The sequence below is a fragment of the Ziziphus jujuba genome, chromosome 3 (assembly GCF_031755915.1).
Source record: "Ziziphus jujuba cultivar Dongzao chromosome 3, ASM3175591v1".
NCBI lineage: Eukaryota > Viridiplantae > Streptophyta > Magnoliopsida > Rosales > Rhamnaceae > Ziziphus > Ziziphus jujuba.
In genome coordinates, this window is record NC_083381.1 from 9,011,667 (window position 1) to 9,083,755 (window position 72,089).

Below are 72,089 nucleotides of genomic sequence, written 5' to 3' on the forward strand. Positions count from 1 at the left end.
TAATTAATACAATTTAGTTTAGGAAAAGAAGGTGACAAACGGTCAAGCTTGGTTTCCTAAATTATGTGGCTGGTTTTGTCTTAGCTTTTTAGGGTTCTATTTTTTCTTTCAAAGCCTATTTAAAGGCTTATTTTTAATGAGAAATCAACCTTTGATATTATTCATATATTTATTTGTGGGAAAGAATTTTCTTTATTCTCTTTAAACATTTAAAACACCATTAGAGAGTGAGTGTTTTGGTTTGACTTATCAATAGGACATCCATCACCTATTATGGCATCTTTATTACATACCAAGGTTTTTAATCATAGGTTGATTAGAGGTTAAGATTTCCATTAAAATTTGAACTTAATTTTTCGATCCGGGCTAATATAATACGAGTTTAGGAGCAAGGTCGACCTAAGTTCGTATCAGAAAGAAAAATGGTAGAGGATGAGAGGACGAGCTGAGGACAAGTGCACGAAGCTGGTATTCAAATGGACGTGTGCATAATGCATGAAAAATGGAGTTGGGGTGACCAGGTAATGTTGTCAATGGACGGAAAGTTACCGATTAGTATCAATTACGATATGCATTACGTGCAAGATCTACCGGAATAACTAAACTGCCATCATTTTCTTTACAGAATTACTGAGCTTTCAGTGCCATCATTGTCCCACCCTAGCTTCATTGTTTAAATCCCAGACTAATGTATCCCATTTACAAAAAGCATCACCAAACAACATATTAGGATTGAGTCCTGTCCTAACCTGGCAAATATTATATAACAAACACAGCCATGGGTCTCATGTGGGACCCACCTTGATTTGATCTCTAATATGCGATCAATTTTCACGAGCTTTCTTTGTGGAGGACCCATAGTAGCAGTACTATCCAATGTTCATAATGATCTTTCATCTCCTATGGATTAGGCATTTTTTTACATTTAACAGAAAAACATAATTTTGTTACCTAAAAAAATAGTAAAACATAATTTGTGTGCTATCAAAAACATAATCGCTGATTACAAAATCAATGGCTGACAAGGTTGTTGCACATATTGCAGAATCTGATCTAAATATTTTGTGAAAACATTGTCGAATTGTTGGTAAATTTGAGAAAAATAATATAAAAAAAAGAGGTGTTATCAAAAACTTGAAACACAAATAAAAAAAGTTAAAAACTCATGGGAACCAAAAAAAGAATGGTCAGATCACTGTTATTATTTTTTCCTCTATTGATGGCATGGACCAATGTTTTTTTTTATAATTTTTGGTAGCAAAAACAATAGTTAATTGTTATTGTATACGGCATTTTTCTTATGTGACTAATGGCTCTATTGGCATTAGTCACATAAGAAAAATTAATTTCCAAATCCAAATGTGGAAATCTTCAAATCTATCCTAATCTCACTATGAAGATTTTAAGGTTATATCTAAATAATTTGGTGCGTGTGTAAGGTCTTTTAGTTATGACATATTCACAGGTAGCAAAAATTTTATATGTAAGTAATTAGTCTTTTTGCCATTAATGATTGTAATGCATCTTTTCTCTAAAATAATTTGATGGATAAGGACTAGAGATGGCAATTCATGTTTGTAGGTTATATCCGCTAATTAATCGTGTCAAAAGTATTCAACCCAAACACAACTCGTTTAATAAACAAATAACCTGATACGATTCATGTAATCCATTTATTAAATTAGTCAACATCCATTATACGAAATTAATCCATTTACAGGAAATTAACCCATTTATACCAAATTTACCCAATTAAATAAATTAACTTGTTTAAATTAATTAATTCACATGAAATAAAAATAAATTTATTAATTAATTAATCTTAAATTAAAATATATATATAAATTTATATAATTATAGTTACAAATTTACACTAATATAACAAATGATATGATAATATAGCAATCTTATATAATAGTTAGTAGATATATATATATATATACAGAATAAACCTAACACTATTTTTCTAAAAATAATGTAGAAAAAAACTTTATTTATGATCATATTTTTAAATTTCTACATCTTCAAATCTCTTAGGCATATTAATGTTTATCTTTTCAATATCTATAAATCAATACATGTATTAAACATATTATATCTAAGTAAATAAATATTATTTTAATAATTTTTATTCTTTATTTTTTTATTAATAAAGGAAAATTAATAATACGACTTTAAATAAATTTGTAATTTAATAATAAAAAAGTATTAATTAAAATGTTATTAATGGTAAATTTAATATATTAATGTTATAATTTAAACAGATTATAATCATATTTGACTGGATTGATACATTAATTGATATGTTTAGTTAAATGGTCAATTCAGATCAATTTATATTAAACGGGTTAACCAAAATTGACACATTTAATAATCGTGTTAAAAATGTTGATACGAACTTGACTTGAACCTGTTTATAATAAATTTGAATCCACTAATTCGATATCGTTTTCGAATCATGTTATCATATTGTCACCTAAATTGTCATCCCTAAAAGGATATACAAAATTATTTTTTATATATACGTAATTTTTAAAAATAAAACAGATAAAACTGACACTGCAAAAGAAAAAGACAAAGATGGCTTAAAAATTTATATCATCTAAATTTGACTAAACTTTCATCAAGTAAAATTTTTAGGGTTGTAGTCTACTATCAACTCAACCAATACTTTTTTATTAGAAAAATTTTGTTTTTAAGGAAACTTTACAATGTTTTACAGAGCTTCTAAAAGTAAAGGATCATTTGATAGTACTTTTTTTTTTTTTTTACCACATCAGCTTGATAGAGTATTTAGACAAACTCATTGAAAAGGTTTTGCTTGAATGTCTGTCTGTTTTTCTGTTTTTCTCATGTGCTTAAAAAAAGAAATTTTGTAATAGAGAAAATCATTGAAGATTGGGGGGTGTGAATTTAACCATTTTACACTTAGAAAACATTTCTATGTGGTGCATTTTTATGATATCCTACCAAGATCTATGGTTTATTAATTATCATACCTTCAAATTTTAAAATCTCCATTTGATTGGCAATTGTGAAGCAATTTTATGCATTTCTATTATTTAAAAAATAAGTTGACCAAATAACATTTACGTTGATGTTTATCAATATTGGTTTTATTTGATAATTCTAAAAACTACACTTAAAAAAAAAAAAAATTAGAAGCAACTAACTATGCATGTGATACCAAAATGGTGATATATCGCATATTCCATGCTCTAAAACAGATGATTTTCTTGATAGACATAATATGCAAAAATAATTGTCACATTAATTTTATGATTCACATAATTAATTCATCATACTTTTAAAAGATGAAAATTAACATTTTCTACAACCACGGCCGTGAATGACATGAGAGGGTGGGAATTAATTTATTGTTTGTTTGTATTCAATCACGGTTAAAATAAAACTAGTAATAGATATATATATATATATATAAGTAAATTCTGACACTATTTTTGTTTGGGTAACTTGGAAAGCCAATTACCATTTGGTCAAAATCCAATAAGCAATTTTAACCACACACACCAAAACAAAAAAAAAAAACAAAAAAAAAAAAAAAGAAGAAGAAGGAAGAAAACAACAAACTAAACCAATAAAAAAAAAAAACGGAAACAATAAGCAAAGCTGAAGTAAAGGTCTCAGTCAAAATAGACAATTGGTAGATGAGATAGCGTACAAGAGAAGAAAGGCTACTCATGTACAAAATAGGATCCTACATTAAGCAATGGACTACATATGTTACTATAAACCGTAATCTATAAATGAAATATTGACGATAGTCTTCTAAAAAACCATTGTCTTTACATACATTTTCAAGTTAAAAATTTATAGATGTCCGCATAAAAAAAGAACATATATATACACACACACACACACACACATAAGATCCGGCTCAAATTAATTTTTTAATATCAAAATTCACGTAAGGACTTCAATCTACTCTTGAATCGCATCAAGATTTGAATTTTAAAATTATATTTATTAATTACCAGGTTCTAGCATAATTTATTTTTCTTAAATAGGATTCTAGTATATCACTAAAGTCATATTGATCTATTTTTAAATTTTAAATCTTAGCCCTGATTCAGCAGCTAATAAAGATATAAGTCAAATTATATATATATATATATATATATATCAATCAGGTCAAATTAGGACGACTTAATAGTTTTAATATCAAAATCTTTCTCTATTAGCTGTTCAATTACATCAAGGACAACAATTTAAAATTTAATAAGTGATAAAACTGAATTTAATCACATACTATAATAATCAATAAATATAATTTAAATATCAATCTTTACTACGATTTAAGGATTAAATAAATATAATTTTAAATTTCATCCCTTAATACGATCCAAATGCTGAATAAAGAAATCCTCATATTAGTTCTGATGTTAAAACACTTGATTTGAATCTAATTATATATATATATATATAGATATATAATTGAATACAAACTAAATGTCATGTAATATTTATAAATACCCGGCATGTTGGATCATTTTTTCAGGAGAAAAAAAAAAATTTCTCAAATTGAAGAAGCCATATAATCAAATACAACACATGCAAATAATGACTACGAGGTTGTGGAATAAAACAGGCTTGTAAGAAATACATAAGCAGGCTTTTCTGGAATAATGCTTTATTTCTCAAATGCATGGATTCTCCTCTTTTCTTAAAGTATAATGCAAGGTATTTCATTTCCAAAAGAAAAAGAAGGGGGGGAAAAAAATGCAAGGTCGTGGAAGGACCAAAACCTGCCTGTGAGATGATGCCCTGCCACTATAAGACATATAAATGAAAAGGCCTTGCATTTTTTATACTTCAATATCATCATCAGCCAAAATTACAAATCCAATCATATTCACTGCATGGCAATTAGATGTAACTGCTACTCTCTCTCTCAAGGTAGTAAAAAGGATATAATCAAAATAAATCAAATGAGCAGTAAACAATCCAAAACTGAAAAATCCAATCAATCAAAATAAATTGAAAAAAAAAAATCCAAAATCCTTTTCGGAGAAGTCCCTTAGTATTCAAAAATAATCTCAAAGAACAATTACCGAATACGCATATATTGTCGAGAATGATAGAACCAAATTTTTAAATGAATGATTCCCAATCAGCAAGAATCATATTCACTTAGAAACCTTGGCAAACGAAACATCATACTGAATTTCAGAAAACAAACAATAATAATATGCAAATTCCTAGAGAGATGCCATAGAGAGAGGTCCATGACAGTTGCAGTACGTTCATATCACTGACAGTTATAATCCTAATGTTTGGAAATACCTATAGAAGGCCCTTTGTGATCAACTACAGCTACCTAAATATTTGAAAATATAAAAACATATATGAGGTTCGATGATCAATGACATCTTTTGCAATCAGGTAACACAGTTGTCAGCTCCAAGTATGCTGTTCCAGGGATCAATTTCATGATTACTGATCCGGGGGTCAATTTCAGGTTTGGCAAAATAGGGGTCAAAATCGTGTTTGCTGATGTGGCTCTAACAAAATCCTCCGACTACCTCTCTTTTTGGCTCTTAGTGGTGGCTTCTAATTCCTTCAACCTCTTACAATTATCCTGGAAGCGACTCAATAGTGCAGCTACTGAATTCACACAACTCTCACCCTTGTAAAAAGAACAGAAAACACAATCAGAAAAGAAAGAAAGATTTCATATAATAAGAAATAATATATACATATATATATATATATATACTCACCAACACATATGACTTCGGTTCTATAGCAAATTGTAACTCTTGACAAAGCTCTTCATCAGACACCCCCTCTTTGAAAAGATTCATCTTCATGAAAACAATAAAAACAAAGACATTAGGAATGAAGAAAAAAAGTTAGACAATGCGAAATACATACAAAAGAAAGAGAACATACATTAATTTTGCTAAACTCCAAAGCCCACCAAGATGATTGATTTATGGGTTATTTGAGAGAAGGAAGGGGGAAAAAAAAAAAAAAAAAAAAGGCTGAAAGTCAGAAAGTCGGAAGAAAATTTACGAGTAAAAGAAGTTACAATATCAAAAACAGAAACAAAAACACTGAAATGTAAAAGCTTCTTTCTAAGCCAATGGATTCTCGACAATCTTCAAAAAAAAACAAAAAAAAAAAAAAACAGAAAAAGAACATACCGGTGTGATGCTCGAATTGAAGGAACAATGGATGATCTCTGGTTGTTAGAGAGAGAAAAACAGAAAATCATGACCACAATAGTGAGTAATATAACACACAAAGAGAATACAAAATACACAAGCACTCAAAGTGTGTTAAATATCATCAGAGAAAGAAAAAAGCACAAATAACCAAAGTGTGAAATATATAGCTAGCAATGCCAGAATGTAGCTGCTCACCAGGGGACTATCCAGAGGAATATTGTCATCCATAGTTCTCTTCATTAGTATTACGTGCGCAGTCTCGAACCATTTCAACCTCATCCTATATATGATTGAATTAAGAAGAGATTTGACCTTGCAGCCAAAAAAATATAAAGTTTAATAAAATTAAATAGTATGAAAATCAAATATAAAGAGACAAAAAATAATATTATACTAACATGATCATCATCTGAAGCCTTGGACACGAGTTGGCGAGTCGATATAGCCAACGCATTATCAGAAGTCATTGAATCATGGTGGTCAATAAGTTCCTGATAATAAAGCTTCTCCAAAGAAGAAAGCTGCAAAATACAATATAAATGTGTATATATATATATATTAGAGATGCAATTGAAAACATTCAACAATGGCAAACTGTTGCAAACAAACCAATCAACCAGTAGATTAGACAATATACATTAACTGGAATTGTTTCTTTCAACAAAAATTTTAAAAAAAAAAAATTAGGGTTCTTTTTTTATTTTTTTTGGGGGGATTATCAAAATTACAAACGTTAAAAGAGCAATTTAAACAAAGAACAAGAACATCGATCGTATGCAAAATTATAGAAACATGCTCTTGATTCTTTTTTTTCTTTTTTTTTCTTTTTTTTTTTTTTGGGTGGATCCTCAACCATATAAGGTTTTGGTGGCCCTTTCTTCTAAGGGTGGGCAAAAAACCGAACTGGACCGATCAAACCAACCAAACTGACATATTTGGTTTGGTTTGGGTTGGTTTTAACTTATTAATCGGTTTGGTTTGGTTAAATATATATAAAAAAACCGAAACGGTCAATTCGGATTGCAAGTTGGATGAAATTTTATCCAATCCAACCCGCGCCAAATCAATCATCAATTAAACTAACATTTTATTTTACTTTTATATACAAATATAGTATATAATTATAAAATAAAACTATTATTTTATTTATTGTGAGAATGGGATTGAAGAGTATGGAAGAAGACTTTTTAAAATAATTTTTATTTTTATGGATTGTTAGTTTATTTAATTATAAGTTCATTTTAAAATTTAAGATTTCAAATATAGATTGTATTCTATTTTATAATTAATAATGGTTGTAGATTTGTTATAGAATTTATTTGTTGGTGTATGATGTATTTGTATAATTAGGTTGTAGTTGTAGACTTATATTGCAGTTATATGGTTTTATGATGTATTATTTTACTTGTATTGTAGTTGTATGATTTCATGTTGCAGTGTAGTTAATAGTTAGTTTATTTGGTATTTTTGCTAGTTGAATGTATGTTAAAGTTATTTAATTTAGATATTATTTAATTTAGATAATAGCTTGAAAAAGATGCTTAATTCAAAATATAATGCATGGATATGATTGAAGATTGATAATTAAAAAAGCCTAAAAACACTTTATATAATTTTGAACCCAATGTGTACAATTTCTATCTCAAAATAGCATAAATAAAAAAATTTGGACCGAGGTCCAAACCGACCTAAACCGTTAACCCAACCCAAACCGACCAATGATCATCGGTTTGGTTCAGTTCGGGTTGAACATGATGGTCGGTTCGGTTTGGTTTCGTATCCAATCCAAACCGAATTGGCCAGTTTGATTTAAAAAAGTCCATAAAACCGAACCAAACCGCACCGAGACCACCCCTACTTTCCCCGACTCCGGTATGTCACCACCACCACCGTCATCTCCGAGTGGGCGTTTTCCCTTTGCCAAGCCTTTGTCTTCGAGTGCGGTCACCATCTCACTCTCCATTATCTGCGACAGCCAGGTGCTAGAGAGGGATTTTGTGGGAGAGTTGAAATGAACGCCAACAAAATGGAGTAAAGGAAGGGACATCAGCAAATAGGGATGGGATAAGAGTGCGTGAATGTCGGGTTGGTAAAAGTGGGTATGGTGCATGGTCTAGACCACAAAGGTTGGTATCGATAGTGGATTCTGGAACAAACAGTCCGCTTATATTTCCAAACTTGGGCTCAACTCCGAGGCCCACAATTGATGTATGTCTTATTTGATCTCCGCTTTTGCATTTTTTAAAGAAGACATTAATAGATTCTTAACCAAACAAAAGGAAATACGTCCACTGACTTGAAAACTAGGATAAAGCCATGTAGGGCTAATTAAATTCACAGTATATTAGAGCATATTCAATGGCTCTCTGTCTATTTTAAAATTTTTTTACCACATCAGATAAATAAATGATGTTTTAAAAAAATCTTTTGCAATGGTTCTGTGCATTAGTTCTGTCAAACTGATGTGGTAATAAAAGAAATAGAAACTGTGAAGGACACTGTCTACTTCTGGAAACTCTATTATAGATGCTGAATCAGCATTTTATTTATTTTTATTGATTTTTTTAAAAGAAAAATAACTCCTGCATGGGTTTTTGATTTTTTTTAATTAGATATAATTTTAAAATAAAAAATTACACATTAGCATTTTAGAACATTTTAAACAGAATCCATTGAAGAGAAATTATCTAAAACATTATCTATTAAATAGAAAGAATGCCATATAAGTATAAAGATTTTCCAAAATCAATGACACATAGACTCCAATAGAAAGAACCATTGAAGATGCTCTTATTTCTATAGATCTAGAAATCCATTCTGTGTTTTGCATTGGTCTTTCATTGACTTGTATTCATCTAACACATACACATAGCGAAGAAAAATATTGGTTTCGAGAGGGTTATAAAGCATGTGCCAAATTTCTAACCATAGTTAATTTTATCTTGGTTAACAAGTTTTCACAGAACTTCAAGCACAAGACAAATACTATTTTTAGAATATTGCAATATGTAAGACTCACTAGAAGTCAATTTTTAGATTTTTGTATTTTGTATTACAAGTTTTTTTTCTATATATTATCCTTCCGTTAAATTTGTTTTCTATATCATTGTGTACATTTAGTGTTTTATTTGATTCTATTGGAAATTTGCTAATTGTTTGTAGATTTTTCAAAAATGCTAATTTTTATAATTTATATTTTCATTTGGAGATACTTTTTGATATATATCATTCTCAAATTGAGGAGGAAAACAATATTTCCCCGCACATGTTATAGCATGCCAAAAATTAGAAAATGACAAACACACCAAAGAACATAAATAAGTTTCGTTTAAGTTTTCTTTAACAAGTAAAGGATCGGAATATTGTAGATCTTGAATGTTGAAATATTTAGATCCTTTTATCGGGATGGAAAAAATCTTAATTTGGATTAACCATTTTATGTCATGTAAATACAATACATTCAGTGGCTAAATTTTTCAGGGAAGCACTCTGATTTTTTAATTAAAAAGTATTATAAAAGCATTTTAATGTTCTTTATATTTCTTAAATTGATGTCGAATCGTAATATTTTAATTAAAAAATACTGAAAAATGTAACTCTCTTTCAACCTTTAATACTATATTATTTTAAGAAATAATATCAATGAAAGTTCCTAAACTATATATAATTTGTGACAGTTTAACCCTTAAACTAAAAAGATTGTATTCAATTAGGAGTTTGATGGATTTTAAAAGAGTTAATATGTTTAATGCAATTTATAAATTTCTTTAGAGTTCTATAGACTCCATATGGATTTTATCAGAATCCTATATAGCGTTTAATAGAATTTGTGGGATTCATATTATAGACTTTAATAGATTTTTATGGAATTATAATGATTGGAAAAAAAAAATTCATATAACTTATTTTACTATTTTGGTGAATAATATAATTTATTTTAGTAGAACAACTATACCATAAGCATAGTTTTTATTTATTCATTTTTTATCATATCATAAGTATTGTTGAACATTTATTATATAAGATAAATTAATAAATATTAACAAATAGTTAAACAACATACACATAAACAGTCTGTCTATGGTGCGGACGGTCCTCATGCGGACCACAGTATTGGTGATGGTTTTTCATAGTATTGGTGACGATTTTCTAAGAAATCGTCGTTAATACTATGAAAAATCGTCACTAATACTGCGGTCCTCATGCGAACCGTCCTCACCATAGAATTTCCGTACACATGAGTATTAAACTTTAATAATATCATTATTGAAATATTTTTTAAAAAATGAAAAATAGAAAGAAAAAAACATGCACAAGATGAATTAAAATAAAATTAGATAAATCCAAATTTCCAAACTCTAAAGCCTATTTAAAAATCCACCACAACCAACATAACAGCCGAAAACCAAAGCATAGTGAAATTGGAAGTGAAAGAGGATAGAACAAAACTCAGATAAACAAAAATAAAAAAAAAATAATATGAATAACGTGGGTATTAGTTTTCATTCTCTTTTGATCAAAGGATTTGAGATTGGGTAGAGGCTTCCTACAATGGGAGTATTCTTTTTTATATGTTTTACATATGTTCAAAGAGTCAAATCAAACTTTTATATATATTATATTAAATTAAATTAAACGAATTACTTTTTCTTTTACGTGGACCATAATTTACCAATTTAGGGGATGTACTCTTCTTTTTATTTTACAGAGAACAGCATTAAAAAAAAAAAAAAAAGCAAGTCAATAATAGCAATGGCTCAACATTCACCAAAAAGAAAAAACATCAATGACTCGACACATATAAAAAAGCCATATAAGAAAAAGCAGAAAAAATTGAATCATATCCAAAAGTCTAGATCAAGCAAGGAAGCATGTGGAGAGAGTCTTGGGTTCGACCATCCGTTCTTCCCATTCTTCGTTCAATCTCAAGGCAGGGGTCTCACTTGGCGTTCTAAAATCTGGTGAAATCTGTGGGATGGAGGCTAGATTTGTGAAAGCCTTGAGTATTTAAACCTAGCATTTCAAAATCCAATCAAATCTATCAATTTATAAAATCCTTTCAAGTCAATGAATTTTTGAATAGTAACAGACTTTTATAGACTTTTAAAAAGTCATATTGAATATCACCAAATTTATATGGATTCTATAATATTCCAAGTTGAATACCCTAAGACTTTAAAGAATTCCATAAAAATCACTTATTGACTTTTAAAATTTTTTTAAATTCATCAAACTCATGATTCAATACACTTCCCTAATTTTTTAAACAATTAGGTTCCTAAACTCCTTATAATAGTGCACCGTTGGTCCAAAATCCAACTTTCCATCCAAAATGCATATGGTTCTCATGTGTCATTAGCTATTATATGTCATTTTGACTTAATGACCTTCTCGTTTGTTTCCCAAATCCCCTAAACTGAAAAAAAAAATTACGACTTTTCTTTTGAAATCAAGAACCTTGAGTTGGAATCCAAAAGCTCTATACTCTTTCAACAACCCTAAGACATCTGTTCATCAAGGAGGAAGCCCAATCGCTCTTGGAGCAAGGGTTGTTCATGCGATCTTTGGCGTATCTAAAGGCTCCATCAAAGACCTAAAGGTCACCTAGCTAAAGGAAACACTCGAGCCCTGCATTAGTCAGGTGCTCAACTCCAAATTCCATGTGAATTGAAGATTTGGAAACTCCCTTGTTCTTGGATTGATTTTTCCTTTGTTTTCCGGTTTGAAAAATGGGTTTACTCATTTTAAGACTTGTTGAATACTTTTGTTGCTAGATTGGTAATCAGTGCTCTTTACAAGGCTATACCCGCATTGATGTCGGCTGCAATCACTGAAGCCATAAAAGGGATGCAGCAACTACTGTGGTTGCGAAGAAGGCTGTGAAGAGATAGGTATACATGTAGGGAAGGTTTGGTGAACTTTAGGAAGCTCGTTTTTGGTGGATGGGAATTGGAATGGGATTGTATGTTTCACTTATTTATGTTTTCATGCTGTTATGGCAATTTATTAAATATAATAGTTTCTAGAGGATTATATTTGATATATGTATATTTTGGTAAGACAATTAATTTGGCCTTGAATATTGATCAGTTATCATATTCCCTTTTTACAGCCCTGTACGATGAACTTGCTTAAAAGTTATGATTATTTTATACGTTGTAAATTAATGGGATATTTAGAATAAATAGGATTACCTTTAACAAAAAGTTAAGAAATTGTGTTCAAGTTGATCTATTCTGGTCAATTGGTTTTTTAATTGTGTTCAAGTTAATTACCTTTTCGCTATTTAGAGACAGCTGTTTATATATTCAATAAATATAGCCTTTGCCATTTTGTTATCTTGGTTAACTGATAAAAGCATTGACCATGGAGTGTGCAGGTGAAATGCCATGCTAAGTTTGTCTATATAATGTCATTAGTCACATTGAGGAAGAACTTGACAGTTGACTCTTGTTCTCTAGAATTGCGCTTTAATGGAAAAAAATTCTATTGTGTTGGAATTCGTCTCTTTCCAAATTTTTGTTTAGAGTAACTGCAATGGTCACAGGAAAAATGTCATTGATTTTTTTCCCTTTTCATGGTGTTTCTACTTATTTGTTAGATATGAATTGCGATCGGTTATCATCATGATTAAGAAAGAATCACACAAACTGTTTGAATAAAATTTGTTGCATATATATAATTATCAAAACTATACCTGTACATATATATATGATGTATATAGTAACTAATTTAGGATTTGGGAGCATCATCTTTTGTGATATGTTAATGAGGCTTTACACTGTCTTTTGGGAGTTGGCATGATAAGGACTTCACTCCTACCTTGCAAGGCATGCACTATTTTTACTCATAAATTTACAGGTTTTAGTATGTATTTTGGATATTCCTTGCTAAGTGTGTACCTTAGGTAGGAATTAAATAATGTTTTGAATTTTGTGTATCATGAGATACAATTAAATCATATTCCTTTTTTCAATATTTATGTTGTGTCTATAAATAAGTAATACACAGCAAATCTAATTGCTAAAAAGTACCAAAATAATTTAAATTCATGTAATGTTTGATATTTAAAGTATTAAAACCAAGTAGTTTTTCTTGAAAGCGCTTTGTTGTAGTATTTGAAAATTGTTTACAAATTTTTAAAAATATTACATAAAATGCTATATAAAGAAAAGAAGGAAAATGAGGCAAAGAAGAAAAGAGAGTGAAACTCGTATTGAAGGCATGTGTACATTGCTTATGATTTCATTTTTGCCAACTCTTTGTGAAACTTATATTCCACAGTGCTTTAAGCATACTTGATTTGGCGTTATATGATTTAATTGAGTTTCCATAACTACATTTTGACTTGATATGTTGTATATGTTTATATGATCAGGACTATTGCAAATTTGCTTATTTCTAGTTTGGACATTCATAGTTCATTCCTTTTATGTATTTGACATAACTTATTTCCTAAACTTGCAATCTTATTTGGTAAGAATTTGGTGTGATATAGGCATTGAAATTTTCATCTGCAAAGTTTGTAGGGCCCAGGCCTAGACAATTAAGATACAAAGGAACAATGATGGAGCTTACTATAACACGACCAGATGATTGGCATATTCACCTTCGTGATGGTGACCTTCTTGAAGCTGTAGTCCCTCACAGGTAAATTACTTTGACAAATATCATGGCTTATTTGAATAACATTCTTAATTGAGGTCGCAAGATGTAAAGGGAAAACATGCTTAACCCCAAAGTTATTTGGGATCTCTTAGGAAATAAGAACTTCGTCGATGAGGGATTTATTGAAATGTTGCAAAATTAGGATATGATTGTGATAAGTTCAAATGTCTAGCAAGGACCTAGCTGTCCTGCATAAATTATATGCTAGTTTTCCTACATTAAGAACTATCCTTCTATTGAATTAGGTTTCATGATTGTGGATGCATACATACTTTCTATTACACTGTATAGTTTTCACATTCCCAATCATTACTATTTGTCTTCTACCTGTTGTCAATTCTAACTGCAGTGAAGTTACTTTGGAAGGGGAATAGTCATGCCAAATCTGAAACCTCCCATCACAACCATAAATTGCCTTCTATTAGTGACTTCACTCCTCTTATGACACTACATTTGACAGATACAACTACTGCTAATGAGATCAAGCTTGCAAGTAAGTCCAACATTGATCTTGCAATATTTTGGGCCTATCACTACACAAAAATAGAGATCTAACGACATCAATTATGTGACATTATGAAAAAAAAAAAAAAGCATATGCAAAAGGAAACCCACGACGCAAAAAATAAAGCATTGGCTAAAATCCAAAAATATGTGACGCTTTCAGAAAAAGGCTGAATAGAAAGCATCGATTAATTACAAAAATAAGCAACGCCGAAGAAGAAAGCATCGGTAAATAACAAAAATAAGCAATGCTTTTCTTCAGCATCAGCTTTCATATTTTGATTTTTTTATTTTTTTATTTGTGTGGTGTTTAATTTTTGTCAAAATTGATTGTTTAAAGGCTAGATATTGATTCGATATATATTTAATGTTGCAAGGTATATTGATTCAGTGTTGCATTTAAAAAGTTAAACATAATGCTTAAACATCTTGGTACTTATTCAAGTATACTAATTAGCAACTCCAAGTATAAAAGATCAAAATGTTTTTTTTTTTTTTTTTAAATTTGAGAAGGGAAAAGCCAATGCTTTTAACCCCAAATGCGTCGGCTTTGCCTTTTTTTTTTTTTTTTTTTTTGCTTACTACTTTGTTTAAATTTTGTCAAAATTGGACTATGTAAAAGCTAGGTACATGAAAAAAAATTAAAAGATAGTTTTTCACAAAAACTAAGAAAAACTGAAAAAATTATTTCAATATTAATAAAGCCGATGCTTTTACATCTAAAAGAGTTGGCATTGATATTTTTAATTTTTTTAATTTTTTTATTTGTATGGTGTTTAATTTTTGTCAAAATTGATTGTTTAAAGGCTAGATATTAAGTGTTTATTTAATAGTCCAAGGTGTATTGATTCAATGTTGCATTTTAAAAGTTAAAAATAATGCTTGAACATCTTGGTACTAGTTCAAGTATACTAAATAGCAACTCCAAGTAAAAGATCAAAATGTTTTTTTTTTTTTTGTTTAAATTCTAAAGGGAAAAGCCAATGCTTTTAACCCAAAAAGCTTCAACTTTTCCCTTTTTTTTTTCTTTTTTTTTCGGCTTACTATTTTGGTTAACTATGTAAGCTAGCTCCATACAAAAGAATTAAACGGTAATTTTTAAGAAAATCTAAGAAAAAATACAAAATATTTAAATATTAATAAAGCCAGACCCTTTTATATCTTAAAGCGTTGGCATTGATATTTTTAAATTTTTATTAATTTTTTTTATTTGCATGGTATTTAATTTTTGTCAAAATTAGTTATTTAAATATATTTTTTTAAAAAAGCATCTCCTTTTATCCCACTTTTAGTGATGCTTTGTCAAAAAAGCGTTGCATGTTCTAACATTTAGCGGTGCCTTTGAATATTAAAATTGAATAAATTAATTATCATATTGCTAATTTATATATTTGATATTTATATACATATGAATAAAATATAAAATTAATTAAAATTCTAAAAATTAAGACAATAGGTAATGCTTTGGATGTTAAAAGTGTCGCCTAATACTTTTGAATTATAAAATAATGAATTTTGTCAAATTTTTATTAATTTAAAATTAAAACACAAATAAATTAAATGAATAGATTAATTATTTTACTTCATATTACTGATTAATATATTTAATTAATATTTTAATATATTTTATTCATATTTTTATGAGCTATCTATTAAAATTTTCAATATAATAAAATTTATCATTTTTTTTGTTGTATATTAATTATTTTGCATGAATCAAGCTATTAAACAATCCTAATTTGACAAAACTAGAAGCAACTTTCAAATTAAAAAAAAAAAAAAACAAAATATGATTTTTTTATTTTTAGTAAAAGCATCCCTAAATATACAAATAAGTGATGCTTTTTCGAAAAAGCGTCACTAAATACTGAAATATGCGATGTTTTTCCAAAGCATCGCTAAATATTAAACAAAAGACAACACTTTTTTGAAAAAGGGTCGCTTATCACTTTTTTAACAAAAATCTATTCAATTGGTCTGGTGGTATGACCATTCCTTTAGTGTGAGAGGTCCCGAGTTCAATTCTTGGAATGCCCTTGTCATTTTTCCTATTTTAAAATATTTTTTCAAAAATATAAAACAATAAAATTTCAATTTTCACCTTTTTTTTCTTTTTTTTAATTATTTTTCAATTTTTTTTTTATTTACACCGATTTTCACCTTTTTTCTATTTTTATTTTATTCAATTTTTCTTTTTTTTATTTACACCTGTGCAAACCCGGTATGACCCTTCCTTCAGGTGTGAGAAGTCCCGAGTTCAATTCTTGGAATGCTCCTGTCCTTTTTTATATTTTAAAATATTTTTTCAAAAATATAAAACAATAAAATTTCAATTTTCACCCTTTTTTTTTTCTTTTTTTAGTTATTTTTCATTCTATTTTATTTACAGCCATTTTCACTTTTTTTCAATTTTTTTATTTACACGTGTGCAAACCCATCAATGCCCAACCAATTTTCACCCTTTTTTCTTTTTTTGTTATTTTTATATTTTTGGAAAATATTTTAAAATGACAAAAAGGACAGTGGCATGCCAAGAGTTGAACCGGTCCTTTCACACTCTTAAAAAAGCATCATACCACCAGACCAAATGCCTTGTTTCTATTTAACTGAACAGAAAAATGATAATATAGTTTTTTAGTAAAAAAGTGTTAGGTGATGATTTTTAAAAACACTGTTGCTTTTTGACACTTTGATGCTAAAGCGTTGGCTTTTGTAACATATGGCGACGCTTTTGGTTAAAAGCATCCACTTTTCTCTTCTTCTTCTTTTTTTTTTTTTTTTTTTTTTGGTTTTGTTTTAAATTGTGTTTTAATTTGTCAAAATTGGACTGTTTAAAAGCTACTCTCATGCAAAATAATTAACCAACCATTTATTCCCCAATTTATATATACCCCAATTTATTTACATAATTATATGTCTATTTGCCTTATTAACTTTTTTCATGTTTTATTAATATGCATTCATAGGGAAATAGATAAGTCGTGGATAACAAAAGATAGAACATCAAATGAATTTGCTAAGAGTATGAAGGAATTTTTGGAATTGAGCATGAAGAATGCAAATGATTGTAATGTCATACGGTGTTCTTGCATCAAATGTTTATATTTGTTATTATTATTTTAATTAATTTTGTGTTCCTTCTTTATTATGTGTTTTCCATTTTTAGGAGAAATGTACCTCACCAAAACTTAAGAACAATGGTAATTTTAAGCTTTTTATTTACGAAATTACTTTATAATAATTAATATTTAGTTATTTTGTATATGTGTTAATAATTTTTTAACAAAGTTTTTTCATGTGCAGTATAAGGGTGTAACTTGGTCACAAGAGCATGTCAACAAATTTAGAGCTGAATGGGCATCAATTATAATCTCAAACATTTCATCTCAATGAGTATGTATGCAATGGAGTTTAATTGCTTCTGTTTGTACATATAAAATAGTTGACCAAATTGTAGAAATATTACATGAGTTAATATTTAATTTTATTTGAAATTAATTATATTTTGTCATGCAAATATTTATTTTAATTTTGTTGTCTTTTAATTATTTTCCATGAAGCTAGCTTTTAAACAATCCAATTTTAACAAAATTAAAAACCAATCTAACAAAAAAAAAAAAAAAGAATAAAGCCAACGCTTTTAAGCCAACGCTTTTAACCAAAAGTGTCGACTAAAGTGATTGTTTTTAGTGACACTTTTATTAAAAGTGCTGGCTATTATATAAACATTTAGTGACGCTTTAACTAAAAGTGTCAACTTTTGATTAGACATTTAGCAATGCTTTCTTTTTTAATGAAAAGGATCGGCTATTGTTTAAGTTTTTAGTAACTCTTTTTTAAAAAGCATTGATAAAAATCTAAAAAAGGGCCGCACTTTTAGTAAAAACATCGTTAAAAACTTAAATGATAGCCAATGCTTTTGCTCATAAAAAGCGTCGGTAAAAGTCAAAACAAAAGCCAACACTTTTAGTGAAAGCGTCACTAAAAGCTTGAACAATAGCTGACACTTTTTATTAAAAGCATTGGCTTTTCTCTATGACATTTAGTGATGCTTTTTCTACTAAAAGCGTCAGCTTTTCTTAAACATTAGCCGACACTTTCAAGGCATCAACTTTTCTTTGGTGGTATTAGCAACGCTATATCGGGCAACAATATATGAAATGTTAGCTTTTATTTTGCCCATGCATTAATTGCGTCTCCTATCATTGCAATTCTTGTAGTATATATTTCAATTTGTGATAGGCATTTGTAGGATTGACATTTGAAAAACTATTGGTATCTTTTCTTGTCTGTTTTCTTCCGCCTCATATTTACAAAAACATGAAAAGATTCTAGTGTAATTGGACTCAACAATTTACTTCTCCTTTCTCCCCCTTTTGTTTTCTTTTAAAGCACAACATAAACATGTGACTATCTTAAGATTTAAGATTTTTCTTTTAGGTGGATGGAGACCAATGTTGTATGATGATCTAACTTTTATGACAATTTAATAACAATTTCTTGCTTAGGTGCATGCAAGCTTGTTCTTGGTGTTTCTTATTTACATCATACACACGTTATTTATTCTGGTTTTTATTACAGTCTAAATCCTATTATCTTCATCTTGTCTTTTTTATATAATAGTTTCTATAAAATTATTGGTTGCATTAACAGGAAAAAGTGGGGTTGTATTTGCTATGAAATTGTACTTTGCTGGTATATTCAACGCTCTTGTTGCATTGTCATTGTATGCAAAGGGCTTTGAAGAGGTAATATTTTGTTATTTGTTTTTTTTTTTATTGCTGATTTTAGCTTTTTCTTAGCACAATTTTTTCTTACTTTCCATAGTATTTTACTTTATTGAGAAGAAAATTTGCTATTTTAGGCTGGTGTCCTTGGCAAGATAAAGGCATTTATAAGCTTCAATGGACCAGACTTCTATGGCCTTTCCAGAAACACTTCAAAAATAAAATTGAAAACGACTCCATGGAAGGTTCTAGAGACTTTCTTTTATTCTTTTGGGGACATTATTCTAATGTTTGCTGGTAAAACACTCGAGTAGCAACTTTCCACCGGCTGATTAAAGTTTTGTCAGCATTTTAACATAACGTTTAATTTAAACATCTTTTTAATTACAATTTATGTTTTTTAGGTTTTTATCCAATATGGTAATTTAAACTTTTGTTATTTTGTTATAAGTCACATATCTACATACATGGTGTACTGAATAATATCTCATTCATTAAAAAGACTTTGTAAGATGCTTTATTTAGAATTAGCACCTATCACTAATAAAATGCTTTAAATTTGTTTTCTTTAACTCTTGCTCTTTCTTTATTCGGGACTCATATAAACAAGTTTGATCCTCTTAAAAGTATTTTTGGTCAAGCCAATGTATCACACATAATTGATTCTCTTTTTCTTTTCTTTTCTTTTCTAAGTTAAATTTTTTGTTTTTATACCCTATATTTTTAATAAAAAAAAATTGAAACATATATGTCAAATAAAGGTAAAGATACCTTCGAACAAGAGTTTTATTGAAACCATGTTATGTAATATGTACTGCATAACCATATACTACCACTAAGGATCTACCTCCGTAAAAACAAATATATATTGCATAGGCATATATTATCATTTATCAGTACATATATGTTTCTTTAAAAACAAAATAGATAGATGGCAAAGCAATAATTAAGGTTTAACATAAAAGGTAGGGATTAAGAATATTTTTTTAAAATTTTTATATTTTTTAGAATAATCCAACTGACAATGACCATTAACAATAATTTAAAAAAATTGAATCTCTAATCTTATTGTTATTATTATTTTTTTTGAGTGGTCTTTAATCTTGCTGACTAATGCTATTATACTACCTTTATAAATATAGCCCCAAAAAAAAAAAAATTTGAGGTGAAATAATGCAAATAGCTACTTTTTCTTGCCTCACAATGCTTAGGGAAGGTATTAATAAAATGAAAATAGCCCAATTGATTTCCAAAATATATATATATATATATATATATATTCTATGAAAAATTCATAACCTATGCATTAATAAAAGAAAAAGGACATGCATTTGGACATGAATATTATTTAAATCATATTATATATTAGCAGTTAATAACTAAGCACCATATTAGGGTCAATGGTTGAACTTGAAACATAAAAAATAAAAAAAATAAAAAAAAATAAATAAACTAGTTTTCTTCAAATTCTCTTCAATCTTTAAAGTCTAAGAAAAATCCATAAAAAATGGTTAATAAATTAACAAATTAGAATATACCAATTTTTCAATTTATTTATCTTTTATTTCTTCAGTGCCTCTCGGTCTGTACTGCACCACGTTTAGAATTTTTCTTCGTCAGCCAATACTTTCGATCAGATTTGGAAAACGTGTACAATTTTAACACATCAGCCGATAATTTCAAAGGTTGAGAACAAAACCAAGAGAGAAAAACGTCAAAACCCAAAAGGAGAAGGGGTGGGCAATGGGCTCCAAGGTCTCGGAAGTAAGAGAACAGCGACATAAGTCCGTTTGATAGCCATTCCCACCTAGGTCTTAAATTTGGATTCCATTACAAATCGCATTCAGGTCTGCAACATTGTCTCTATCTCTTTTTTTCTGTTTATGATATTTTCTCACAAATTTTGTTCATCAAACCCTAAACCCTAATCAGTCAAAAATTGGGATTTTACACACTTTGCTTTCTACTAGGATAACTTGATAATTTTTGCAGAGGCTTCATATATTAGTTTTTTTTCAACTGGGTCTTTATTAAATCATTGGTTATGCTATAATAGAATGCATAAGACAAAGTTTGGGAAATCTTCGATGCATCATTTTTTTTAGCATTTTACTTTGAGACATAGTTTTCCTTAATTTTACATTTTTTTTTAATTTTGATCTGGTTACATTTTATTAGAGAAAGCGATTAGATTTTTATTGTGAATTCCAGATTGCTCTTTACATTCATCATAAAGAGTTTAGCATCAGCAGGTGTGTAAATTGAAGAGTGTAATAGATATGCTTTTAGTTTGCTAATCTAAACGACTGAATTCTTCTTAGACTGTAGCAGGAAGCATGCCTAAATTGAGGACTAACTTTATTAAATACCCCAGATGGATGGGAGTTGATTGGGCCTACTCTTGGTGAGCTAGATGTCAGGTGCTTATTATGTTTATAAGCAGTAGCATATTTTACTTAGTTAAAATTTGGTTTGGCTCTTTTTAAAAGTATCTATGATTAAAAAAAAAATGTTTTGAACATATTATGGCCTAAAATTATCCACATTATGGAAAGAGAAATTAAGAAGGGGAATTTGGCCCAATATCCTTCTTTGAAGGTCCCTAAAGATATTTACCCATCTTGTTCCAAGTTTTTTTGTTTTTCCCTTTTATTTTTTAATATTTCCAAATCACCCTTTTCAAAAATCAAAAGGAAAAATTAAGACAAAAGGGTATTCCATTTTTCCCTGAACTTGAACAAAGCACAAAGAAAAGAGGAAGAGAAAGTGAGAGAGAATGGTAAAGCGCCTTGGGAGAAAGATGATTTGTGTAATGGGTAATGGAATTTTCAAAGTCTTTAAATTCAAGAGGGAGGAAAAATGATTTGTTCTAGGAAGATCACGAGCTTGCCACTCTAATCACTAAAGAAGAGAAGACCCATGTCTGTTTCAACGATTTAAGCTTGGATGGTGCTTTATTAAAGGCTCGAAAAGAATGTGTGGATTAGATTTTGACTGTTAAGGTGCATTATAGGTTCTCTGCTTTGACCGCTATTCTTGCTATGAACTACTTTGATAATTCATTTCAAACGTGCAATTTCAAAGGGATAAACCGTGGATGAGTCAACTTGCTGTCGTAACTTATCTATCTCTAGCTGCCAAAGTGGAGGAGACCCATGGTGCCCTTTCTTTTGGACGTGCAAGTAAGTGCAATGCCCTTTATACAATCCAGGTGTTTGTTGAAATGCCATATTATATTTATGTTCTTTGGTCCCTTTTGTAATCAATGTGGAGTCTTGTTGTTGTGTGTATGAGGTGGAGGAATCAAGATTTATTGGTGATGTTTGCTATGCTGTCTGCAACTCCAACTGGTAATATTGCAATAGGTGGAGATAATCAAACCAAATCAACTAACCTTATTCTAAAAATATTATCAACATTAAGATTATCAGCAAACTGAAATTTCAAATAACAACTCATTTACACCCACTTTGTTGACAGGATGCGTCTTTGGTGATTGTCATTATAAATGGATTTGTTCTTGGAAGTACTCTTGGTTTCTTATCGTAATATTCTCCATCCCTGAACAAGTAAGGTAGCATAAACCTAAAGCATTTGGCATTTTGAATCTCTTTATTTGGGATATATTTGTTTTTAATATTTAAATCATATAAATCAATATGCAGTGCTTTTAAGTCAACACATGCTGCTAGCTAATGGGTGCCTCCATTATTGACAGGGATGTACAACTGAAATGATTAAGATCACCTCATTATCCATAAATGGAAGAAATAAATCCATATTTTCCAATATATATAATTATATAATCACATATCTACCATGGTATGCTATATCTCGGTGATGCCTCATGCACATAGCTTAAAATAAATAAATAGCAAATGTAACAGCCCAGACCACCCGCATCAGGATATTGTCCTCTTTGGCCCAGGGTTCACACCCTCTCTCTCCCCTGGCCTCAAGGTTTTGCTCACAAAACGCGTCCTGAAGGGAGAGGTATCCACAACCTTATAAAGACCGCTTCGTGCCCCTCTCCAACCGATGTGGGATGTTACAATCCTCCTCCCTTGGGGCCCAGCGTCCTCGCTGGCACACCAATCCGGGTCCTGGCTCTGATACCAACTGTAACAGCCCAGACCACCCGCATCAGGATATTGTCCTCTTTGGCCCAGGGTTCACACCCTCTCTCCCCCCTGGCCTTAAGGTTTTGCTCACAAAACGCGTCCTGAAGGGAGAGGTATCCACAGCCTTATAAAGACTGCTTCGTGCCCCTCTCCAACCGATGTGGGATGTTACAGCAAACATAAGATCACCTACTAACATGTATAAATATTAGAATTATATCTTTCTTTCTTTTTATTTTTTATTTTTATTTTTTTTTGTCTCCACATAATAACTTTTTCTAATTCGATACTGTGAGACCCAACCACAACAGAATCAATGTGCACAAATCATAAAATAGAACAAGAATTCAGAAAACCGCTACCAATCTACACAATCATTGTTTTAATGCTTATAACCATTAACATATAGAATTATAGATAGCTCGATGACAATAAAACATTATCTAAAGATAAAAGTATCTTTGTTCATGTCATAATTCATCCTTGTAACCTACCAATGAATACATAGCCCAACATGGCTAAAGTACCTCTATGCAAGCAATTGAAAGAAATTTAAAAAGCATAGAAAAATGGATGAGATGTTGACATAAACTAAAGATGACTCAAACCACTGACCAGTGGATTCATTACGCTAAATAGAGTTTCACAATACAGTAACCAGCCACATCCATGAAGTGGCCTTCATATATGCTAACAATTGACAAGTTCTTTCTCTAATCATGAAGCTAATTTTTTTTCTAAGAAAGAATTCTAGAAAATTTAGGAGCATCTACAATTCTAAAGACACATTGATTTCTAACCTTGATAACATTTTTTTATGTTCCAATCCCCTTCACCTTTACTAAACACAAATACTTAAATGACTAGGCTGGCCAATCTCATCAAACCATGACATGTCCAATCATCCCTTGAGTCCAAGTCACTATCTCCTTGAGCTGTTCATAATCAGATTGAAGGCACTCATCCAAAAAGTTGGCATAAAATGCATGGTCTCTAAATAATATCTTTGTGTCTAGACCAAGTGCATCTGCAAGATCATCCATCACAGCAACAGCAGCTTTTTGTCACACTTTTGTCCCTGCACAAAGGAAATGAGATAATGAGATGGGGAAAATATCAAATCCATAACAATCAATACCTAAAGAGTTTCTTACTTTTGGAGAAAAAGGATGTGATTGAACATGAGAAAATTAATAAAGATACCTCTACTTCTCCTTAAAGACAATTTCTATAAACTGCAAGAGATTTTGGGCATGTGGCAAGATGACCTCAGACTTTGAATTCTTGAATCCCTGTAGAATACCAAAATATGCTTCAAATATTCAATTCCTAAAAGGAAACCATGCAGGGATTCTTGAATTCTTGGAAGGAAAATGGTGTAGGGATTTGGGATTATGGTGTGCGTTTCTTGAAGGAAAAAAGGACATTCTGACTATTTTTAATTTTTATTGAGGGTAAAATAGATACAGATGTGTAGATAAAAAAAAATTGAAAGGGAAGAGGTATATTTCATTGAGCCATCTAAAGGAGAGGCAATGGGCCAAATTCTCCTAAAATATAATATGTGAAATAACTCAAGGAAGTAAATTGTTATTTTGTACTAAAATCTCATTTTACAGTATTTAGTCAATATTAAAATACATTTGTTGTACTTTAGACCATCTAATTTTAATTTATTGCAATTTAAACCCTTTATTTTCAAAAATATTACCTTTTAACATTCATAAAAAAAGAACCTATGACTTTTAATGTATGGATCTAAAACATACAAAAAAAGAACAAAATTTAGTTTTTCGTTTTTCTTTTTTTATTTTTTTCCTTTTCCAACAATTTACTAGCAACCGAACAAACCTATATATTTAGAAGAAAAAACAAAATCAAAGCGTTGAAGAGGAAGTAATAAATCAGGTCATCACTTTATCAGGTATCCAAACTATGACCACAATCTTACCATTCCTCTAAGCTAAAATCTTTAGCTTTTTGATATATTGTTTTACTTTCAAGAGATCCAAAAATGAAAGAGAGCTTTAGTTTCTTACTTTTATTCCAGCTATGGAGGATTTTTTTTTTTTTCATCTTTCATTGGAGGCCGAGGAAGTAGAAGATAGTATGCATAGGCAAATAAAAGAAACGGCATTAAAACTCTGGCAACATTGGCTGACTTTTGAAAATGACGTGCAATTGGTGCATATATGTCATTATATAATTGGTCATGTATACCAAATCATTTTCCAACTTGATACATATAGTGTACCCAAGAATTTCTCTTTATAAAATAAATATAAAATTTTAATTTTTTTTGTTAATATCAATTGAAAATTTTCAGTACATAATTAGATTTATTTTTCTTCTATGTTTATAAGACAATATATATATATAGAAAACTATATGGAATATCTTTTCAAAAAGTAGTTGCTCCCATGATGGACCATCTTTTCATTTGCTTTCACTGGTGATGAAGAAGCTACTAGGGATGGGGCCTATAAGTATATTTATTTTAAATGTATTACTAATTATTAAATAAAGTTATATTTATTTTTATATTTGTTTGCATGTATTGTTAATAATACTTCATAAAAATTATAAAATTTCAAAATTATTAATGACCTTAATATATAATAGTTATATATATGAGCATTAGGGATATAATCTAAAGTAGTGTACACTACTAAAAAAAAAGTTTTTAGCAACCATTAATTTGGTAGTAGAACGTCCTATTTTGGTCACTACTGGTTTTTAGATACCAAAAAACCATGATCATTGCATGGTCGCGAAAAATGTTGTAACAAATTCTCTTTCGTGACGAATCAATGTTGGTTGCTAAATGTTTTACATTTTTAGTGGTCAATTTTTAAGGATTCTGTGACCATAACTTGGTCCTTGAACATCCTTGAATATTACACAGGACACCAATTTCAAGTTTTTACCAACTAATAATAAAATATGAGCAACCAATATTTGGTCACTGACTATTGTGTTGGTGACTATTCATGGTCACTATAAGCATATACTTTGGTCATCAAAAATTTATAACTTGGTAACCAAAAGTGTTATGGGACCAAATATAAAAACCTTAGTGGCCAAACTGATCGTCACTAAAAACTATCTTCAATGACTAAATGTACTGGTCATTGAAAGAGTATTTGAACGACCATGTAATTGGTTCGCAAAAATATGGTTTTAGCAACTATAGCAATTGGTCGCATAAATTAAGTTTCAATGACTAGTTATTTGGTCTTGAAATAGCATTTTAGTGACAAATGTTTTTGGTCACTGAAATCGTAGGTATAGTGGCTAATTACATTTGGTTGCAAACTTTATTACTCTCTACATGCATCTATATATATAAAAAGATACTTTATGCACTATACTATATACCAGTGATGTCAGACAATATCCGACATCCCAAATACTACATGACAAAGAGACCAAAAAGAGAAACCTACTATCGATCACCTTAGTGTCCCAACGGCGCCAATTGCTTACAATCTACCGGGGCTAAACAGTCGACAATGAGGGCAGCTGATATTCACTGTGCACTACGCTTTCCATACCTTGGACCCATAGCTCCCACCTGATAGCCATACATATATGCACACTTATCCGAAATGACAGCCATCTTGAGGTCAAGGGGGAGATGATTGGTGCTTACTCTGTTTTATACTTGCCTACCCTCACAAGAACGACCGTGAATATAATATGCGTGCTGATCCAGAACTACCACCTGCGATTAAAGAGGGGATGACTATTGCTCACTATGCAAATATACTTGGCAGCCCTTAAGTCCAAGACACCCACAGGATAGCTACAATAAATAACCATTTACAAGATGGTCATACAAACTTGGGCGCTATTGTATGGTATAGAATACCAGTACTATATGGTGCATCTAAAAACTATAAAATTTTATAATACTATAAAATATCGAATTTTGATAAACTATAATTGAATTTGTACACTTTTACCAAACCATAAAATTTCATATTCTCTCTAAACCATCAATTTAAATATTTCAATTTCTACTACCACAAACCAAATCCTTGAATAAATAAATAATATAATTTTTGTATTAGGGATGACATGTGGTACTTTACAAACATGACATGTGGCACAATTCAAAGACTCGTATGAATATCCCACTATCTGGTCAAATCAGTTTTGGAAAAATAGATATAATTATACAGATCCGTAACTTTTCAACCACAAACCCAAATTAAACATGGTGCCAGTCTACGATTTGTATTAACAAGCACTTTAATATAACACATGGGTCAACACCAAAATCTATGTAAATAAAAAGTTAACTCCAGACTCATTGATCAGTCCGGATCGCATCTTATTTCTACCATAACTTTCTATTCTTATCTCTGATTTTGGCATACCATCAGTCTATGAACTCGTGTCGATGAGTACTTTTCCATGGTACCTTGGTTAATATGAAGTTCTGCCTATAGTAAAAAGTCAACTGTAGAACCCACTAAGTTAACCCTGGACAATCTTCGTCAAACTTAGTCAAAAACTCAAATTCAGGCATTTTATTGGATCGGGGTGTTACAGCATATGTTGAAGTCAAGTTCAACTACCTAGGCCTCAAATAACGAGCTTAACCTAATGGTAGGGAATTGACCCATTTGGTTGATCTCAACTCTTCAACTTTTCTATGAGGAGGTAGGAGCTCCAACCAAGCTCCGTTACCTAAACCTCGAGCAACTAGCTCACCCTGATTGTAAGGGATCGACCTACCTAGTTGAGTTCAACTCCTCAACTTTTTTACAAAAAGGCAAGTTCTCAAGCCAAGTTCAGATATTTAGATCTCAAATGACAAGCTCAATTTGATTGTAGGGAATTGAACCATCTGGCTGAGCTAAGCTTCTTAACATTTCTATGAGAAGGAAGGTACTCTAGTGAGCTCAACTGCCTAGACCTTAAACAACAAGCTCAACTTGATTGCAGGGAATTGACCCATCTTGGTTGAGCTCAAATCTTTAGATCTTCTACATGGAGGCAGATGCTCTAGTTGAGTTTAGCTGCCTTAACCTCGAGTGACAAGCTCAACCTCTGTGTAAGGAATTAACCCATGTCGTTAAGTTTGGATCTTTAAATCTTTAAGAAAGGAGGCTGGTTCTCAAGCCGAACTTAGCTACCTAAACCTCGAGTGATAAGCTCAACTTGATTGTAATGGATTGGCCCATCTAGTTGAACTCAGCTCTTTTTAGTTCTTCTATAAGGAGGCAAGTGCTCTAACTATGCTCAGCTAACTAGGCCTCAAATAACAAGTTTGACCTGATTTTAGAGACTTAACCTACCTGGTTAAGTTATGGAGTTCAACTCTTTAATGATGGAAACTGCTTGGACTTGGTCTAAATAACCCTTTCACAATCTAAAGTCAAATGAGGTAGACCTGATTGTAGGTAACAAACCCACCTGGTACAACTCTGGAGTCCAGCTGTTTAATGATGAAAGATTGTATGATCTCAATTCAAATGTTTTTTAGAGCTTAACTTAGGAGCTTAATTCAAATGTCACATGAAAAGCAACCAAGGAGCTCAACTCAAATGTTGCTTGAAGTTTAAGTCAAGAGCTTAATTTCGAAAGCTTAATTCAAGTTTGAGAGGTAAAATCCTTTGTGAAAATTGATTTCATTTTAATTAAAATAGAAATCAATTTAGGTGGCTTATATTGTGGGAATATTTTCAACCCATAAATATATTAACAACCAATGGGTAATTCAAATGGGTAACATAAATACAAACCAATCATTTTGACTCATAGGTAAAGACTTATAGATTATTCGGAAACAAAACCATGTGGGGTCCACTTTTGTTTTGTATGTTGAATCATTAACATGTGTTAAAGATGTACCAACTAATGTTATCAACTAGCAAATCTCCACCCTCCATTAATACATATATAAAGGTAATGATGCCATATAAAGCAGGTAAGTTTCTCATTCCCAAGGCCTCTACCTTTTTTTTTTTTTTTTTGGTATTCTCCCTCTTTCTCTCTCTCGAAGACTTCTTCTTCCCCCCATAATAGAAAAACCAACAAGTTTTTCTTTAGTATTTACATGGAGAAACACCATTTTTATCCTATTTTCTTGAGAGAGGGAAAGCTCCTATAATGGGGACTAACTTTGACATTGGAGAGTGAATGTCGATGACAGCATTCCCTCTAACTCTGTTTTCCCATTTTGCTATGGTGGTCTGAACTGGATTTGCAAAGTTGATTGGTGCTGGATTTGCAAAGGTGGCCAAAGCTGGGATTTGCAAAGCTGATCAAAGTCGAACTTATGGTGGAAAATGGAGTAAAGCTCAAAAGAAAGGGGGATGACGAATTAATTTAATGTATAACATACATATATTAAATTAAGAAGTAGGAAAAATAAGAATTGACCTGGAATATTTATAAATATATATGATAAAGTCAAACCGTAATGTTAAAAAATAATGATCATTCTCATTTAGTCTTGCACTAATATTCTCTTACAAATGTTTAACGAAAATTTATAAAAATAAAAAAATAATAAAAAAAACTTAATTTTGTTAATTGCTAAAATCTATAGGAAGTAAATTTTATGTGAATAAAATACCTAACTGTAATTGGAAAACAAAATGGTTATATATATTTAGAGGTTGAAAAATAATAAGAGAGTCATGTTGGAAATAAAAGGCACAATTATTAAGTAAATTTATTGTTAAAGCATAATAAAAGATATAACTATGACTATAAATGTAAATAATTTTAGCTTAATAATAAATTAAAAGTTTTAAACCTTTTTATAAATTTTTTAAGCACTTTTGAAAAGTTTTATTTTAGTGAAAGTGGAAAAACACAAATTTAAAAATATTAATTGATTGAAAAAGAAAATAATAATATGAATCTAGTGGACTGTGAAAATCAGAGGCCCAAGCCCCACATAGGATAGATCCAATGAGGTGATGATGGGCCTAAACCTAACCTTTTCGTGCTTCTAATGAATTGGATTCGAAATGGATTCTTGATAACAACGGAGCCAACTCCATACACACCCCCCAATATCAAATTTTCAAAATGCCCAATTAATCCTTATAGGTTTTGTGTTTTTGTTTACTTTTTCCTCCTTAAAATATATTTAAACAGTTATAATTTTGAAGGTTTTATAGATCACATTATGATAGATAAACTAGATTAGGGTGTTCATATGTTTAGAACCAATTAAATTTGTGAATAATCAATCCAATCCGATTAGTAATCGGTTTGATTTTTTAATTCAACCAAAATTGATGTATACAAATCCAATCCAATTAGTAATTCAAACCCAATCCAATTATTAATTAGTTTGAATGATTGGTTTTGAACTTAAGCTTTTAAAAAATAAAAATAAAAAGAATTGGGCTTTTACAAAAAACTTTTGAGATTTTAGACATCAACCTTTAACTTTTGGGCTTTTTTATTATATAAAATATTTATTCTTCTAAAGTGCATAAATTTGAAAGAAAGAAACAAAAAATAATAATAATAATAATACATAAAAATACATAAATACTAAAACAAAAAAAAAACATAAATTAAAAATTAATAATAAGTTAAAGCTTTGCATATCATGTTACAATCATATAATGGACTGACAAATAAAATTGCAGATAATAACATAAAATTTAAAATATATATATATATATATATATATATTTATATATATATATATATATATATACTTTTATTATTTATGTTATTAATCAGTTTGATTTTGATAAATTTTTATTGAATTTTTACCTTAGAAATTGAACCAAGTTGAACCGATAACTGGTTTTTGATATTCAAAACTAATCTAAACAAATTGTGTTGAATCGAATTGGCCTGTTTTTTTTGCATACCAATAGACTAGATAGAGTAAAATTGACAAATCATAGATAGGTCTAGTGATAAGAAAAGAAAAAGAAAAAAAAGGATAAAAATAACCATAAATTTATGCATTTCCCCTACCATTTACTACCGTGCCACATCAGCCTAGACTACCATAATGTGAGGTCTCTTGGCAAGTCACTAATCTTTTATTGTTGGTATTCTTTATATAAATAAAAGTAAAAACATTAAAAGAGTTTTTTTTTCCAAAAAAATGCAAACAAACAAACATTATGAGGAAGAAGATGATACAAACTTTTTGAGATTGTTTTTTTTTTTTCCTTGGTATTAGTGGAAGGATTTGAACTCTGAAAACTGTATAAAATGGGTGGAAGAATTTTACAAGTAGGTTGTCTCATCGAACAATATTTTGAGAACTTGAGGAATTTTATTTTATTTTTTAGCTGAAAAGAACTTGAGAGAAAATTATGTATATAGTTTGAGCCACGAATTATGTAAGGCCCACTATCAAAGTTAGATAGTTGAGAATTAAGAATAGTAAACAAGCTTAAACTTAAAGTATGAGAATAGTAGAGGACAATTGAAAGTATATAATCATAACATTGATTTATATAAATTCGTATTCACCCTCTCCGTTGCCTCAACTCTTTTTTTCTACTTTCATTTTTTTTGGAAATATGTAAGCGATTTTTTTATTTATTTATTTATTTTTTTTTGGTGAGTTGGAAATATGAGAGTTGCTAAATGTTTTAAGGGAATTTTTTAGCTTTTATCATGTGCAATAGATTTCCATACCCAATATTCTTGCCAACCAAATTGTCAAGATATGGAAAATATTTTTCTAAAGTTGTTAACAAAATGAAAAATTTATGTTGTCGTTGAAATACTCGTGGAAAAATATAATATAATTTAAATTGTTTTCTTTCGGTTGATAAGGGTTAATTGGCCACATCAAGATTTGAACGTAGATAAAATCCAAAAGATTGAACTAAATTAACATTTCAAATTGGGATGGAGAGAATAGAAAATTAATATTAATATGAATATTATCATGATTGACAATCACTAATTAATAAAATAAATTTAAATTTAAATATTTAATTTTATTATTATCCATCAATATAAATCTTATTAATAATTGTTGACCAGTAGAATTCAGCACGAGACTAGAATGATAGAGAAGTCTATTCGTGGCTCATGAGGACTTAATAATTTCCGGTAGAAAGTCTTTTCAACACAAACGTTACGCCAGACACGAAACCAACCACCAGAAAATAAAATAAAAAATTAAAGGAAAAATAGAACCAGGGAGAAGTGGATGGTACAAAGAAAAAAAACCCAACATAAGTTGGGCGAGGTTAGAAATTAAATAGAATAAATTTTTTTATGTTACATGCATTACGCATATATGCCAGAAGTTCCAATTTTTTTTTTTCCATAGTCAAAATTAAATTACATGACATTCACGTAATAATAGTTTTATTAATTAATATATATATATATATATATATATCGCTGTAGCAAAATATATATAATGATATTATCTATCCAATTCCATTGGACAATTTATATGGAAGGCATTATAGCTTATTATTAATAATAGACCACAAGTTTTAGCCAAAAACAATAATAATAATAGACTGCAAATTATATTCAATATCTAATATAAGATGCTGGATATGGCCTAATAAATTATATATATAATATTTATTTATTTTGCACAAGTAATAACATGAGGGAAGGTTAAAAAGGAAAAGGAATGTAGGACTGGTAGCAGTAAAAAAGGATCTTTCCATCCTCATTAATTCCAATGTTAGTTGTGATTTGACTGTTTGAGCAGACCAATTACTTGAGCAGGAATATTTCAGACTAGCAAATAAATACTGCACAAACCCAACCAAAACGATAACCCAATAGCCACAAAAAAACAAAATATATATATATATATATAATAATAATTAAACCCAACAAATAATGCTTCAAAGATAGAATAATTTCAAGTAGGACCAAAAGCCCACTTTGACTTGTCATCTAAAGCTGGCATGACACTGAGGAAGACTTTCCAGCGTCGACTTCACCTGCTCCATGCGAAAATTTTATAAACTCCAATACCACACAAGACATTCATATTGAACATCTGTCAAATCCTTTTCCTGATGTGAGTATGTATCGAGACCTCTGGCCAGCTAGCAACGACCAAGATTTTTTGTTAAAGAGGAAACCAACGTAACTTTCTATATCAAAGTTGGGATTCATTTGTGAGGATCAGTTTCTTTCATTTTTTTTTTCCTTTTTGTTTTTTTATTTATAAATAGTTACATTCATGTTTTGCTTCTATGTATTTTCTGATCAGAATCTAGCTAGGCTAATGGAAGTTCTTATCGGTTTGTAATATCGCTCACTGTATATATATATATATATATATCTTACACATAAATCATACTCTGGATATATACCTAATATTTAATTATATGTAATTAGACGAATTATATTATTAAAATTATATGTTTTTGTGACCATAAGGCATTCAATAGATAATTTTCAAGCCCATCTGTTTGAAAGTGATTTTTAAGATTCATTTTAAATAATTTTTCAAAAGTCACACAATTGATGCATTTTAAAAAATTATTAAATAGGTGATTTTTTAAAAATAAAATCACTAATTGTAGTTAGTTGGGCCAATGACAATCTTTAACTCTTGTTATATTAGTAAGTTTCCAACATAGAATGGAAAATAGGATCTCAATATATTCAAATTATATATATATATATATATATAGTCCATCTATGATGTGGACGGTTCTCATATGGATCATAGTATTTGTGACTGTTTAGCATAGTATTGGTGACAATTTTCTAAAAAATCATCGTTAATACTATAAAAAACCATTATTGTGATCCTCATACTGATCCTCATACGGTACTTATCATATAATTTCTATATATATATATATATATATATCATATTACCACAAACATAATTTTTTCCTTTTTTAATTGTAGATAGACTTTTCAAATGACGTATACTCTTTTGTCTCCACTAATTTAATTTATTTAATCACCTAACTGTTCCTTCAAAATAAGAAGCAATTCAGTGTATATATTTGAATTATGCGCGACAAATATCGTTCATTTATAATGATATTCTTATATGACAAAAATTTTTCTTTGATTTGGATGAGATTTTTTTCACAACATTGTCACAAGTATCAAACATTTTAAGCACACCTTTTTTTTTTTTTAATTTCTTTTATAATAAAATATTTTAATTTTATAAATAATTTGTCCAAGTGCTGATCTTTAGAAACTAGCTTGGTACGAAACTTCCAACTTTCTCAGTAGGTGACGAAATAGATGGATCCCACATTCCACTCGAGTTAATTTCATAGGTGCAGTTTTTTATTTTAATATTCAGTAGTAGTATAGCGACATTTCCAGAGAGGATTGGAAACATATGGATGGTACTATGAAGAAAAAAAGCTGCAACCCATTAATATTATTTATTACCCATATGCATATGTACAAATCATGCCATTATGGAGGAGGTCGGTATCAAACTATATGTATTTTAGAAATATACTAGCTTGATTATTTATAAGTTAAGAAGATATATGTAATCAGGATAATATATTTCAGCATGTTATGGGTGATCTTATCCTTAATAGCAAAATTATGTATGCATGTGTGTACTGTGTAAATGTGTATAGGCGTGTGTTTGCTTTTGTATATGTATATATACAATTTTGTTAATATGGACGATATCATCCACCTTTTGATAAATAATGATCATTTGATTACATATAATTGCATCTAATTTTATGAATTAAATAATGATAAATGCTTCTCATCTACCTCTTTATAGAAGATATCGCATACAATAAAATTTCTATATATATATATATACACACACACAAAAGTACAACTACTATCACATTAACTCTAAGAAAAAATTATTTAAAAAAAAAAAAAAAAAAAAATTATCGTTAAAAATTATATTGATTAATCAGACTATATTGATTAAAAATTATCCTCATATCGTGACCTATGTATGTATAAAGTGAATCTTCGTTAAAAATGCTCTTAAATTACAAAAATTAAAGATTAGTATAACGTAAGGGTATTCTTAACGGAGACCCACTATATCTATGAATATATATATATATATATATATATATATGTAAGTATTATTTTAGTGGATATCGATGTTTGGTTTATATTGGCCACTTAGAGCTCATTGAGGATTCAATACAAATAATCAATATAGTCTGATTGATTTGTACTGTACCATTTTTTTATTGTATTTTAATTTTATAAATTAAAATATTTTGATATGATTAGGATTAGATATATATATTTTTGGTAATAATGATTAGGATTATATATTATTATTATTATTATTTCACTGCAAAACTGGTTATATGAATGTTGGTGGGAAGCAGGGAATGAGGGAGATCAGAAAGACAGCAAAAGTGCACTACAATAACTTTGTAATTGCAAGCATATGTCAGGAAAACAAGAGCAATGTAGCCAATTGCCTAAATTACTTTTTTTCCTTTTTTCTATTTTCTTGCCCTCTACTTTTGGACAACCAATTGCCTGGTGGCGAAAATACACACATGTATATTTGTGATATAGCTCTTGTCTATCAGTGAAAAAGAAAAGAAATGCCAGAACAGAGACCAAATGAACTATACTTTTTCAGTATAAAGTAGGACTGGAAACTTCTCTTTCATGACTATATCCATGTGAAAGTAATATAAAAATAAATAAATAAATAAAGCCAAAAAGAAAAAGTAAAAGTAAAAGATTTGAAAAGAAAGATTAAAGCCATAAGAGATTTTGGGAAAAGAACAGGAATATATTATTTCTTTTTTTATTACTAACAATCTCAGTGCCGGCCCAAAGCACAGGAAGGTTTGAGAAAACATAATCTCCACAATAAATAGAAAAAACCAAATGATAAAATTACAAGGCCATACTCTATACAGTAATAAATTATATATGAAAACCTACACATAAGAATAAAAATATTGAAAAATCAAACAGCAACAAAACAAAACCAAGCTAGTTCATGCCTTTTCTTTGACTTCCCAGTGTCCCCAATTTCTTTTCTTTCCTCTTCCAAAGTTGTTCACCATCAAAGCAGCTCCAACTTGAAATTACCAAAACAACATGTAACATTGCAACCGTAGAAGTCGAAATATTCTGGTTTGAAATCCAAAGGTTGTAGCTCATAGAAATTGATGATTCCTTCAAAACCTTATTGAACGGACATGGACTTTGAGCTTGGTCGTCACGAAATTTTCTACTCACGGAGACTTCTTTTATTGCATTTCTGAAACTAAAACCTGCAAATTGGCAATACCCAGAAGAGTAAATCACTTGTGTATGGTTAATTTCTTTGCTTATTGAAAACATTATGCCAAATGAAAACGATTGTAGCAGTGGATTTTTTTTTTTCAATATAATAAAAATAGTAAGTTTTACTTACATAATTGGAATCCTTTTGCGGTAAAACGTTTTGAGCTTAGTAGAGAGCAGGAGGTGGTGGGGATGCATAAATGTAAACCGGAGGAGGTGGCGATTTCACCGGTGGTGGGGGAGAAATGTAGTGGTATGGTGGTGGGGGAGATTTCTCCGGTGGTGGGGGAGAAATGTAATGGTATGGTGGTGGAGGAGATTTCTCTGGTGGTGGGGGAGAAATGTAATGGTATGGTGGTGGAGGAGATTTCTCTGGTGGTGGGGGAGATGTGTACTGGTAAGGTGGGGTTGGGTATTTCTCTGGTGGTGGGGGAGATGTGTAATGGTAAGGTGGGGGTGGGGATTTCTCTGGTGGTGGAGGAGATGTGTAATGGTACGGTGGTGTGGGAAGTTTCACTGGTGGTGGGGGAGATGTGTAATGGTAAGGTGGGGGTGGGGATTTCTCTGGTGGTGGAGGAGATGTGTAATGGTATGGTGGTGTGGGAAGTTTCACTGGTGGTGGGGGAGATGAGTAATGGTATGGGGGTGGTGGAGATGGTGAGGGTGGTGGTGGAGATATGTAGTGGTATGGTGGAGGAGGAGATGGAGATGGTGGTGGAGGAGATGTGTAGTGGTATGGAGGTGTGGGATGTTTCATTGGTGGTGGGGGAGAAACGTAGTAATATGGTGGAGGAGGAGATTTCACTGGTGGTGGAGGAGAAACATAGTAGTATGGTGGTGGCGGAGATTTCACCGGTGGTGGTGGAGATGTGTAGTGGTATGGTGGTAAAACAGGATGAGAAGGTGGAGGAGGGGACTTGTAAATGTATGCCGGTGGTGGTGGGGACTTGTAGTAGTAAGCCGGTGGTGGTGGTGGGGGAGACTTATAGATATAAGCCGGTGGTGGTGGGGACTTGTAGTAGTAAGCCGGTGGTGGTGGTGGGGGAGACTTATAGATATAAGCCGGTGGTGGTGGGGACTTGTAGTAGTAAGCCGGTGGCGGTGGTGGTGGAGACTTGTAGTAGTAAACCGGTGGTGGTGGTGGGGGAGACTTATAGATATAAGCCGGTGGTGGTGGGGACCTGTAGTAGTAAGCCGGTGGTGGTGGTGGTGACTTGTAGTAATACACCGGTGCTGGAGGAGGTGGTGACTTGTACACGTAAGGAGGATGAGATGGCTTGTGCTTTTCACACTCCTCGGATGGTTTCTTTGAGGCATAAGCAAATGCCTTAGCTTGGAGCACAACTTCATCCTCGGTCTTAGACTTCACCTTCAGCTTGGCACCCTTGTCTCCCAAGTGGTAGCTAGTCGGAATGTTGTATGGAGAATCCTTGGGTGGTGCATGGAGCTTGGCCTTGCAAGCCTTGGCACCATATTTGCCATAGTCAAAGCCTTCAACTGTGATGCTGTATTTTCCATTGATCTTGGTCTTACCATAAGCCTTGATCTCCTTCTTTCCAGCTTCACATGTTACCTCAACAACAGCACCTGTTGCATGGTTAATTTATAATATTAATTAGGACAAAAAAAATTACATCGCCATCGGTGCCTTACAAGTCAACCAAATTATACTGAAGCCAGCTAGAAGCAACTTTTTATGTTTTCTTTCTATTTTTTAGTATAATTAATTGGTTTGATCCACATGGGTTTCGGACAAAATTATTGTAGGATCAATTTATGGACAATATGTATTTGTTTAATAATGCAAAATTTTTAAAAAAGAGCATCTTTGATTTTTTATTTTTTTATTTTGAAATAAGCATCTTTGAATTTAAAAAGACTACATGTGCAATGATTAATTGACCACAACCACAAGGGCAAGTTGGGTTTAATCTATTTACATATAGCTCAATAAATATTTTGATGTATGCAGAGCTAAAACTATGAAAAATCTAGTAATATAGAAATAAAAAATAACAAAATAGTAATACTAAAACCCAAGTGATATCATTAGTGAAAAACAAAAACAATTTTTTTTTAAAAAAAAGGAAGAAAATTAAAAGCCTAATTGAAAAAAAGTCCATATGATGGAAGCCCATGAAAACAACGTTTTGACTTCAAAATAAAGTTGCATGGCGCCCTTGTAAGAAAAAATATTTAGCCTATCCAAAAAAAAAATGTGGACCACACAAAATATAAACTAGCTAGAACAAACTTCAAGCATAAAACTAAAAAAAAATAATAATAATGATTTAATAAATAAGAAAAAAAAAATGCCAATTAAACATGCATATTTTACCATAGCTACAATATAGAACGTAGAATGGATTCCATAGAATCATGATGAGGTACTGCTTGGCATGCATAAGATGGGACTGTAAATCATTAATTTTTACATAGAAAAAGGACTAATAATTAGAATTCAAAGAAAGATAGTGTACCTTTGAGATGCTTCTTGTCGTGTGACTTTTCAGGATGATCCCAATCATAGCATCTGTAGCTATACACTTTTCCGACCACCTTAACAATCAAATGGTGGTGATGGTGGTGAGGAGGGTAGGGAACAGGTGGTGGTGGAGAGTTGTAGTAGTAAGGAGGGTAATGTGGAGTGGGTGGTGGTGGGGACTGGTAGTAGTAAGGACTTGGTGGAGGTGGAGACTTTAATGGTGGTGGAGGAGAGCTGTATATGTATGGTGGTGGTGGCGGAGAGCTGTATACATACGGCTTCTTTGGTGGTGGAGGCGGTGAGCTGTATACATAAGGTGGTGGTGGTGGGGAGCTATACACATATGGTGGTGGTGGTGGAGAGCTGTATACATAAGGCTTCTTTGGTGGTGGTGGTGGGGAGCTGTATACGTAAGGTGGTGGTGGTGGAGACTTGTACACATAAGGTTCCTTTGGTGGAGGTGGAGGGGACTTATACACATAAGGCTCCTTTGGTGGTGGTGGTGGAGACTTGTACACATAAGGTTCCTTTGGTGGAGGTGGTGGAGGAGGGGACTTGTAGACATAAGGCTCCTTTGGTGGTGGTGGAGGGGACTTGTACACATATGGCTCCTTTGGTGGTGGTGGAGGGGACTTGTACACATATGGCTCCTTTGGTGGTGGTGGAGGGGACTTGTACACATATGGCTCCTTTGGTGGTGGTGGAGGGGACTTGTACACATATGGCTCCTTTGGTGGTGGTGGAGGGGACTTGTAGACATAAGGCTCCTTTGGTGGTGGTGGAGGGGACTTGTAGACATAAGGCTCCTTTGGTGGTGGTGGTGGAGACTTGTATACATAAGGCTCCTTTGGTGGTGGTGGAGGGGACTTGTAGACATAATGCTCCTTTGGTGGTGGTGGTGGAGGGGACTTGTACACATATGGCTCCTTTGGTGGTGGTGGAGGGGACTTGTACACATAAGGCTCCTTTGGTGGTGGTGGAGGGGACTTGTACACATAAGGCTCCTTTGGTGGTGGTGGAGGGGACTTGTACACATAAGGCTCCTTTGGTGGTGGTGGAGGGGACTTGTACACATATGGCTCCTTTGGTGGTGGAGGTGGAGACTTGTAGACATATGGCTCCTTTGGTGGTGGTGGAGGTGGAGACTTGTAGACATATGGCTTCTTTGGTGGTGGCGGAGGGGACTTGTAGACATATGGCTCCTTTGGTGGTGGCGGAGGGGACTTGTACACATATGGCTCCTTTGGTGGTGGCGGAGGGGACTTGTACACATATGGCTCCTTTGGTGGTGGCGGAGGGGACTTGTACACATATGGCTCCTTTGGTGGTGGTGGAGGGGACTTGTACACATATGGCTCCTTTGGTGGTGGTGGAGACTTGTATACGTAAGGCTCCTTTGGTGGAGGTGGAGGAGACTTGTAGACATATGGCTCCTTTGGTGGTGGTGGAGGGGACTTATAGACATAAGGCTCCTGTGGTGGTGGTGGTGGTGGAGACTTGTATACATAAGGCTCCTTTGGTGGTGGTGGAGGGGACTTGTACACATAAGGCTCCTTTGGTGGTGGTGGAGGGGACTTATAGACATAAGGCTCATGTGGTGGTGGTGGCGGTGGAGATTTGTACACATAAGGTTCCTTTGGTGGAGGTGGTGGAGATTTGTATACATAAGGCTCCTTTGGTGGTGGTGGAGAATTGTAGTGATAAGGTGGAGGTGGTGATGGTGATGGTGGTGGAGGCGACTTGTATACGTAATGCTCCTTTGGTGGCGGCGGTGGAGAGCTATAATGGTAAGGTGGTGGTGGTGGAGACTTGTATTCATAAGGCTCCTTTGGTGGTGGTGGAGAAACGTAATGGTAAGGTGGTGGTGGTGATGGTGATGGTGGTGGTGGAGACTTGTATACGTAAGGCTCCTTAGGCGGAGGCGGTGGAGAACTGTAATGGTAAGGTGGTGGAGGAGGGGACTTATATTCATAAGGCTCCTTTGGTGGTGGTGGAGAACTGTAATGGTAAGGTGGTGGAGGTGATGGTGAAGGTGGTGGGGGAGACTTATATTCATAAGGCTCCTTTGGTGGTGGTGGTGAACTGTAGTGATAAGGTGGTGGTGGCGAAGGCGACGGCGGTGGCGGGGACTTGTACTCGTAAGGCGGAGGTGGAGAGCTGTAAATGTAAGGATCAGCAGAGACAGATCCTACATTGCTTGAAACAAGCAACACAGCAAGTGTCAAGGCCATTTGAGGCCAAAGATGACCCTTTGGAGGGTCGCCACCCATTTTCTTCATGGGTAGCTGCTGGAAAATTAAGTAGCTCAGGCCAAGTGTACGTCACTGTATTTTTTTTTTTTTCCCTCGGGAAAGTTGGGAATTTTCCAGGGAAGAGAGAGAGAGAGAGAGAGAGAGAGGCCAGGCTACAGAGGCCGGCTGAGGGGTGAATGGGTATTGAAGCAGGAATATGCATGATTTTATAGTGTGTGTGAGTCGTTGAAGGAAAGCTGTCATAAGGGACCAATTCAATTTGGCCTACTTTAATTTGGTTAATGCAAAAAAATATAAATAATAATAATAAATAAAATAAAATATTTTTTCTAGCTGTCCTTTTCCATTTAATTTACCTTTTTAAAAAAATGTTCATTTGTATATCCCCAGTTAGCCTGAGAACTAGTCTCTAACTGCTCTTTTAATATAATGCAATAGGATTATCATGCTAATATAATATTATATAGGTATGTATATATTTATATATATGATTCCAACTCCTCAAGATGTGAATATATTATATCTTGAAAGAAAAGAAACTTCAAATTAAAGAGCGAAAAAAAAAAAAAAAAAAAAAACGAAGAGAGACAGAGATCTGAAATACTATCAATGATTAACGTTGACGATATAAGAACACCACCATACGTGGCATTTTTGTAGCAGCCTGATCAAAAGGGAGGTGGAAATAACCAGAAATCATGAGAGATCGATCTGCAATTTTTTTTGTTCCCCTTTTAATCCAGTGGCTGCTAGAGGTGCCACGTGAAGCTTCCACGAATACGCCTACAAAATTAATATTATATTCTTTTTTTTTTTTTTTAACTTGTGTAATGTAATAATGAAAAGGGTTTTTGTTTTTAGATATAAAATTGATACTTCTTAATTGGTTTATGAATTTGCTAATAAAAATCTAATGTATTTGGGTAAGTTGGAGACAGATAAAGACAAAGGGAGATGTTTCTAATGTCTATAGTGCAAGTTCATGACCACCTTCCATAAACTAAAATGAGATCCAAAAAATAAAAAATTGATAAAAAAAAAATTGCAATTGAATAAATATTTGTGGGTTTCTCAATTATGGGACAAGCATGTGAAATCAATGATGTGCCCCTGCAGCTCTTGTAGGTAGTTTGAGAAACGCGACAGAGAGAAGATGGGAAAAGTAAAAAAAGGAAAAGATTTTTAGTAAAGAGAATATATTTTTATTTGTAAAATAATTCTCAGTGAAATTAATAGATTTCGTGTGCAAGAAATAATAATGCACGTTCCTTTGAACATGAACATTTTTGTCCCCACTGTCATGAAAAGACCGCAATTTTGGTCATTGGACCACCATTTTGATGCATTTTTGAAGAACTTAAAATTTGGATATTCTTTTCCTAATTAAGCACATTGGCTTGGTTTTGAATTAGAAGATCGATTTTCTTGTAACTAAATATTGGACAGCTGTATCAAAAGCAAGTGGTAAATAAAAAAGGGAAGGAATATTGGTGTCAGGGTTTTGGACAATATGTATTTGTGAGAATTCAAGAAATTTATTAGAATCTTTAATTATATTAATAAAAAAAGTCACCAAAATATACATGTGGGCATTAAGCAGCTAATATGAATTTTGTCCATAATGAAAGAAAATGGATCTGATACGTGTAAAGCAGTAGTAAACTAAATGGTCCCAATATAATTAACCAAAAAATTAGTACCAAGTCCCCAAAAAAAAAAAAAAAAAAAAGAACAATATAAAACAATGAATTCTCATTATATTTTAATACCAAATGAGGAAAAATTCAGTGTCATTTTGGTTGGTATTGTGTTCAATCAAAACCTTAGATAAAAAATTTTTATGTCAAAAAGCTAGAAAATGAGTTTAATGCAGTGTACCAATGAGCATTCAGAACATTTAAAAGAGTGTAAACAGTAAACATACACCTAGCTAATCCTCTCACTAAGTCCCCATTCCATCAGTCAATGCCGTGTGATGAAGCACGGCTAAAAAGTCTGATTGAAAAAGCTTTGCAAAGAGAGAGAGACAGACAGAGAGAGTTGTTGAGAGGGAATTATTATAGCAAGGGCCTTCTTTTTGAACACATTAATTTGAAATGTTTCCTTTTTTACTATCAATGTATGCCTTAGAATTAATTACCAAAATGTATGCCTTTGAATCTACCAAAAGAAAAAAAAAAAAAAAAAAATCAATGTATGCCTTAGAGAGTTTGACCCCTTTAAAAAAAAAATTAAAAATAAAAAAGGCACGCATCTGAGAGAGAGAGAGAGAGAGAGTAAATTGGGTAATAGAATAGGAGGCTGGTTGTGGAGGACAGTTTGGAAGGAAGGATGTTGCAGGGGTTTGGAGGGAGCCCAAAAAAGTGAATGCTGATGATGTGGGAATGATAGAGTAAATGAGAGGCAAATGTGCGAATGAAAGGATTTCCCAATTTTGAGTGGCTAATAATGTCCAACTCATTAAAAGGACCACTACCCCCCTTCCATCTGCCTTTTCCTCTTCAAAAGTAAAATAAAAAAATTTAAAGTGTAAAAAAAGGCAAAGTGTTGGTTTAGGTATTCTGGTCAATGTCTATGTAGATTAGTTCTATATTCACCTAATTTTTTGTCTAGATGGTTGGTAACTTTTTACCCTTTCTATTTGTATAAATTGAGTTTTATCATATGATCTGGTTAATTTGAGTATGTTTATGTGGCAAAATGTCTATGCATTATCAATTGTTATTTAAATTTTAGTTTATCAAAAAAAATTGTTATTTAAATTAAATCTAAAATTTAGATGAAATATGACCAGGTTTAGCATTTGTCACACTAGCATCCATATTTAATAAAATCAGGAATTTCTTACCAAAAAAAAAAAATGTGTACATAAATATAAATTTTTACTATATCATCAATGTAGGTATTCTGATAAAATCTTATTTTCTTCCAAAAAAAATTGTAGGTAGTTTAGAGTTCTAAGCTATCTAATTGGATTTGCTTACAAAAACCCATATGAAATTATAACCCAAAATCAAATCTACAAAAGCTAAAATTCTCCTCTCTCTATTTTGCCAAGTTTATTAGATTTAAGATGAATATTAAGGTTAAGTCTACCATACTTGTATTCATTCTAAAAACATAATAAATTAAAGTGTTTGTTTATTTTGGAATTCATTTGCTTCTTTTAGTTATACTAGTTTTAAGACGAAATTTCTACTATAAATCAATGAGATTAGGTAAGGAATTAAGTGACAATGTTTAGATCTTCAAAACTTTTCCCTAGCATTAATTAATTTCACATGCCCGAATCCTGGTCATATCGTCTCAAACTCTAAGATCCATTGACTAAAGATATTGGCATAATTAGACCAGCAACTACCCCTTAAAAGATTGGGAAAAAAAAAAAAAAGTATATTTCATATATACATCCCTAAAGGTTGCACTAATTACAATTTATTCTTTTAGGTTCTGAAAATTACAATCAATACATTTGTAAGGGTAAAGATAATATTTACTAATTCAAAAGGTATATAGATGAAACAATAAAGAGGAAAGATAATGATTTTTTAAAAGTAAAAGAAGGATGATAATATTTTTGAAATATATAGATTAAATTGTATTTAAATCAAATCTTAAGGATGGTGAATAATATATTAATTCTAAAAAAAAATAAAAATAAAAGAAAAGAATATAACACAAGGTGAAAGATTATAATGGTACTTGTATTAAAATTATCATTTTTTTTATCTAAAAATAAAGATTATAATGGTACTTGTATCAAAATTATTATTTTTTATTATCTAAAAATGAGAAATTTGAATTTAAAATCATGGCATGAGAAAACTTTTTCTAAGAGGAAGAACAGAGTTATCAATTTGAAATGCTAATAAACAAGAGTTTGGCTAAATAAATAATAGTAGTTAATATGTCCTTGTCCATTTATATGGACTTGAGATTATTCTTAATCAAAGAAGATATACTGATCTTCTTAGTTGGCACTGTACTGTAACAGATGGACTATTCAATTCCAAAACAAATAAACATGAGATGTATATATCCTCATAGCCAGCGTCTTAGTATTATACATGAAAGAATTGTATTGGTCATGGTATAGGTTGCAAAGTCTACATCTAATGGTTCACACCAAAAAGTTTTCTAATTGAAAATAAAAAATGGAAAACAGCATATTATAATTTAAGTAGCATTATTTTATAATATATGTTTTATTTACATTAGATTAAGGAAATCATTTTTTATTTTATTTTTTTCCAACAATAGCTCTTGGCGTTTTCTTGCTTTTACACTTTAATTTCTAAGTTTTTTCTTTCTTCTCTATGTACATGTTCTTCGACATTTCAACGTCCCCTTAACATTTAGCTCACTTTAATTTCATATATGTAAAAATCATGAGTAATGGTCCGATAATAAGTTATTCAACCCCCCAAAAAAAAAAAGAAAAAAAAAATAGTCGGTAAGTTTTTTTTTATCACATTGACCTCATAATATTATTTTTGTTTGATAATTTGAAGAATGAGAATTTTAGTACCGGAACTTCGGAGTTATGATCATTGCCACTAAATTATAGTATGGTCTCTAATCATAACCATTAACTTTGTTAGCTTTGTTTAATTATGTAAATGCCATATAAGTACCAAAATATTATCCTCACAACTGATAAGAAGCCAACTAATAAGTTATTTATATACAAGGCAACTGATAAGAGGCTAACTAGTAAGTTATTTATATACAAGGAGGAAAATAATTAGAAATAAATTGCATAAACAGAAAAATTAATTACTTTTATGATTAGGATCTCATTTTAATCTGTTAGGGGAAAAGCTAAGAATAATATCCTGAGATTCTGGTTCAAATAACCCTAGTGATTAAAAAAAAAAAATGTACAATCAATAATTATTCATTTTTATCTTCATTCTATTAAATGCAGAAAAGTGCATTTAGTTTTTAAAATTTGTTTAAAAAGAATCTCAAGAAATGAGACAGTATAATATTATTTCCTTCCCCACCGACAGAATGAATCAATTATCTGATCTCATTTTCTCACGGTCCAAACGCATACTGCCAACAGTAATTTAAAAAAAAATAAATAAATAAAGAAGAAGAAGAAGAAATAATAATGAGACTAACCACGTTGCCTAATTAATTGCCTGTCTATCTTTTTGTTATTTTTTTTAAATGGCATTAACCAATATTTTAATGCAACCATGTACAAGAACGGTTAAATTTTGAGAATCTTTAATTGAAGTATTAAATTAATTGGAACCGTATGACAGTAATTAATTAATTTCAAACGGCAATGGATGACTGGAGCGTATTCAATACAATATTTTCAAAATAATTTGAAATTTTTAGGTTCATGTGGGTTTGGAAGACTATATTATACATCAATGAATTGAAGAGTACAAAGAACAAACAAAAAGAAACAATAAAAAAAATTTAACAGCAATTGCAATTGCCAAAAAAATTAATAAAGGACCTATATATATAAAACCTATTAATAGTAGATAACTAAGCAAAGTGATGTTAGTGCTTGATTGATTTATAGGATGGTTAACAAAAATGCCAACATAAACTTTCCCAATGTATAAATAAAGACAAGTATTTCGTCCCCAAAAAAATAAACAAATAAACACTCTAATCTGTATTGTTAATAAAGTTTATGCTACTGAAAAATGAAATTGAATAATTTCCTTGATTGATTTCATTGATGTAAAGATCCGTTTTTATACAATAGAGCTAATAAGTACAAATCTCATAATAAATCCAACTAAAGGATTGTACAACTGCTAACTAATAAACCATATCATACAAATAGTTGAAATTGAAGATACAAGCCGAGAAGTTACACCAACACTATCACGATAAAGCAATATCTAACGGCCCCCTTCAAGCCGACACAGGAGAGGATCGAATTGTCAGCTTGGAACAAAGAAATTACAATCGTGGAGCCGACAATGCTTTGGTGAATATATCTACTGTTTGATCAAGCGATGGAACATGTCGAACTCCTGGGTACATCAGTGCAACCTTTTCACGAATAAATGAAATCTACTTCGATATGTTTGGTCAAAGCATGAAACACTAGGTTCTTGGCCAAAACAATTGCACTTAAATTGTCACACACCATATTATAGGGGTTAAGTAATGGGAATATGAGAATATATGGATTAAATGTTAGTGCTAATATAGATGAACAATTATACTAATATAGATGAATAATTATACACAATCACATTAGCACTATAAACCCAAGATCTATACACAATTAACAAAACTGTATTTAATTAAATTACTAACATTTTAAATGCAGTCATTGATTTATTAGATCTACCTATAAAAACAGAATACAGGAGTAACAGAGGCAATGCCTAATAGACACATTACTTTCTAACCTTTCTTCTTCAAGTTTTCACCAAATAGGTATCACAAATACCTCGAAACTCTAATCTCTCAATTGTATGTATCATATTATTTCGCTAATGACTCATTCCCAATTTATTTATATATTCAAAATAAATAATGATAATAATAATAATAATATAACATATAAATAATAAATAATAATAATAATATAATAATAAAACAGGGAATAAGTTAATTGGACTTTTAGAGATAATAAATCCTTCAGTTCAATGGGCTAATTGAAATATTACAAAGAGTGTATGGGCTAAAGGTTCTACTGAAAAAGTCAATAAATAAACCAATCTCATTATTGGTAAACAAATCATGTAAGTGAATCACATGATTATAACTAATTTACATAAAATATCTAACATTAAACTCCATATATTAAATGGAATTGGACTAATTAACTTAGACTGTACTATTTAAGTTTAATCCAATAAGATTTAAATTAGTTTTACTTTAATTGTACCAGATTCAAAATAGTTCAATCTCATCGGTTTTCATCGAATGCAACAAACAAATATATATTTCATAAAAAATTATAAAGCGAATTGCATTTTAGTATCTTATACATTAGTAATATACACTAGTAACCTTGCACATTAGGCCTTTAAATTTCAAATACATCACATTGAGCCTCCAATTGACATCTTATGCCACATTATGTCCTTTCTACAATTTAACAAATGGATCATAAACGACACTATCCATGTGATTCTCACATGTCACTTTTGTTGAACATAACTCACCAAAACGAAAGTGGCTTTAAAGGAAAAAAAAGACATACGCTAAATCAAAAGGCAATTAAACCATATCTGACGATGCCATAATTGAGATATGAGAGAGAAAATGGTTAAAGTATCTCCTTAATTGATTTGAATAGAAACCTAATCCACCCAATAAAAAAGGTTGACCATGTCGCACTCATCTTATCAATTTGATCTTGTTTCTTGGAGTAGTAGTGAAGTATTGAAAGAAAAAGCTTTGAGGTGATCTAGGGTTTACCAACATGCGAAGGTTGTTTCCAAGACCATGTTGAGAAGAAGTTTGGATTTTGGGCAAGAGAGAAATAGCATTGCTACCAGCGTTGCCACCACAAAAGTTGTTAATCATTGGAAAATTCATAATTATGCTAGAAGAATTAGAAGAATAAGAAGAATAGAAAAGGGCCTTTTTTCCTTATGTTAATTAAAGTTTAATTGTTTTCTATCATCTTGATTGGGGGGAAAATTAAAAAAGGAAAGATTTTTACTTTTTCCCTTCTTCATTTTTTTTTTTTTTTTTCCCTTCTTCCTCTGAAGGAGAAAAGATAAAAAGGTGGGTTTATAGACTTTTGGAGGGTGTATCTTTTCAATCTCTAAGATGTTCTATATTTTTTTCTTCTTGGTTGAAGTCTCCAAACTCTTCTTATTTTGATAAAAAAGCACTCAATTTCCAATTTTTAATCAGAGAGGTTCAAACTGCATTAAAGCCTCTATTTTTTGGCGAATTGCGCCCAGTAAGGGTGACACATGAGAGGCATGTGGATGGAGCTGTTTGTCATCTATTAGTTAAATTGTAGGGAAGGCCTAATGTGGCACAAAATGTCAATTGGAGGCTCAATCTGATACTTTTAAAAGACTTAATGTGCAAATTTACTAAAATACAAAATACTAAAGTATAATTAATCCAAAATTATATGGATCGGCGGAACAGTGATTGAGCCAACGTGGGGGCAATGGAGGGAGTAGCCTCCAAGCTGGTTTGTGAGACTTTTAGTTATGATTTAAATTTTTAATTTTTTAATAGATTTATATAATATTGCCCTCACTAATTTCTCAATGAGTGTTTATCTAGTATTTATTTTTTATTTTTTTTGAGCTTCTTATATCTTTGAAACACTAATATATTACTATAACATTTATTTTTTTTCTTTTTTTTTTTTAAATTTCGGTATTAATTTAACACTATTGGAGTTTGATTTTTCCTTAGTTTATATCAAATATTTAAGATAACTAACATAATTTCTTAGGGATAATAACAACATATATCCCATATTTTTACTGAAGTTTCAATTTAACATTTTTTTTTCCTTTAGGCAAATTCACCAATATGTTTTGATAAATGTTGCAATTAAGTTACTTATTTGTGATTTTTTTTTCAAATATTAATCAAAGCCAAAAAAGTAAAATTATAATAAATAATGTGATTTACATTGAAACTGTATTTATGGATCAAAAGATGTAAATTATTTGAAACTCAAGTAATTCAATTTTTTATTGGATGATATAGTTTATCTAAAATTTTTTTTTTATAAAAAAAAAGGAAAATAAATTGAATAGTTTTTAAGTATACAACTTTTAATCTATTTAGAAATTAATTATAGTTGTCAATTAACATGAAAATTTTTAATTATTTTTATATAAATGGTTTAATTGTAATATTTAATAAAATTAGCAAGCAATGAGTAGCTGTTAACAATTTTTATTAGATGTTTAATGCTATTTTTTCTTTTTTAATTGGGTTACAATATTTCTACTCAAAAAGGAAATGTTTTACAAATTTTACTTACAAAAATTTGCCCAACTTATTGTTTTAATATTAAAGTTATCAAAATGTTTACCCAATTTATTTACCAAATAATATGATAGATAATGTGATAATATTTAATTATTTTTTTAATTTACTTATTCAGAATTAATTTTTTTTATGAATATGTCAATTAAAAATATTTTAATACATGTATTATTTAGTAAATAAATTTGATGAATATATGTAATATTACTGTATTGAAAATCTTAACTGCACCCCTGCTATAGCCTATATAAAACAAAATTAGTATGCATATTTTTCTTTTTTAATTTACTTTTCCCTTTATTTTATGGCATTATATAAGTGATTATATATATTTTTTTATAATTTTCGAAATATAAAAGTGACTTTTCTTTTGTTGATATCAGAAAATGATTTGGTTTAATTTGTTGTTGCTTGTTTTGGAAGTAGAATGTTCTTAAATTATTTGCAATCAAACATCACTTTATATATATAAACATGAATAAAAAAAAATAATGCAAATACGTGAGAAATATGTCAACACGTAATTCGTATATCCAGATTTGAGTGATCCATTTGACATGTTCTTTAAAAGGCGTTCTGAGTGAGTTATTTCAGCTCTATGCTTTCTTTCCTTTGAATCGAAAAATGAAATCAAAAATAAAATTAAGGAGAGCCATATATCCTTATCCTTAATTTTATCCTTAATTTAATATTTAATAAATTATTAAATTTAATAAATTCAAAAATTTATTACTTGTTTTAAATTTATTACTTGTTTTAAATTTACAACATAATTATTATAAGTGAGGTCCAAAATCATAAAAATTATATAAACTTCCCTTCCTATACTTTTCAAAGTCTTAACCAATATCCTAATTAATAAATTACTAATAATACATAAGTGATGTTTTGAAACAAAATAATGTGACAATAAAAATGGAATTCATAATAATTAACCCATTTGATTTTAAATGTTAATCTTTTTTTTAAAAAAAAAAATACTTTTGTATACTAAAAATCTAAAATGAAAAAAAAAAAAATCTTAAGGTAAGTATTTAAAGTTTTATATAATCTAGTTCTGATTAATAATAATGCTAGGACTTGGCAGAGAGCTTTCGAGCATAAAAATTTTATTATATTATTAGAAGATTATATTACAGCCACACCATTTTTTCTGATATATATATATATATATATATATTGGTAATAACACCATTTTTTCTTACATATATATATATATATATATATTGGGGTATATTTTTCGAATTTGAATCATTACTGAAAACACATTAGATTTTAGTTTTACCACTGCACTGTCCCAACCAGACTAATTAAAGAATCAGTTTCTTTTATTGAACATTGTAATAGTATGCAGAGGGTTGGGATGGGATGAAGTTTTCAAACTCAAGTTAACAAATAAGCTGCTCATTTGTTAGCATATCATTCTTTATCTCCATTTTTTTTGAATCTTCAATTGAGGATGAACCAAATTGGTTAAATCCTACTTTTGAAGAGGATATATGTACTATTTTAAAAATTATTAAAGTTTCAATTTTTTTTTTTTCAAAAGACAAAAAAAATCTCGTGTAATTAGTTTGAGTATCTGATTTTCTCTTAAAACTAATAAGGAAGTATAATTAGTTTGAACCTAATTTGAATTGTCAAGTGAATATTAGGGTCCATTTGGTTTCAAAAGCTATTATTATGAATCAGTTTTGTAAAATGAAAATGCTGAATTTAATTTTGTATTTTTAGGACTAAAAAATATGTTAGCTAAGATATTCAAAAAATCTTTTTATACCAATGAAAATGATAAAATTATATTCGGTAAATATAAATACGATATATATTTATATGGAAAAGAAAATATTTGTTTTTGACAATGATAATCATTATTCATATTCATATATGATATATGTTAAATATATAGTGTATATATATATATGTATAAAATAAATATTTTTATATTTAAAAGAATTAATATTATTTATATCATTTTATATATTTGTTATCAAAATTTTTCAAATTCATATAAAATTCCTTTTGGACGTTTTCTAAAATTTAGTTATATTTTAGATAATGTTTTCAATTTTTTTTTCAAATTTTAAATTTCAAGAAAGCTACTGGATGCATTTCTGATCATTTTTCAATTTGTAAAATGAAAAATTATTTTGTAAAATAATATACGAGATGCCTTTAATTTCTTATTTCTTGAAGTTTTGTTAGCTTTTAAGAATTGAATTTAGAGCTTAATTTTGTTGTTGCTATACTTATAAAATTAAAAGAAACAGCAAACTATAAATAAATGCTCTTGCCAAAAAAAATGAAATCATTCAGAATGTATATAATTTTCCTTTCGTTTTTTTGAAACACATATAGAATTTATTGGATTAATAAAACTTTAAACAGATACATTCATCTTTTATGGGAAAATCATGAGAAATAAATAAGTCCATAATGGAAGTACTTTTGTAATAATCTAATTGATTAAGGCTATTGCAAATCAAAATAATTTACATGGTTTTATAGTTTTATGTCATATTAAAAAATGAAAAATAAAAATAATTTTTTTTTTTAATACAACCGTCCTCATTTCATCATTCACTAGATATAACCCAACGCCCCAACAGAAAGATGTGATCCTGATTTTCTCTCATTTGATAAAAGAACTTCCATACAGCGTTTTTCTTTTCTTTTCTTTTCTTTTTTTTTTTTTTTTTGGTTGTTGTATACACAAGATTATCAAAGCCACGGCTAATCATTTTAATTTGTCAGCATTTAACAAAACATGCAATACGTGCACGAACATGGAAGGCTTATTTGTGGCCTTGGGCAGAGAGAATACTCAATCAACAAAAGTTTTTTAAATTAATTTTTTTAATAATTCCAAACAAAATTTAATTTATGTCCTCTTGTTAGGAAACTCAGAAAGAAAATTACTACAAAATACCCAATATTTTGTCCCCTTGTCTCAAATCCAAATCAGGACGATCTCCATTTTTCTAACCCAAAAAATAAAATAAAAATTCAAGATATTTAATGCACCAACCGCCTATTCAGGTCAGAGTTCTTGGTTTTTCGTTTCTTTTTTTCTTTTTCTTTTTTTTTAATAACATTATGATCGGTAGAAATTCAAAATTAATCAAGACTTGAATAAATACATATTTTAAAATTAATCGTATGGTCGCTAGAATAATATCAATGAATTTATTCAAATTGTCAAAATCATATCAGGGCCACGCCTTCCAACCCCACCACCACCCCCACATGGATAGAGGCAATTATCAGAGTAGATGGATCCTTATCGCTTCTCCGCTTCTCACTCCCTAATCTTCTCAAAAAAGTCTATGACATTGTGGATAGATTCCTCTTGCTTTTTCTTAATTGCCAAACAATAATTTTGAATAGAGTTAGGGTCAAACCAGATGCAAATTTATTTTCATTCACAACTAGCAGTTCAAATGGTATATATAATTCCTTCGCGTTAAGCTCATGTCACACGCATGTGGAGCACTGTAGCTGGAGTAAAACATGTATTTTCTCACTCTTCTATCTACGCTCTCTTTCTTCTTTTCTTTTTGCTATAACATATCTTCTCTCACTCTTCTACTATCTCCTTTTGTTACAGTTACCATCTCTACCTATTTGCATAATAGAAGGCTGAAGGTTCTAAATAATGAATGCAAAGGAGATTCTTAAAAAAGATAAAATAATAATATTAAAAAAATAAAAAAGGATATATAAAAAATTATATGATTAATAAAACTGTTTTTGAAACTTTTTTTTTTTTTTTTGGTTATTCAAATGAGTAGAAATATTGATGAGTGAAGTTGATCAAGTGATATACCATTTCTTTAGCATTTCTAATGGTCTTGTCCATTTGGCCTATCCATTTTAAAAATGCTTTGCCACATTGAACTAAGAGATAATATTTTTAAAAAAATCATCTCCAATGATATTGTGTAAAATGTTTGTCAAGCTAAGGTGGCATTAAAGTAAAAACTTAACTTTTAGAGAGTAAACACCCTGAGTCATATATTCAATATCTTCTCTCTCCTTTTTCCTCAATAATTTCACAACTTATTCTCTTTCGTATCTTTTTTCATCTCAGTCTCCTAACACATCAACTTATTCAATTTAAAATTCTAAATAGTACCCATTGGAGAAGAATTTTAATTAAGCATTGTTTAGTGATGGAGATTAGGCTATCCAAGCATCAAAACCTTCTAAATGCTCTTACTTTTATTTTTTTGTAAAGGTTATTAACATAATTAATCCTACAACTATATTGTGATTTATAAGTTGGTCTCCAAACTTTGTTTTTTTTTTTTGGGGAGATTTTAATCTCTAAACTCAGATAAATATATCAATATTTGTCCCTAAGCACATTTCCATCCCAAATGAACCGTTAAGCTCATGGGAGACGAATGTAGAGTACTGTAACAAGGGTGAAACATGTCTTTTCTCACTCTTCTCTCTAGTCTTCCAAAGCCCATTGAAGTAGAGCTCAGGTTTTCAATGCTTGATAGTGTTCTCATGGTATAGGATTCTCATACTCATTAATGTCTCATACATGTTTGCCAATGTTTTCTACCAAAAAATTCAAAACAAGAAAACCTTAACATCTCCATTGCCAAAATCCAATCTTTCATCTTATTCAGTTTTTTTTTTTTTTTTTTTTTGGGGGAGAAATTAAGGAGCCCCCATATCAGCTTTCTGTTTATTCATTAAACATTGTCATTAGATTGACAGCTCCAATCATCGGCTTTCTTATCAGGTCGATTTTGACTTACCACTCCTTGGCTACTAATTTGTAATTGACAACAACTTGAGGAGCAACTGGTTCATGTGTGTTCCACTTAGCATTTATGTTGCACTAATTACCACCCCATGATGCTCTGGGAGCCATCCATGCGAGCCTGAGAGATTGTCGTGTGGGTGATGGTTAGGAAAGTAGTGGCAATTTGAATTCTAAATATAGGAGTGATGAAGAGGTATATGAAACTAAGCAGGGTCAAGACGACAATGGAACCAGGTTTTTTGTGCTTTACTATGGAAATAATTTTCCACGAAAATTTAAATTCTGATAAGATTGAAGCCCTTCAATTGAATCCCCTTTTTAGACATTAATTAATAATCCCTTGTTCTGCTCTAATTTTTTCCCACTCTTAATCCAGAAATAGAAAACTTAATACCAAGCAATCGATGTTCACGAGGAAATTGAGAATAACCAATGGTCTCGAGTCCCATGTCAAGCAGAGTTACAAATTTCTGTAGTAAATTGTCCCTATGGATCTCTTTCTTACTCCTTTTTGTATCTAACATCTTTCTCTTTGTTCCATATGGTTTTCTTCCATTGTTTTTTTTTTTGGATTAATGAAGTTTGATCGCTGAGAAATTTATCAAGAAATTCTTTTGCAGATATATAAGGAGGATGACATATAAGCATCAATGGATAGGGAAAAAAAAAATTTAGTTTTGAACATGCCTAAGATTTGGATATCACTTTGGGTTTGAGTTTGGCAAAAAGAGATGCTAGTTGCACTACAAAAGAAATTTTATGCAGTCCCATAAGTTTTAAATTCCCATAATAGACTTATTTAAAAAATCAAACTTCAAGTCACCATTCCAAATGGTTTATTTTCATGTGTAAAATAATTGTCATATCATTCCAACTCACCGTCATTTTTTTTTCTTTTTGGCAAAAGTAAAACAAGACCATCTTTGTAGGGTCTTTCTTCCTCCATGGTTGTGGCCTTCCATGGCTATATGTCTTTATTGTCCATCTCCGTTATGAATAAAACAAATATTAAAAAATGATAGTAATTAAAACAAAATACTATAACCATAAAATTTTCAAAGCCTTTCCTATGATTCCATTCAAGAAGCATAATATAAAGCAAGTTAACCACTATGAAAAATTTCATATCCAAATCTTATGGGTACGAAAGAATACAGGTATAGAGAGCGATTATGGCAATGGACCTATTTTACTCACCTTGCACCATGCAAAAACAAGTTTTTTTGCAAATTTTTGTTAGAAGATTTAGAGAATCCAAGATAAAAAGATGAATAATGGGTCAAGGGAAATTGCTCCTTTTATTTGGTTGCTAAGAAAGCCTAGGAAAATGGATGGAAAATGTAACAGCCCAGTCCACCTCCATAAGATATTGTTCGCTTTGGGCTCCGCCTGCACGGGTTTAAAACGCATCACAAAGAAAAGGTATCCACACCCTTATAATGCATGTTTCGTTCCCCTTTCCAATCGATATGGGATCTCACAATCCACCCCCATTGGGGCCCAGCGTCCTCGCTGGCACACCGATCCGGGTCTGGCTTTGATATCAACTGTAACAGCCCAGTCCATCCGCATGAGATATTGTCTGCTTTGGACCCCGTCTGCACGGGTTTAAAATGCATCATAAGGGAAAGGTATCCACACCCTTAAAAGGCATGCTTTGTTCCCCTTTCCAACCGATGTGGGATCTCACAGAAAATGTTGAATTTCTTTGCTAGAATTTGTTAAAGGAGGATTCTTTGACATGTTATTCTACTGTTTGATTTATTTTTCCCTACAAAATCTCAACAAATAATGTATCCTTTATGAAGAAGAATCGAGTCTAGGTCTATTAGCCATAGAGAAGCCAGGCTCTTGGCAAAAGGGGCCTTTGAAAAATAATAAATAATAAATAATAAAAAAAGAACAACAAGAAGAAGAAGAATTGAGATGGTGAACTGGCCATGACAAGGAAAGTTTTAAACACATGGAAGTAAATCCTAGAGTGATGTAGTCTATATGACAACTAGATATATTTTAAACTAAAAAGGAAAAAAATAAATACGGATATTTTGTGAATTCAAATGTTTACGGAACTACACTAATTTATTTTTACAGTGCAAAAAGTACTTCTTTTTGGCAAACCTTCAAGCAACATTGCTATTGATTTAAGCCCTAAACTGGATGTGAAAAAAGAGAGAGGGAAAGGAGAGTTCTGGGCAAATGACAATGTGAAAAACAAACACTGCCCTTTGGCATAGTGTGTCTCATGTAAGCTTAACGATTTGTTTGGGATGGAAACATGACTAGGGATAAATAATAATATATTTATCTAAGTTTAGGGACTAAATGCCCAAAAATAAAATGTTCGGGGATCAACTTATAAACCACGATATAGTTTGGGGACCAAATGTGTTAATAATTATACCTCTTTTGCTTTTAGACTCAAATGTTCAAGTCATTAGTATGCATGTAAGGAAAAATTAAGCTTTAGTGTCTTGTAAAATCATATTTTTTTTTCATTTAGGAGACTATTCAAGTTTTTTTATACCCAATATCTCTTTTCTTTAAGAATATTCCAAAGGTGAGGAAAGTATGTTCTTAGAAGGAAGCCAGTGCAATTTTGAGGTTGGAATGACCAGAGAGGGAAGAAGAGGATAGGGTGTAATGGGTGGGAAGTGATAACAGAGTTTTTTCAATGAGAAGCTGCAACAAAGAGCGTAAGGGTGAAATGGAAAGTAATGTTCCCTTTTGGAAGAGTCGCTGAAGCTCAAATATCCACGCTAGACTAAATTTTTTATGTGGAGGCTAGCTTCAAATGTTCTCTCAACAAAGTGTGTTCTAAAAGTGAGGTTGTAAAGTGTAAATGAGATGCGTGCCATTTGTGGAGAAGAGGAAGAAATTGCTCTTCATAACTTTAGAGATTGTCAAATGACCAAGGTGATAGCTTTTGCTAGCAAGTGGGAATTGAGAATGGATGTTTTAAAAGGAAGTAATCAAGAAGAAGTAGTAGAAGGATGTTTTAACTTTTCAAGAGATCCTCTTTGGAGTGTAAAGACTTCAGGATGGTTTTCATTCCAGGTGATGGTAGCTCTGCTATACTCCCTATATGAGAAATTGTTTGAAGGCAAGCAAGACAAAACCCTAATGGTGAATTTTTTTTTTTTCCGAAGGAATTGTGGATGAATTTTCAAATGACAAATCCATTGTGGAGTGGAGAAGGTGGTTCTGGGTTCCCCCACCTCAAGTTTGGTTAATGATTAAGAGGTAGAAGTAATGCGATAATGGTGGCAAGGTGTAACACCCCGTCCCGAACCATGTCGGAATTTTTGCACGTTGACCGAGGTTGACCTTTGATCGTTGACCGAAAGGGTCAAAAGTTGACTTTTTGTTCCGGTTGGAATTCTAGGTTGACTGAGGTACCGTTACGAAGTACACGTTGGCACGAGTTCGTAGACTGGTAGCACGTTGAAAACGGAGCTACGGTTTGAAAGTTATGAGCAAAACAAGTTAGGGTCCTGACACAAAGAATGGGAAAGGTGCCTTAGTTACAGTGGCCTCAATCTTCCTCCTCTTCTTGAATACGGAACAAGCAGAAGCAAGAGCTTTGGAGCGCACTGCAAGGCTTATAGATAATGCTGGTTAATTTAACTCATTGTGGAGGTCAGATGCCTATAGGATTGTGATGCAATTGAAGGCAAATTCCAATCCTTACCTGTGGTCAACTAGATTGATCTTGCTGTGAATCAGGAAGATGTTTCATGAGAAATGCTGGTCTATAAACTAGGTTGTGAGACAGTTCAACCTTTATGTCAAAAATCTAGCCAAATTCTTTTTACTTCATGATGTTTATTTTGATTTTAATTCTTGTTTTCCTTGATGCTCTACTTCAATATCTTTTATGCCAGTCACAAACTGAAGGGATGGGTGGTTATTTTCCCTATAAACACTTTTCTGAGCCTTTTCTATGCTGTTTAATACAATTATTATTACCAAAAAAAATTATATACAGATAACATGAGTAAAGTGCAAGTTCTAACCAAGTTTAGAAAATATTGGTTAAAAAAAAAAAAAAAACCTTAAAGTTAGCTAGTGGTTTATAATTAATCTTAAGTTAAATTTGATATAAAGAATTATTATTCGTAATAAAATCATAATATTTATTCGTATCAATTAAGAAAGGGGACATGAATAGATATTTTTCTTGATATGTTTGGTTTTCATATTAATTAAATTCAATGTTTAGTCTTTATAAAGATTTTTTTTTATTTTTTCTAAAAATATTATTTTTGAAAAAAACAATGAATTAAAAATCAGAATTTATAATCATTTACGTATATTTAGTTTAAGATAATTAATTTCAATTTGAATATAAAATTTGGTAACAATTAATTGAAAGATAAAATTTATAATCATTTATTTATTTTTAGTTTAGAATAATTAATATCACTTAATTATATTTTAAACATAATAAAAATATTTACCCTCTTAATAAAAGAATGATAATTTTAAACTTTTTTTTTTAAAAGGCTATTTTTTGAAATGAAAAAATAAATATTCTTATAAAATAAATATTTTTTAAATTTAAAATCAATCAAATCAAATGTAATAGTAGTTAATGATATGAAATACCAAATCTATTCGTACCTTTATTATGCACCTACCTTTACTAATTTTTCAAAACTAACCTACTTTCACATTAATTCATTTTCAAATTTTAATAAGTTACTTTGTACATGTATAGTATTACTCAAATAAGACAACGAGGTGCTATCAAAAACTAATACAACGAGGTGATAGATGGTCCTTCCTTTAGTACCATGATTATTAATGAGTAGTAAATCATTGGTTGATTTTTAATACATTTATAGTTTTGGGCACCTTTTTCTACGCTGATAATTTTTGTCACATGAATTTCTAGGTGGCCAACACACGTGGTACTCTTTTCAATTAATTAGAATGTAGACAAGACAGCGAGTGGGGATATCATATATGTTTATTACTATTAAAGACTTAGAAGCAATGTTATTGACTTTAGCATAATCTCAGGAAATTTATTTTCCAATTTACAAAAAAAAAAAAAAAAAAAAAGGAGGGAAAAAAAAAAAAACAAACATTAAATAATTCTTTCTCCATAATTTCCATAGCATTGTTTTGTACTATTTTAATTATGACAAGGAAGCTATTAGTCTTATTGGATGTCTGAGTTTTGGGGTTATGTACGTATAAAAGATTTCATTTAATTTCAAGCATTTTTTTTTTTTTTGGTAGTACATTTAATTTCATACATGTTTGGTAAGCATTTTGATCATATTATAAGGGTAACTCTAATATTTTTATTAAAAAAATTTTACAAAGCTATAATTAATGGTCAAGCTTCTTATATTTTAAAGGTTTATAGAATATTTTGTCAAGCAACATAATTTAAAAATAATAATGCATGAAAATTGTATCTGAAAAGGTTCCAATAATCAATTCACAATAAGATGCCCGTGACAAAACAAAACAAAAAAAAAAAAGAAAAAAAAAAGGAAAGGACAAAGGAAAAAGGAAAAGAAACAGCTTAATTATTATTATCATTTTGTTTTGTTATTAACAATACCCCTCCTTTTTGTAAAATAATATATATTTAATTGCGTGATCCAATTGAATTATTTTGTGGGGAATAATTATAAATTATTATGGGAGAATATGAGTTTGCTTAGCAAATAATTAAACTCTAGCAAAATTTTTGGAAGATTTCATTTTACTTTACAAATAATCAAAAACCAATATTTGAATAGAATGTAAATCTTAATATTTATGGAAGACTATGAGTTTGTTTCACATATATTTAAAAAAAAAAAAAAAACTATTTTTTTTATCCATTTTATTTTATTTTTCAAATAACCAAAAACCAATTCCTAAATTGATTTCCAAATAAATATATAAACAAAAATGATTTCGATAAACCCCATATGATTGTTATACATTAATACATTCGCTTTTAACTATGACCTAATCTCTCTTCAATCAAAGTTAATTTATATTCCCAACTGCCATCACGAATGGAAATTAACCAACAACCTATTACATTTTACTTTGTTTTTTAACATGCACTAATTTATTAAACCAAGAAGTTTATCCTTTTTTATTTATTTATTTTTTTGCCAAGAAATCCTTTCTGTTTTTGTCAACTGGTGTTATATTTATATATAAATGGTCAAATGCAAACAATACACGTTACATTATTATAGGTGACACCATTAATTACTCAATTATTTTCAATATGTTGTATTTTGCATAAGATAACAAATCAATCTGTCTTCTAGTTTTCTTTTTTTTTTTTTAAATTAAAAAAAAAAGAAGAAAAATGAAAAAACCAATATATTCGACCAAGCCCTATGACATCTATATATGTACAATTATAGATGGGCCAGTAGGCGGCTCTGAGATGTGGTCAAATTGAGACAGCCTAGCATCCACTTTTATTTGTATATCCATTTCCATTATCCACTTCACATCGCCACAAAATTTCATACCCTACATCGTCCTTTCACTTTCATTCTCTTCCTGTCTTTCTTTAAGTGTTTGCAAACACAAAATTTTTTTTTTCCCCCTTCGTCTTTAAATATAAATAAATTCCGTATAAACAATACATATATAGTTAATTACAAATTCATTACTCAATTTGGAATTTGAACTATTATTATTATTATTATTTTTTAAAACAATTTAACCAATAAATTATTATTTCATATGAAATTGATTTATATAAATTTTTATTATACAGTTGGATAAAATTGATTGACTAGCATCAAAATAGCTTATATGAGATACCAACTTCGCGCTTTACTCCCTTGGAATGCATATATAAACATATGTTAGATGGTTAAACTAAAACTTTTCTTTAAAACAGAATTAATCATAAATGACTCATAGACCATTAAAAATTCATTGTTCATAAAGGTATTAATTAAACATTATTATTATTATTATATATACATATATATTATATAGGGCTATATATCTATTTGAAATGTTAATTACGTGGTCAATTGCTTTAAAATCTTTACAAAATATGAGCTTGCATAGTTGAAGAATCTTGGGATCCTAAGTGTCGGTAGTCATATTATCAATCATTTTGTTTTTATTTTGATTTTGAAAATGATATCACTTAGATCACTATGACTTTAACTTGTAGAAATTGAAGACATTATATTTAGAGGGAAAAAAAAATAGGGATGAGTTGATTAATTAATTAATTATCCATTCAAAGTAGGGGCATCTGACATAATAATTAGTTAGATTGGTTTGTCAATGTATATACAACTTTATCTCCACCTTCCTTTCATATATATATATATATATATATATTTTTTTTATCCTCTTTTTGTTTTTGTTTTACATTTTTTTTTTGGCTAAAATTATTAATTCTATAAATCTTGTTGACAAAGGAATCTGAAAAATTTGTGGATAATTAATCTGGATATGCTGAGAATATGATGAGGTTCGATCAATTTGAAGTACAGTTTATTTGGTCGGCCACGCTTATAACTGATGGCTTTACCTTTTTCAACAACAAAATTTAAAGAAAAAAAAAGTAAAAAGTAAAAAACTGATAGCTTTACTTTAATTTTTTTTATTAATTTATTAAAGGTGAAAAGATTGATCGATGTTTGTATCTGATATATAGAAACAGCTAAAAAAAAAAAGTATAATAATAATAATAATAATAATAATAATAACAAAAATAATAATAATAATAAATAAATAAATAAGTGAAAGAGACATCATGAGTATCATGCCAAATCATCAAAGTTTGGTGAAACTTAAAGAAGCGATAGCTATGGCCTATACCTAGTACATATATTAACATTTTAAATGCAAATAGACAGTAAAATGCTCTCCAAATCAAATCAAGTCAAATCAAATAAAAATTTGAGTGTTGATTTAATTTTGAACATTTCATTTGCAATTTCCACAGTTTAAATAAGAATATTTTTTTGGTAAAAGTTTAAATAAGAATATTGGTATTTGTTATTAAAGACATTATATCAATTATATACATGTAATATCAATTATATACATGTAATAGTTATACGATAAATACTTATCACGTTTGGGATGCTAAATTCTTTTTAAGTAATAGGATGCCATATTCACTAAGCTATTAAAAACATGGTCCAATAAAAATATAATACGAACCAATCTAAATTTAACAAGTCATGCATCTAAAAATGAACAAAATTTACTATGGCATTGATAACAATGTGTTCTTCAAAGAATAATTAGGACTTATTTCGCTGAACAAAAATTGTGATTGAAATTCTCATTAAAAAAAAAAAAAACTGCGATTGAAATGTGTTCAAAACATAGATAACCATATTATTTTTTAACCGACAAATAATATTTTTATTTAATTTTTTTAAGTGCGTTTCTGTATGTAATATGTATGTATTTTTGTCCATTTACAATATTTTTTCTTACTTTTTTCATTTTATTGTTTTAAATTTATAATTTTTAATGTAAATACTAAGTGAACCATTGTTAATTATATATATATATAATTGAATCATAAACGTTTGAAGACAATTAACAAAATACGCAGTCACTTGTACTCTTTTTATTTTTTATTTTATTCATAAACAAGTCAATAGTACTCTTTTTTTTTTTTTTTTTTTTCTGAAATATAGTCAGTTGTACTCTTTTACACGTTAACAAGCTATTCAATATATAAGCGGCTCTATACATAAGCAAGTACGGACATATGTCACTTTTATGTGGTCTACGAGTATTCTAATTTTTAAGTTACTAGAAGGAGATATACATATAATGTAAAAAACCATATGATAAGTAAATGGTAGAAAAAACCAAAACTTTCTTTCATTACATCTTATTAAATAGAATATAACTTATTCCCATAGATGTGCGGTGTCATTGCATAAGTTAACAAGCACAAAGTAATACATAATAAATTGTTTAGTTGTCAAACTAAACAGTAAATTATTGTGGGAATCAAATGAATGCATACAAAAGCTTTCAAGCAAAATGCATGACATGGAAATAAAAAAGTAAATAAAAAAAATAAAAAAATTGACGTTTTGAAGTAGCTTTTCCTACAAGCATATAGCTGTAATTTTGACATTTGTTCATTACATAATATTATGAGAGTAATTATCTCTGGCCTGCTCTTTACCAAGTTCTAGATGTTTAGGATATCCGGTCAATTAAATAAAATTCGTCCATTATATTCTATGGTAAAATTACATTGTATAATTCACCGACATACTTTTAATATAAAAAAATATCCAATCAATTAAATATAATTTATCTATTATATTTTATAAATTATATAAAAAACCGAGTATACTTTCAATTTCAAAAGTGTCATAGGATGCATATGTCTATTTTATTGTGAAATTGACATATGGGATTATTTCCAGAGAGCCCCGTTCACTGCTTTTGTATGTGTATACATTTCAATTTACTATTAAAGCAAAGTTATTATTATTATTTTTTTTTGGGATAATAATTTATTCTATCATTCATCACTAATAATGCACAAATTAACATTCTCTCTCATACTCACACAAAGAGACAAATTCATGAGTAAGTTTTTAGCCACGGAACCTTCCCACTATATTCTTTTGACAAACAGAAGAAATCCTTGGAACAGTTTGGTTTCATGTGTATATATTTTCATTGGATGGTCCACACTACCATCTACCAAAATCAACTTTATATTGTATATGATAAACACTATATATCCTTAATCCTTCAATTAACTATGAAATATCCTGAAATTAAAGTTTTGTAAATAATTATTCCAAGCATATTCCGCTTAAGAATGCATGTTTATAAGATAATATGCAGGAGACTAGCTAGCTAGGCCACGTTTGCTGTTTCCCATTTATAATTGGGAGTTTGTTAAAGCTTATTTTATCCCTTATTAATTTGCGTGGTGAAATTCACCGTTCAGTTGAATCTATTCAATTGATTTTTCTGATTTTTCAAAATCTCAAAAAAAAAAAAAAAAAAAGGTTTAGGAATGGGCAAATTTATACAATATCAAGGTTTAAGATAGGAATCTTATCGATTAAAATAAAAAATAAAATAGAGCCTAATTGAAACTTGAGTGTAAATAAATGTTTTGATTTTTCCTAAAAAAGAGAGAACTTTTTGATAAAAGCCGCCAAATACATCAATTACTTTGTCCCAATTGAAACTCCTTTAGACGGTCTTCTTTTGTTTCTGTATTGTATAATATATACATACATATATTGGACTGCCTGCTTTTTTTTTTCTTTTTTTCTTTCTGTTTTTTTTGAAGGAATTGGATAACTTGCTTAAATTTACCTAATCAGGTCAAAGCAAAGAAAATAAAGACAAAATGCATTACCTACATGATTAAAGGGACAAAAAATAAAGTCATTTTCAGAGGGTTAATTATTAGGTGAATAAAAGGCTAATTTTGTACTTTCCACTTGTCCATAGCCGATAGTTGTTCTTTCAAAATCACACATAATTTTATAGTAGTAAATGGATAAAATGAAAAAAATAGACATACTCCATTTGAATGGATCTCTTGCCGAATCAATGCACGTGGCTTTATCCTTTAGGCCAATGACATGAACCAAGACAATGTGTTGGCGGCTTTCTTGATTTTCGACAGTTGGTACCTTCACTGTGGCTTAAGACAACTCGTTTTCCTCTTCATTAAATTTCTATGATATAAAAAAATAATTTATATGTATAAAAAGAGTAGGGTTTAATTTTGGTCAACTTAAAGAACAAATCTATTGGTTTTTGTCAATATAGCAACATTTCTGCTACCGAGTTTGATTCTAATAATTGAGATAGCCATTCTTTGCTTTTGGGGTAGAAAATCAATGAGATGACTTGTCTTGAGGTGGTGGAGGAAGGAATACAAACTGCCCCATGCCCCTAAATAAGACAAAGCTCCTAGTACACTTCTTATTTATTAGCATTCATTCCCCCCAAACTCAAAAGTTATAACAAAAGCCATATTCTATACGCAAAAGAAATAACAACTTGCAACAACTATATATATATATATATATATGTAAAATAATATAACTCAGCATATATATTCCTTCACATAAACGGAGAATTTAACAGAATAGATTATCCATTTTAATCATGTTGGTGAAATGTATATTGCCTCATACATATGTACATCTATCCCATTAATGTTAGAGAGCAACACATTTTTCTATAAGCTTTGGATAAATATCCAATGTTAAAAATTTATCAATGGTTTATATTGATTTATATGAAGTTCAATAAAACTTTAGTGATTCACTAAATTTATATATACTACTAATGTATATAGTTTTAAATCTAAATTTTTAAAATGATTTAAAATCTAAGAAAGAAAATTTCAATGATAAATTATTAAATCAACTTAATATGAGTCTTAACTCTCTTTATATATAATAATAAATTATTAAATCAACTGGACAACGATGAAGAGAGGAAAGTAGGTTTAATTTCAAGTATTTTTTTTCATATAAATAAGAAATGCTACAGTGGAACAGTATATCTTTAGCTAGCATTTCTTAGAAAATCGCCGCTTTTTCATTTTCTCTTTTGTTTATACATTACTTTGAATGACTATTTGGTTTTTTTATTCTTTTGGGTAAATACAACTGCTTAGTTAACCGAGTGTTAGGTGTGTATCTTCCATCTGCTAGCAGTTGCTGGTCCCATTGGGGACCTTAGCTTTGATAAGCATGTGGTCACTCCTACAAGCTAATATAAGAAAATGTTATTTTTTTTTTTTTTATAACACAGTTTTATTAAATCTAATTAAACTACGTTCTTATAATATGCCTCATGATGTAACAAAAAGATTCTAAATTACCTCATCTCATAGATAAAACATGTTAGTAGGTGAGGAGATGCCCCATTAATTAGACTTTTCTTTAGCTCTCCTAGATTTATCTTGAAAGGAAAATGATTTTTTTTTTCCCCCTTCTTTTTTATGTTTTCCATGTGGGATTTGCTTTGGAAGCTAATGAAAGAAAGAGGGCTGCCCTTTTTTTATTTTAAATTTATTTCTCTTGGTCATTTACAATATTGCAGAAGGTCAATGGAAGAAGGCAGAGATCCTAATGATTTGCAAAATAAATTTTTTTTTTTTTTTTTGGTGAATGATTTATAAAATAAAGTTGGCATAAATAAACTTTGTCCTCTCGTTGAACTTATGCTCTCATATCTTATCAAACCTATATTCTAATTAGTGTCGAAATCACTATGTTGCACTTACATAACATTTTTTTTTTTAACATATTTTTTTTTGGGGGTGGGATTAGAGTTGGTGCAAAATTTCAACTGGGTGTGATTGAACGCTCTAGATTATCAATAGTTAGCTGTTGATTTTTTGATAGCAACTATATGAAAGTGAATGTTTAAGAAAGGTCAAGGATGATGATACTTAATGGAAATTTATGTTTTTCTTGGGTGTGTATAGTTGAATCGATTTTCACTTTCCTCCAAAAGTTCATATTGTTTCTTTTTTGTATTTTTTTGCAACTTTTTTCTTTATATATATATATATATATGTATATATAGAATAAGGGAATCAACACCTAATTATATGTGACTTATAAGATTCATCCAAAAAAAAAAAAACTTAAAAAATATATTACTTCAATTACATATAATAATTGGGTGTCTTTTTTGGTGAATCACATAATTGGTGCCCATGTCCAACATCCTATATATATATATATATATATATATCTAATGTATTTGGTTTGGCATCCCGGTTAGATTAGGAAGAGAAGCCACAAAAGTAAAGATGGGCCTTGGCCTTTTGAAAATTTAATATTTGAAAAAGTAAGAAAAGAAAAGTCTTCCTTTTTAACACGATAGTTAAAAATTCTCTCGTATAGTCTAGGATTTCTTAATATTATTATTATTATTATTATTATTATTTAACTAACATTCTTAGATTGCTCAATTTGCTCAATTTTTGTTACAGAATAACTTATAAGATTTTCGGTTACAAAAGTCTGCTTGTTGATCTTGTTGGGTTTGTTCTTAATCAAGATTGCATTTTGTCACCTTCCATGACTTTAAGTGATGAGAATTGAGTTGCCACAAATTAAAAAGAAGTAAAACACCAAGATAGATATTGATATAAAAGAAAACAAGGTTAGCTGGAATAGGGACAGCTACAATAAGCATATATAACAACTGTAAGCCAAAGAAAGCTTGCTTTCATTCTTTACCTTTTACATTTGTCTCTTTTCCATATCCATTGTTTGTTAATTAGTGATTTAAATACAAATTTTATTATTATTTTTTAAAATAAGGTTACAATAAAATATAAAAAAAATAAAGAAAAAAACATAAAAAAGCAAAGTCAATGGGCACCATGGATGCCAGCTAGAAGACTTTCCCTCACAAGTTCGTATTAGTGCTCATTTTAAAGGAATTGAAATAGTGATAAGATTTGAAACAGTAAATGGAAAAGGCACGATAACCTGTATCATCGAGATTACACAAAATATATATAGTTTGTATCAATATTTACAAGGAAAGAATAAATGAGTATAAGTCTACCCTATACTAAGTAAACGTTACAACAATTAGAGGGTATGCGGCTGAGAATATATACAATAACTACAAAATATTTATTTATGGTTAGGAAGATATTTCCTTAATACATTTCACCAATGACATTTTTTATATTTGGTAATTCATTTCATCAAACACATGTTGAAAGTAAATAGAGGTCTAAAATGGATACCTTCCTGTATTTCATATGCTGGCTCACTTATCTTTCATGCTGTGTTTGTGTCAATATATTTGTTTTACTATTTATTAGACAATTAGAATTTAAACAAAAATGAAAAAGAAATATACATCATAGCTACCTAACTATAAAACTTGCAAATAAAGGGAATCAAATAAACAAAAAGATGAAAATGAACAACTAAGAAGTCTTAAATCAATGTTAATTACTAATTCTAATTGTTATATTGATTAATTTAAAAAATCTAATAAAGTAATGAAGAATATAATAAAGTAAATAACATTAGTAATCAATGTTTAGATTTAATCATTGATGTGTCATGTGTTTGTGTCTTACTGGGCCTCTTACCAGTAGAGCCCAAGACTCATTTTTAAGGGCCCAAAAATGATCCATTATATGTTTCATACTTAGGCATATTATATTTACCACCTAAAAAAAAAAGAAAAAAAAAGACTGCATGAAAGACTTGAAAATGTTATATGTTGCGCCCTGTTGTGCTAAATCTTTATTTTTCTGTTGAGCCGAATGCTTATGTTGTCCTTCGGTTTCCCCAAGATGGGCATAAAGCTGCTGATTAATTAGCTCAAACTTATCATCCTAGGTGTTCCATATTTGAGTTATAACGAATTTGGAAATAATAATTGTAATAAATTGCAAAATGAAACTTTACCAAATAATTGTGTTAAAAAATAGTGAAATTATTTGTCCTAACATTAAAAATAAAATTATTTTCAATTCTGATCCGGATCAACTGTGGCTTCTTCATTCAATTGGGTATGATTAATCTTCTAATCTTTTTTTTTTTTTTTAAATTTTAATTTTAAAAAAAGGGTCTTCTAAAACTTTACATTTGTTTTTCGTGTGGCTTTTGATTCTCATTTAACTTCTTTTCGCAGCCTTTATTTCATCCTCCTCTTGTGTTCTTTTTTAAAAACGGGATTTGCAAATTATTTAAAAAAAAAAAAATAAGGGGGGATTTGAAAATCCTTCTAAATGAGAATTCTAACCCACGTTGGAAAATTTTCATCTCTTTTGCAGGGTTGAAAATTTTTTAGGGGAACAACCCAAATCATGTTTTTCTTCAATCTTCTACTTCCATGATTTTTTCAACAAAAGTTCAAAGAAAAAATTAAAAAAAAAATTGTATAAAAGTTATTCACATAATGTATTTGCTAATTTAATGATTTTTCAACTCAAAGCAATATCAAAATTTAGCTTTACCAAGATACACAAAAGAGCGACGCTCCAAACAAACAAAATTATTTATATATTGATAATGAATGACCTTTTTCATATTTGGTGGGGATGAAAGAGAATTAAAAGAAGGTTAAAATTAGTTTTCCAAAATGGGTCAATTTTTAATCATAACCCAGGACACCATAGGATTTTCCTTCTGTAAAATACAAAAGCAATATGCATCACCGGCAAAAAGGGTAATGTCAGACTAGTTTTTTAAAAGACAAAATTCCACTCTCAATATCATATTATTTTTTTGGGATTAATTTCACAAGCGTCCATTGTTGTTTGAAATTTTGTAATATTTACCAGTGTATTTTAATTTTTTACACAAACTTCCTTTGTGGCTTGAAAATTTTGCATATTTACCATGCCTTATCATTTTTTTACAGAAACTTCTACTCTTGATTTATTTATTTTATTTCTTCAGTATTTTTTTTTTCAATACTTTCTCCAGTATTAAATATAAAATTGGGTAAAAAATTTGTAAATAGAATAACATAATAAATCTAAGTAATAAATTTCGTTCATCGATAGATTTAAATACCATAATTATTGTTTATAATCATATTACTTAAAGTTAAACTCTTTAAACATTAAAATTTTTAAGCCTCTAATTATTCTTTATTTCATTGTTACATTAGTGTAGTTATTCTATCATTTCACCTTTATGCTGGAAGAATAGAAAACTAGCAAATAAGATGGAAAATATTTTTTGGTAAGGAATAAAAGGAAGTTTATGCCAAAAAAAAAAAAAAAAAAAAAAAAGAAAGGACAAAAGCCAGCAAAATTTCAAACTACAGCAAGTTCTGAAATTATTATTTCTTTTTTAAAGAATAAATTAAAAAAAAAGGAAAAATTTCCATTTTCCTGTTCTTTACTCTTCTCCCCGGACCTTCTGACTGATCATGACCTTGCACTTTCAGAGGTTAGTTAGTTTCTCTGCTTCTTTCGCTTTTACAAATTCCATTTTCATATCCATTTCGGATTTGAATGCTTTTACATTTTTTTTTCTTCTGGTTTTTCATTTGTTTAATCTCTCTTGTTTCGTAGTTAAAAAGATTAGCGATCCCATATTCGCTGCTATTCAATCTCTCTTGCGTTTTGCTGCTGGTTTTGTTTGCTGAGTCCGTCGACCAGAGGTCTAAGCTTTTGAATTTCTTCCAACTAAAAAGGTCTAGTTTATTTATTTATTTATCTGTTATATGTTCTTTTATGTCTGGTTAATGCTTCTCAGTTGTCATAAAGAAGGCAATATTGGGTATAAGTAGTTTGTAGTGAAAAGCAAGGGGATAATATAACAACGCTTTTGATATTGATGTTGAGCTAACCCATTATGGGCATTGAGAATTATAAGCAGAAAAACATAGCGGTTTTGGGGATATGTAGAGTTGGAGATTTTGGAACTGAGAACTGGGGTTTTGCTGGTGTTTGTTGGAAGTGGGTGGAAGTGGTAACATATGCAAGCATCTCTGTATAGTTTTAAAGAGATACTCGAATGAAAATTAGTGCAAGCTATGAATTCTATGAAAGAAGGTCAAAGAGGTACAAGTCCATTTATGCTTGAGGAATTCATGTGGTTCTAATTCTGTAACAAACGAAGGGCCTGAAACGTACAAAGTTGATTGACTGTTTATATATATATATAGTTATGTTTATATCTTTTGTCGGTAAAATTGTAAATTATGCTGAAGATGAACATAAATTTTTTCCGATCATATTGCTGACGCAACTGAAATTAGAAATTCCAAGACAAACATGATTTATAATTGTTTCTCGAACAGATTTCACTTGATTGACAACCCAGTCATTCATTTGGGTTGAAGCTTATTGTCTACCATGCATGAATGGTACAGTTTTGGTTTTATCAAGTGGTTAACACCATTGTTTTGTTTTTTAACCTAAGAAAATGATATATTTTGTTTTGTTTTGTTTTTTTTTGGGTTACAGGGCCATCTTCATTCCTTATGTTGCATATTTTCTTTCGTGCAGGCTGTTTCTTTTTCTTTTATTGCAGTTTGTGGTTTTGCTTTCTACCTACAAAGTGGTGTAAAAAGGATTGACAAGGTGGCCTATGAGATAGATGAGATAAAAAGTAAGCGGTATCATGTAGCTGTTGGATAAATTCACAATCAATATAGAAACAAAGGATAAATGTTCAATAAATATTTAATATGATGTATAATAAAGAAGAAGAGAATAAAAAATGATATACAGGAA

The 72,089-nt window shown here is 30.2% G+C and overlaps 2 protein-coding genes across 2 annotated transcripts; one reads left to right on the forward strand and one right to left on the reverse strand.

Annotated features, from left to right (window-relative positions):
- The first annotated feature begins 13,758 nt into the window (after positions 1 to 13,758).
- On the forward strand, positions 13,759 to 19,404 carry LOC107433479 (dihydroorotase, mitochondrial). The gene is made up of 5 exons (XM_016044766.1): positions 13,759 to 13,841; positions 14,105 to 14,115; positions 14,209 to 14,352; positions 19,017 to 19,111; positions 19,228 to 19,404. The coding sequence occupies exons 1-5, from the start codon at positions 13,759 to 13,761 to the stop codon at positions 19,402 to 19,404; spliced, it is 510 nt and encodes a 169-aa protein (XP_015900252.1).
- A 16,486-nt stretch (positions 19,405 to 35,890) lies between these two features.
- On the reverse strand, positions 35,891 to 41,338 carry LOC107433480 (extensin-2-like). The gene is made up of 3 exons (XM_025067044.3): positions 38,895 to 41,338; positions 36,545 to 38,001; positions 35,891 to 36,401 (listed from the first exon to the last, which is right to left on the reverse strand). Exons 1-2 carry the CDS (start codon positions 41,176 to 41,178, stop codon positions 36,581 to 36,583), a joined length of 3,705 nt encoding a protein of 1,234 aa, XP_024922812.3. The 5' UTR covers positions 41,179 to 41,338; the 3' UTR covers positions 35,891 to 36,401; positions 36,545 to 36,580.
- Between the last annotated feature and the right edge of the window lie 30,751 nt (positions 41,339 to 72,089).

What these genes read in the sequence shown, in the direction of transcription:
- LOC107433479 (XM_016044766.1), top strand. Translation starts at nt 13,759, where the DNA reads ATGGAGCTTACTATAACACGACCAGATGATTGGCATATTCACCTTCGT. An exon ending in TAATGAGATCAAGCTTGCAA is followed by an intron (nt 14,353 to 19,016) that starts GTAAGTCCAACA and finishes TTGCATTAACAG; the next exon opens with GAAAAAGTGGGGTTGTATTT. An exon ending in ATGCAAAGGGCTTTGAAGAG is followed by an intron (nt 19,112 to 19,227) that starts GTAATATTTTGT and finishes TTGCTATTTTAG; the next exon opens with GCTGGTGTCCTTGGCAAGAT.
- LOC107433480 (XM_025067044.3), bottom strand. Translation starts at nt 41,178, where the DNA reads ATGAAGAAAATGGGTGGCGACCCTCCAAAGGGTCATCTTTGGCCTCAA. An exon ending in CGACAAGAAGCATCTCAAAG is followed by an intron (nt 38,002 to 38,894) that starts GTACACTATCTT and finishes ACCATGCAACAG; the next exon opens with GTGCTGTTGTTGAGGTAACA.